General features: G+C 43.0%; 4 protein-coding genes across 5 annotated transcripts in view; 2 read left to right on the plus strand and 2 right to left on the minus strand.

The window, feature by feature from the left end:
- Positions 1-4,035, minus strand: part of JMJD6 (jumonji domain containing 6, arginine demethylase and lysine hydroxylase) — a 12,846-nt gene extending 8,811 nt beyond the window's left edge. Inside the window, exons 1-2 of the mRNA XM_024206278.3 lie at positions 3,733-4,035; positions 1,471-1,859 (exon numbers count right to left, since the gene is read on the minus strand). Coding sequence (XP_024062046.1) covers positions 1,471-1,859; positions 3,733-3,861 — 518 coding nt within the window. The 5' untranslated portion in view covers positions 3,862-4,035. The remainder of the gene's footprint in view (positions 1-1,470; positions 1,860-3,732) is intronic.
- A 1,894-nt stretch (positions 4,036-5,929) lies between these two features.
- METTL23 (methyltransferase like 23) lies at positions 5,930-11,735 on the plus strand. Its single transcript, XM_024206303.3, is given in 6 exon segments — positions 5,930-6,027; positions 6,030-6,176; positions 7,959-8,063; positions 8,881-9,118; positions 10,838-10,922; positions 11,185-11,735. Coding segments are annotated over 6 exon segments (795 nt in total). The 5' UTR covers positions 5,930-5,994; the 3' UTR covers positions 11,372-11,735.
- A 1,007-nt stretch (positions 11,736-12,742) lies between these two features.
- On the minus strand, positions 12,743-16,310 carry SRSF2 (serine and arginine rich splicing factor 2). 2 transcript variants are annotated; one of them, XR_002908455.2, is made up of 4 exons: positions 15,639-16,310; positions 14,917-15,227; positions 13,700-13,812; positions 12,743-13,181 (listed from the first exon to the last, which is right to left on the minus strand). XR_002908455.2 is itself a non-coding variant. In XM_024206304.2 (3 exons), the coding sequence occupies exons 1-2, from the start codon at positions 15,998-16,000 to the stop codon at positions 14,924-14,926; spliced, it is 666 nt and encodes a 221-aa protein (XP_024062072.1). In that variant the 5' UTR covers positions 16,001-16,310; the 3' UTR covers positions 12,743-13,812; positions 14,917-14,923. The 2 variants fall into 2 exon arrangements, 1 of the variants encoding a protein (XP_024062072.1); XM_024206304.2 differs by having other exon boundaries at positions 12,743-13,812.
- Positions 16,311-20,347: 4,037 nt separating this feature from the next.
- On the plus strand, positions 20,348-46,777 carry MFSD11 (major facilitator superfamily domain containing 11). The gene is made up of 14 exons (XM_024206294.2): positions 20,348-20,408; positions 20,770-20,940; positions 23,234-23,289; positions 24,098-24,205; positions 24,687-24,766; positions 24,869-24,965; positions 25,411-25,469; positions 29,087-29,231; positions 30,606-30,646; positions 31,804-31,869; positions 38,678-38,803; positions 40,371-40,545; positions 42,047-42,182; positions 44,669-46,777. The coding sequence occupies exons 1-14, from the start codon at positions 20,382-20,384 to the stop codon at positions 44,831-44,833; spliced, it is 1,452 nt and encodes a 483-aa protein (XP_024062062.1). The 5' UTR covers positions 20,348-20,381; the 3' UTR covers positions 44,834-46,777.
- Positions 46,778-71,336: the final 24,559 nt, after the last annotated feature.

Below are 71,336 nucleotides of genomic sequence, written 5' to 3' on the forward strand. Positions count from 1 at the left end.
TGATGATTACATCTGTTTTAAGGGCCTAAACCACCTGGTGTATAAAATGGTAATTGTGTTTTTCTAAGCTTTTTCCTGGTTGTGAGTAGCATCTATAGATGTGCTGTTCTACAATTCTTGTTCCAATGAGGAATAAACAAAAACCATCTTCAGATAAGGGTTAAGAAGATGAAGTTAAGACAGCTCCCATCACCCACACACTGTTCACTTGTGACTTTCTATTCACCATTTCATCATTTACCTGGTCATAGTTAATTCCCCAATAGTCTCGTTGGGAAGATAAGCAAGTCATTTTTCTCCATGCAGAGAACTACTGCTTCGAAGGCTTAAAGTTACACCCATCCTTAGTGATCTCAATTGGTCTGGGACAGGATATGAAAATGTACGTAAGATATCATACTAGATACTGTTATCTTAAGTGGGGTTAATCACTAATAGATGTCCACAAGAGAAGGAAATAAATGCAGGTTTCTATGGGCAGAAGAGAGATTATGAATTAAGCACTCAAACAAGGGAATTGTGAGTCCTATTTCAATAAGATGCTTTGAGAACATCGATTATGACCAGGTGACAGTGCTGGAAATGGCAAATACCCCCGACAAGAACTGTTCACTTCCCTGAGCTACATAGTTGGATCGATGTTAACTTTGTAGTGCAGGCCAGTCCAAATGTGTGGGGAGCATCTAAATTAGCTTTCATAAAAACCTTCACTACTTTGAGACAATTACGGTTAATTGATAGGCAGTTAAGGTAAAAACACTAGTGTAGAAAAGCCTTTAGGCAGAGCTTGTATGAAATATGGAGCTAACATGAACTAGCTAAGTCTAACCTAAACCTGACACTTTCCTAGGGCTGGTCTATATTGGAAACTTACATCCACAACCCTGACACACATAGTTATGTCGACCTAACCCCTGGCGTAGACAGCACTAGGTTGATGGAAGAATTCTTCCATCAACCTACCTACCACCTCTCAGGGGAGGGTGGATTACCTATGCAAACAGATACTGTCTACACTGAAGAGCTACAACAGCACAGCTGCAGCACTGCTGCTGTACAGTTTTAGCCCTAATCTAGACATGACGTAAAATACTGCTTGCTTTAGCAGGGCAGGACTTAAGCACAACCAAAGTCTCATTGAAGGCCTAATAGTAAACTTGAGCCCAGTAACATAATTTGAAAATTCGAAGTCACTTTACAGCCACACAACATGGCTCTGGGGTAGGCATTATTCTCATTTTACAGATGAGGAAACTGAGGCACGGAGCAACTTGTCTAAAGTCACATATCAAGTCTGTACCAACAGCTGTTAACAGAACTCAGGAGAACTTACTGAGTTTTCTCCTCTCTATTCCATATTTGCATGATAATCTTGAGATATTTATAATCAAAGTAAATTTAGTTTGCTTGTGAGCAACTGACAGAAGAAACTGGAATCTACATCCCATCGCCACCCCATGGATACTGTACCTATAAGGTGGTCTGCGCTTCTCTCCTGCATATTGGAATAGGTCATCAGTGAAGAACTTGGGCACTTTGTAGTCTTCCAGGAGTTTCCTGCGCTTAGGGTGCTCTCCATAGCTGCTGTCGAAGATGTAGAGGGGGCTGTCATCACGTGTGGTCTCCATATACTCTATGTAATATTTCATCTTCATCTTCACAGAGTACCCATCATTGTCCTCACCACACTTGAACTTCTGGTTCCTGTACTTGCGCTTCAGGCGTTCTAGAGTCCACTTCTCTTGGGCAGACCAGCCCATCTGAGCATTCAACAGAACTACAGGCTTATAAGGCTTTTCATAACGCTCAACAAATTCTTCCACCGATAAATGGAGTGCATCTGCCCTTTCCACATTATCCTGTAAAAATCAGAGAACAGTTGGGAAAAAAGAACTGCAATGTACCACAAACCACCTTAATCACCACAGGCCAAGTTTCTAAAGGTTGGTACCTAAAATGATGTCTACACTATAGCTGTAGTACCATAGTGTAGACATTTCCTACAGTGACAGAACAGGTTTTTCCATTGCCGTAGATAATCCAACTCCCCAAACAGCAGTAGCTAGATTGACGGAAGCATTCTTCCACTGACCTAGTTGCGTCTACACAGAGGTTAAATTGGCATAGCTACAGCACTCTGAGGTATGAATTCTTCACACCCCTGAGTGCTGTAGCTATGTTGACCTAACTTGTACATGTAGGCCAGGCTTAAGCTGCATCTGGTAAATTTACGTTAGCAAGCCCTACACTTGCATTCAAATCTAGAGGATATGGAGACATTACCCAGAGTGCATGCAATTTTAGGCTTCCCCTGCACAATACTGCAGTGTCAGACGCCAACTGTAATAAGTCTCTGTCCCTGCTTCTACACACATCACCAACATCATGAGAAACATGAGCATATTTAAATTTTGCTTTATGCTCTTCATTGTAGAGGTGACCCAAGATCCAGTAGGGGTAAGGAAATCCATAGCCTGAAGCCTGGCAAACAGTCCCCCCTGCACAGCATTTTACTCTGCTATTTGTGATGTGAGAATTCTATTTCTTCCTCCCCCTGATACCATGGGGAAGGGATTTAGAAATTACCTTTGAATTAAGTAGGCACGTCTGTATTAAGTAAAAATACACACCACTATAGAATCCAGAGGTTTTCCCAAGTCCCTTGTCAATCCTGTTTTTATTATTTTGTTTTTTATTATCCATCCTCTGATTCACCCATCCTGTCTTCCTCAGACATTTCTATGCATCTCCCAGACTCTCCTTTCAGGTCACCTAGTTAAATATTGTAGGCCCAACAATCATCCACCACTAGGACAGTTAACCAAATGACAATAGCTTTTTTCCATTTCCAAGCATTTTCCTTTCCTTTAAGCCCACATACTGCCCATTATCTTCATCTCCTGTCCCTTCCCCCCACTCATACTCCAGCATCAAAAACGTGCTTGACGAGCTTCCGGGAAGGGGAGAGCTCCACCAGACCTGAATCCTAGGAGTCACACTCAAGGAAGAGCAGCACGAGGCGCTCCCTCCCTCTCTCAAGTAAGGAGGAAGCTACTTCTAATAAGAAGGCAATGTGATGCATGCCAACCCTTTCCCTTGATCTGGCCAGTCCCTTGCTCTCCCACAGCTTGTACGATACCCAGTTTAGACTAAAGCTCTTTGGGCCAGACCCTGGCAATTTCTTAGCTGCCTTGGGGTGAAGTACCAGCAGCACCTCTGGCTGTGAAAAATTTGCTGGCTTCATAGGACTAGGCCACGGGTCCGGCGCAACACTGCGCTGCTCTCCCAAGCCAGACTCCTGCCTTAGGGAACCACAGAGCCGCCTGTCCCCTCCCCACTCCTCTTCATATGTGGGGTAGTTGGGGGGGGGGTATGAAGTCTCCCATTTTCCCCTCTGCGAGCTCCCACACACACCTTGGATGGATGCTCTAGGGACGCGCCAACCCCCTTCCCTGGGTGCCTCTTCTTCCTGGGGCATCCCGGGGGGGGGGGGGCTCCACCGTTCCCCCACCAGAGACCCTAGGCTCTTTACCCCAGGATCCGAGTTCAGCCTGGAAATCCCATTGCCAAGGAACCGACACCCCCTGGCCAGCCCCCACCGTAAAGCCCCCTCCCCTTGGAGCTCAGGTCTGGAACGAGGTGTCCCCCTCCCGGTCGGCCCCCACCGTGCACCTCCCCAGGCTCGGGTCTGGCAGGAGCCAACCCCCGGGCTCCCCCCAGCCCGGTCCGCACCGTGCAGGCCGCCGGGCTCAGCGGGAAGGTCTCGCAGTAGTTGTGCCGGGTCCAGTCCAGCGAGTCCTTCAGCTCTGGCCGGGCGCTGCGCTTCGCCTCCCGGATCCGCTTCTTGCTCTTGTGGTTCATGCTCGGCGACCCGGGGCCGGGGCCCGCCGCCTCCTCCGCTCCCGGACGGGCCCCGACAGCCGCCTCCTCCGCTCCAGGCCCCAGGACCCGCTGCTGTTGCCGCCGGCACCACTAGGGAATCCCGGCCCCGTCGCCGGCTCGGCTCCCAGCCAGGGCCGCCCGCCACTCCGCCAAACCCGCGGCCTGGAGGCTTCGAGAAATTTCACCCCTGCCCCTACCCCTACCTCTACCTCAGCTAGACCGGAGCCCCGCCCACGAGCGCCGCGGCGCGATCCTATTGGTCATTGCCTTGCCTTCCGCCACGCGCCCCTGCCCATCCCCGGCAATGATTGGCCGCGCCGGACCCGGAGAGGTGGGGTCTTTGCCGCCATCTTGGGAAGGAAACGTCAGCGAGAGGGAGGGAGGGTAGCTAGGGCTGAGCAGGGCAGCTCCCTGCTCCACCTACCCTCCTTTCTTGTGCTTCTCTTCTCCAGGTTCCCCCTCGCTCCACTTTGTCTCTGCTCTCCCGGATTTCCTTCCCTTCTTCTCTCCACCCTCCTCCACTTCTACTCACTCCCACCAGCCCATTGTCTTTTCAGAGACCCCTCAGTCCCTTCCCTCTGACTCCTAGGGGAGCTCAGGCGGCTCAGCTTGTCATGGGTGGTGGCTCTGAAAGGTTAAAACGGGGGTCTGCAGCCACTGGAATCACCACACTGACAGATTAGCTTTTACCTTTTGTAGCAACTGTTCATCTGGGTTTGTGGGTTTTTTGTCTATTGTATTGTTTTCATTGGTTCAATAACACACAACACGGTATTTTCAGCGTTTATATTTTGTGGGTCTTAACTGAAAACAAGTCAGAAACTGTAAAAAAAAAAAACCCCAACCTTTTTCAACAAGCAGCTTGTTTCATCATGTTTATCATCCCAATAAGAATAATATTTATTTGGGCAAAGCTCCCAAACACTGGGTTTTTGGAAATTGAGACTTCTAATAAGATGGAATGATGGAAACCAGGGTAGATCCTGAGATCATGGCTTGCAGGAGGGAATTCCAGACAGTTCCATTTAACAAATTTCAAGAGATAGTTTTAAATCCCACTAGATGGAAATACATTGAGTTAATTTAGGGCAAAATTGTACAGTGTTAAAACACTGCACTGGTAAAACTCTCATGGAAGTCAGCATGAGTTTTAATGACAGCAAGAAAAGGCTTTCTGTCTTCCATATGATTCCACTAGGATCAGCAGTTTTCAACCTTTCCCATTTTGTGATCCCACGTTACAAGAGAAAAAAAGTTTCCTGGTTCTCTCTCTCACCTACTCATGAAGAAAGGGAGGGTGGCTATGACCCTCAGCTTGAGCCACCATTTCTTAAATAAACCTAATTTAAGGCTTGACCCTACAGATTTGCTCATTGGAGTAAAAGACTTCCCACATGATTGAGTGTCACAGGATCAAACTCCTTAATTATTGTAACTTCCCACAAACTGAGACAGTAACTCTTCAGGGCATGTATTTGGCTAGGGAAGAGATCGTCATACACTAATAGCTCATTTTACCTCTCTACAGTGCCTAGAAAAAATTATGCAATAATCTTTGGGTCAAATCCTGCATTCCCTATGTCTGCAAATCTCCTATTGACTTCAAAGGGAACAGGATCAAAACTCAGAAGGTTTAGTCTGGAGTGGGAGTACAGGATTTGGCCTTCAAATGCCCATTGCAATTTAAGTCTTTGCTGTTTTCATAAGGGAAGGAGGGGGTGGTGTGGGCCTGGATACTAGCCCAGAAATTTGCTGCGCTTTATTCTCCTGCAATCATAAGGTGATGTTATCGGGATCATCCCAATATTAGGGTCTTTGTCTTATATGGGCAGCTATACCTCCCCCCAAAATCCCAATTTGTCACACTTGCTGTTGGTCACCCTAACTTCAGAGTCACGCTGCAACAGCAGACTCAGAGCACGTGCGCTGCTGCTGGGGAGGAGCTAGGAGACTGCCGGAAGGGATTAAGGGAAGGAAGGGGGCGGACCTTTGTGCCATTTTATCTTCCCGGGTCTCAGACCCTCTCAGCCAGCTACCGATGGTTGGACCTTGACAAGACCCTGCCTTAAACGTTCTTGCCTGTGATTGGTCTGCTTTGGTGTCAGTCAGCTCATGGGTGAAGTCAGCCCAGGGGAAGAGGTGAGTGAATTATCGGAGCAGCCGCCGCTAGAGAAGTGGTTCCAATGTGCGACGAGGGTCCGCGGTTCAGTGTCAAGGAGTACAGGTTTGCGGAAGAGCCGGACGAGCAAGAAAGAGAAGAGCCGAGACGAGAGCTGGTGGTGCTGATTCCTGAGGTGCTGATACATTTACACCTGTAGTCCTTCAGTTCGTTGTGAAGCCTGATTTCCTTCCTCCCCTAATCGGGGCCCAGGGGCCAGGAACGCTGAGCCATGTGGGGATGGAAAAGAGGGGCAGGATTTTTTATAAATATATAACAACAAAAAGGCCTAGATTTTGCATTCTTTTCCTGGATTTCTTTGTATCATTTGTTCTTATCTAGTCCAATAAATTCAGACCCACAATATGCCCCTGTATAGCAGAAATCACTGTATGTACAGCACCTTCTTAGCATAAGAGGCTCCAACCTAAATTGGGGCCTCTGGGCATTACTAGAAAAAATAAAGTGGGGGATGGGGACAGGACCTTCTAGGAAAGTTGAAAGTAAATTTTACAAATTGTTTGTTTGGCTCATAAGTGCACGTGTAGCTCTAGCACAGAATTCACTATTCTACTTTGCTGGATGCTTAAAGATGAAGTAGTAACACATTTATGTTCTGTAATGATCAAATAGTGGTTTTATTTTTGAATTTCTACATTCATTAAATTTGAACACATAGTTTCTAACTCCTGCAAAAATTTGAATTGATTGAAAATATTTTTTTTTAAATGGTAAAAATGTTGTTTGTGAGAATGCATTAAGAAAACTAAAACAAGAAACCTATTTAGTGCTCACTTGTTTAGAAGCCGTGCAAGTGAGCTGCCTTTTTGACAGTAAGTGTCTTAGGCCCCATCTATACAACTCAGTCAAATTTAGCTGTTGCTAAAATGCAGCATTTAACCCCTTTGTTCTGACCTGTGTAGACTCCTCCAAGCCATGTAATAAATAGGCTAAAACCCATTATTCAATCCCAGATAAACAATCATTGGTAAAACGAGGAGTCCCGTGGCACCTTAACGACTAACCAATTTATTTGGGCATAAGCTTTGAAGAAGTGGGTTTTTTATCCACGAAAGCTTATGCACAAATAAATTGGTTTGTCTTTAAGGTGCCACCGGACTCCTCGTTGTTTTTATGTATACAGACTAACACGGCTACCCCTCTGATACTTGGAATCATTGGTAAACTCATTTCTTTTGACTGTGTAGACACAGAGGGCCTTCATTTTTAAATTGTGAAGAACTGATATAGACAGAGATAATTGGGTCTAAAATGCTCTGAATCACCATATCTAGGCACAAATTGACTTTAACAGGAATTTTGCCTGAGTAAAGACTGCAGGAGAGATCTTTCACCAAGGAAAAATGGGATGAAATCAAGAAAATAAATCTAGGCTAAATTTCAGAATAAAAATTTAACAAAGATTCCCTTTGATCCTAAATTCCTTACTAATGTGTGCCTACCTATGCTCTTTTGCTGCAATAGGACTGCTTAGCTGAGTGAAAATTCCAGAACCAGACCATTAGATTGTGGAATAATATCCCAAAACAAGATGATAGAAGTGTCATTGCTTGATGTATTTCAAACTTGCACTGGTAAAGCACAAGACTGCATGCTTAAATCTTTACTAGTCTAGAAAAGTTAACCAGGAGGGTGAGGCAAGAGTCTTTGCTAATCAAGTGGGAAAGCTCTAGCCATGTGGAAAATAACTTAATTGTAGGGATGTACAATTTGTTTGAATTACATATGAGCAGAAAATAACAGTAGGTCAATTGAAGTAGGGATAGCTCAGGATCAGGCTCAAAATGAGTGACCAAAGCACGACTAGAGTAAAAATGCACTAATGTAATATTTTTCTGCCTCTTTCCAAGTGTTTTATGGTGCTGCCAAAGATCATAGAAGGGGCTTATTGTTTCAGGTCCTGGATTCCCAATATGGCATGTACGTTTGGCCCTGTGCTGTGGTTCTTGCTCAGTACCTATGGTTTCACAGAAGAATGCTACCTGGCAAGAGAATTTTGGAGGTAAAAGTAGTCTTGAAAGATTTTTGATCATACAAACTTACCTTTAAAAAAATTAGTAGGCTCATGGTTACTTGTCTTAACTCTCAATCAGTTTTAATTTTGATTTCTTTTTTTATTTAGGTAAGCTGCAGGATGCTTTTTTCCTATTTCTGCTTCAGTATTAATATAATTCTAAATGATCCTACTTCGTGATCTGCCTTTTGGCATTTATTTTCTGTTCTGCCCATGTGTCTTAAAATGGTCTAACCTCTGATCCAATTAATGTCAAAAAATTACTGTGGTAACTTTTGTGGTTGGAGATTCATGAAACAGTTTGCAAGTTCTTTTGGTCAAACACTGGAAAAATGCCCAAATACTCAAAGGAGTGATATAGTAAAACCATAATTAAAGAACATATTTTTGCAGGCTGATTTATGGAAGCAGCAGTTAGGAGCCATCGAAGGGGATTCCTGTTAAATATAAGTTTTGCTCATCTATGAACTGCAGGATTTATCTTTGTGAATAACATGTTTAAGCATGTAGGATTCCATCCACTTCACTATATTTACAAGAACAGAAACAAGTAAGATTCATGACATTCTTAAATTTATATCTGTGGTGTACCACTGCTGCTACAGATCAAATACAAATGTCTTTTCTCCTGAGCAAGGGCAGTTCAGAGGTGAACATGTAGTTTTAAAGTTACCATGAATTCAACTAAAGAATGGCATCATTAAACACTTTGAGGCAAGATACAGAATATACTCCCCCATCCTTCAGTTATCCTTTGCATTAAATATAATTTATGAATGAGATTAAAGTATTTTATTTTGTTTAGATTGGAGCAGGCACGAGCCTACCTGGTATAGTAGCTGCTAAATGTGGGGCTGAAGTGATACTGTCAGATACTGAAGAGCTGCCTCAGTGCTTGAAGAATTGTGAGCGAAGCTGTCGGATAAATAACCTTCTAGGGGTACACATTATAGGACTTACATGGGGCCAAATATCTCCCAATCTGATCTCTCTGCCTCAAGTAGACATTATTCTGGCCTCTGATGTATTTTTTGAACCAGAAGGTTAGTGACTACTCATAAGCAAATAAAATGTTATGAATGTATATAACAATAAGCTAGAGAAAGTAAAGAGTTAAGTGATGGTAATATTTAATTTAGTCATGGCAGTGTCGTCAACTCTACCTAGCAGGAAGTCACTAGACACACCCTGAAAAGTTGGTAGATGTAGCTGTTTTAAACACTCAAAAGGTGTCAAAACTGTAACCAAACAAAATTTCCAGACTTCAACCAAGGCTTAGGGCTTGTCTACACTGGCAATGCTCTCCCAGTGCTCTAAGAAACCCCACCTCAATGAGGGGTGTAGCTCTCAGCGCTGGGGCACTGTTTACACTGGCACGTTACCGTGCTGCAACTTGCGCTCAGGGGGGTGTTTTTCCACACCTGAGTGAGGAAGTTGCAGCGCTGTTAATTGGCAATATAGACAAGCCCTTAGTATACACACACACACACAGGCACATATGTCTCAAAATCATTCCCAAGCAGCTCAATAGCGTTAATAAAATCCTTTCCATGCTCTTCTTACTATATACTATTGCACACCAGAAGCAATAATAGTACACTGTCATCCTCAGGAGGGTGCCCTCTGCTCATTGGGAAGGAAACTGTAGCCTTCTGCTCACTGGGAAGGGCACACTGCAGCCCAGGCTGGCTGGGGTTGATTAATTGCAGCTGAACCACCCTTTCTTGCCAGCCTTGATTTGAACAGACAGGCTAGTGAAAGGGAGAGGCCAGACCCAGGGGGAAAGGGGGCATTCATCTGACCTGAACTCGCTGCTGCAGGGAGCCAAGAAAGTAGATTTTAAAACAAAAATCCACTAGCTGGACCCCCTCTTCCCCCCCCCCCCCCCACACTTCCAGGGTTTAATTTCTGGAAACAGCTGGGCAGCTAAGCCAGGGAAAGGAGTAAAGGGCAGCTGAAAGCAAGATAGCTTCATCTTTGATCGAAGAGTAAGGGCTTCATTCCTCGAGGTACAGTGCCCCACTGGGGCAGATGGCCTTGTCTCATCCCACCTTCCAAGAAGCCCTGGAATAGGATTCATTCTGATGACATGCTCAATTAAGACAATGATAGTGACTTGGTGTGCAACAGAATGTAGTGAGCCTGAAATGGATTTCATTAACACTGAGCTACTTATGAATGATTGACTATAGATATTGGTAACTTTTCTCTGAATGTCACTAATTTGCAGTGAAAGTTGCTAGATTTGGCACTGGTCACTTTGACACATTTTCTTGCTAGGGCAACCAAAATCACTAAATCTAGTGACAAAGTTGCTAAGTTGGCAACATGGTATTTCAGAGGGAAGCAAAAAAATTGTGACTAACACCAAGAAAACATTCCCTAATCAACTGTGAATTAATGCATGCTTGAAGAAAGTCACGGCTGTGTGTTTGACTTTAATAGTTGTGGGGGAACAAACTCATATCGTTATAGGTTCCATGAAGATAGATGAATATTACAACAAACATGGTCAAAAAAGCAAACAAAATATAAAGGGGATGAAAATACTGAAAGTTAATAGCTAACTTTACAGCTAGGAGCAATGGTGTTAGGACAACGGTTGTGTGTAAGACTTACTGAAAAACTATGCTCCAACCATAGGTGGTCTTAGACAATTGTAGCTTTCTGAAGTTATTCTAAGCATTAGTGCAGTGTTTGCCCAGGCATCTTTGAACATGCACATAACCAGATCAAATTGTTTATTTAAAACCTATACGCAGATTTTGAAGAGGTTATAACTACGGTGTACTTCTTGATGAAAAGGAACCCAGATGCTCAGTTCTGGACTACATATCAGGTCCGAAGGTAATTTCAGGAGAAACTAACTTGTGTGCATTTTGTCTTGAGGCTCCAAAGTCAGATGCAAAGGGCAGAGTTTTGACAAACAAGGCCTTAAACCAGTCAACAGAATAAGATAGAAACATATGGGTAGCTGTGTATTTAAGCTTTTTGTATTTTAAGTTTGTCACTCTTCTATAGTTACTGTGCTTGTTCATGCACAGTAGTTTAATGACAAAACAAGCACTGAATGAATCAAAACAATCCATCTGACATTTCTTTCCTTCAGTTCTGACTGGTCTATTGAAGCTTTGCTGTACAAATGGAAGTTGAAGAATATCCACGTTCCCTTATGGTCTTTTAATGCTGACAAGGAACAGTTGGCTACCTCTCTGCTCCCAGGAAGACATACCATTGAAATGATGATCATCTCACTAGCAGGAGCAAGCTACACTTCAGTTTCTACCAGTTGCTGATTCTAATTCAAGGAAGTACCTTAGAAAACTGACTGCACTCCACTTCAAGCAAGTTTTGGATAAACAGCATTTCCATTTGTTTGGAGAAATTAATGCTACTTGATCAAGAGGCAGGGAAAATGTTTGCTTACCACAAAACAGAATGCATTTCCTCCACAGATCTATGCTACTAAAGTCATTTATCATACCCCTAAATGGCTTTAGTGTAATTCTTGTGAAACCAGGTATACTAATTAGTACTATTTTAAGCAGAATTTCATCTTATCTTGCATTGTATGAATAAGATCTGTTGAAAGTGTTTGGTTATGCCTTTCTTCTAAAGAGTTGTGTTCACACCTAGAGAATAAAATTAAGAGGATTTTTACATCTACTTTAATTGCATCACAGGTATAGGAGAAAGACAAACAGTGAAATTCTGGCAAAACATTCATGTCTACATACTCTAGCTTACCCTGCTGACTATTTATAATGGCCAGGTTGTGATTTTCTTCAAAGTTCAAGTTAGGAACTTGACTATTACATGTTCAGCCTGAAAGTTACTATTTCTTACCTGTTTTCCAGTTTAAGAGCTAAACATAGTGTACTAACAATTTAACTAAGGATCTGAACAATGTTCATTTTATGCAGTTACCCTTTCTGTATTTAATAACAAGATGTAATTATGTGAATAGTAAGATTTTCCTGGAACAAAGTTCTAGTTTAGTGGGTCACAATTTACTTTAGACATCTTAGTATTAGATACAGATACTAATTTTTAGGGCATCTACACAAAGTTAATTCCATTGTTGACATTTGTTCTAGAACAAGTGCACCTTGTTTCTATTTAGAATAAACACTTTCAAGACTGCATTAACTTTAAAAGTTTAGACAAGCCCGCTGATACTCATATCCCTGTTAAGTCTGAAGATTAGGTAATCAAGACTTTTCATTAGATGTGCACTGAGGCAGCATTTTGATGAACAGATGGTTTTCTACATAGTGCTTGCAGGCTGCAATTACAACTCCATTGGTGTCTAGCTCAAAAATACTACCATTACTTCTCACAAGATTAGCTACCTTCACTTTTAAGCTGGCACAAAGGCAAATCCAACAAGTACTGTTTTTCATCACTTGTTCTTTTAACAAACAGGACTTCAAGCAACCAGGTCTGCCACTTGGCACCTTGCCTAAGCAGTCAATATTTAAGGTTTGTATTGTTCAAAAAGAAACATTTGTTACTAAGATGATATACTAAACTAGTATTGAAACAGCTACTCCCTCTTGATACAATTTAAAAGCAATGGACAGTAATAAATTACTGAAGAGAAGTTAAACATTCACAATATAATTGCTGAGATCTTTATAAGCTAAAAATAAATGTTGACTCAGACATTAGATTGAGAAAAGTTAACACCAAGAAAAATGTTTAATAGTAACTACAGGGACAGTGGTTATAGTACATAATGTCATAAGCAAAAGATACACCAATCAGTACTTACAAAGGAATGAAACATTTGCTCTTAACATTACATTTCTTATATGCAAGTTCATAAAAGAAGATGGTAAGATTTACCATTCTGGAAAAAATAAGGTGTGTATATCATCAGCTAGATGTGCTCACTGTATGCTCCATTATTTTTATGCAAGGCCCGGGTGACTGGAAGTGCAGTTGTCAGGCATTTTAATTAACTGGACAGCCATTTGTTTCTGCACGACAAGGCATCGTTACACAGGAGCAATCAGGAGAAAACAGGAAACAGCCAAGCACTCTGCACTGCAACACGCCACCTTAACAGCTAACCAGCATTACTCAACTGCTACACAACTGCGCCTAGTGCACAAAAATACATAAGAGAAGAGATTAGAATTGAGTCTGATAAAACAATCCTTTCAAAAATCAACTGTCACCTGAAAAGTTTTATACAAATTTGGAATAGACGATACTATTTAAATTCAAAGCAAATAGCATTTACAAGAAGTTTACATCCGAAGAAGTTTTGCAGAATTTTATTTAAGGAATGAAGGCAAATTGAGAACACTTCCTTGACAGTCAGCTACTCGGCATGTAATGGCTGCATGTTTCCGCAACATGAAACTTGAGGCAACAAATTAAGTTACCATCAGTTTTTTTTTTTTTTTTTTAAAGTCAAACAAAAGCCAGCACTATATAAACAAAAATGAAAATTTACCTCAAATATCCAAGCCAATAATGAAATCGGTAGTCGTTCACTTCACTAAATTACAAGAAATTTGAATAACAGCAACAAAATGGCACATAAAATGTAAAGTCTGCCATTTGAGGCTCAACTTAAACAAGTAAAAAGTTAGACAAAAATGTTACAAAATAACCTTTTCAACAGCTGGTTGCTTGTGCCTGGGGTCTCTCCAATGGACTGAAGATTCATAGGATCTTTTTCCCCCAGAGGCGTCCTTTATGTAGATTTCTCATTTATCTGATGCATCTAGGTTTGAAGAGAGAACAGTTCAGCCACATTTCCACCATGCACCTTCCCAATTACGTGGATGACTTCAAGTATGCTTCTGGTTGTGATTCAACTGGCCTTGCCTAATTTAATTAAGTTTTATTAAGGATTATGTGTAGTGCTTCACCTCCCCCCATTTGTCACCACATTACCTCTAATTCAAAGGCCAAATTTGAAATTCAAAGATGATAGCGAAGAAGTATTTAATAGTCACATTAGTTTAAACTGAGTTAGTGAAGAGCAAGCATCAGGCTGTAAATCATACACTTAACTTGAATTCAGCCCATATAAGAAGTTATAGAAACTAATATTTTTTGTAATACTTAAAGACTTAATTTTATCTTCCAACTGGCATTCAATACAATCTGAGACAGTATCATTAATTTTAACATACAATTATTTAACCTTACAGCTATCTTAGGCCCATTTCCATTTTAAAAACAGGACCAAACAGTTTGAGGGGTTAAAGACACACTATCCTTTCCCCACCCAGTATATCCTTAGAAGCCTCTAAAGTTCATTTGAGGAAAAACTAGTTTCCATTTTATTGCATTGCATTTGCCACTTTTATAAGAACTTTTTTTTACCTCCAGTCAGTGCAATGACCACTGAACTGATGTTCCATTTTATAAAAGGATAGTGTATCTTTAACTTTTAAAGACAAACCTGCTCCAATACACGCCCACAGAAACTGGTCCCTGGAGGATCAGCCAAATCAGTTAAAATCTGCAATACTGGCCAATATTCTTTTAGCAAACAGGAGACCGCAGCTTTAAAGGGGAAAATGCAGATGTTGGATAAAAAACAGCAAGAAATAGTCATTTTCATTAATAGGTTGCGTCTCATACAATATTTCATTAAAACCAAACCATTAATCTCTCAACAAAACATAAAAATATGTCCTCTGCAAAAATTTATTTCCCTAGCCAAATAACTGAAAAGTCTGCTCAAAAAGCTAACAGTGTCTCCCATTACGAGTCACTTGATTCAGGTTGTTAATATGGTAAGAACTACCCCGATACACCCCACTTAAGGGCTATTATGAAGTAACATGCAAATTGCATACAGTTCCAGCTACATTACCATTTTCCTAAGAGGATACAGCTCCTTCCTCTTCGGGAGATTTGGGGGGGCTCTTAGACCTGGATCTGGATTTAGATTCCCTCTTTGAGACTGGTGGGGGACTTCTAGACCTGGATCTGGACCTCGACCTGGATCGGGATCTGGAGACGGATGACGACTTGGATTTGGATCTCCTGGCAGACCTAGACTTAGAGGTCGAGCGAGATCGCGAGCGTGTGCGGGATCTGGACTTGGACCGACTGTAGCGGGATCGACTGCGGGACCTAGAGCGGCTCCTGCTCCTGGATCGGCTACGGCGGCGTCTTCTGGGGCTAGAACGTTAAAATCACTCGGTTAGACGTGAAAAAGGCGTGTTGCACTGGGCTAGTCAGGGTGGAAGTGGAACAAGTCTCCCCCCTGCGGCGGTTACAAGACGTCATTACTCCGAGGAAGCGGCCTGGGGCTGAGCCTACCATCCACCCCCGAACACTCCCGGCCGCCATGGACACCACGTGGCTCTGTAAGCCTGCGTTTTCGCGCCGATCCTGCCTTCCCAGCCATGAAACACCCTCCTCCATCGCGTCACATAGGGGCCACTGCTTCCCCCAGGCTGTACCTCCGCTGCCCCCCCAAACCCATGGTTCCCACCCTCAGCCCTGCGCCTCCCAAGTCCTCTATAGCCCCGGGAAAGCAGCCTTCTGCCCCTCCCCCCACCTAACACTCCTGCCTTGCTGGGCTCTCACCTGCGGCTGCGGCGTCCGTAGCCGCCACCTCCGTATCGGCGCGGCGGCGGCCCCCGGCGGCTGTGATGGGAGTCCGGGGGCCTCCCGTAACGGGCCATCTGGACGCGGAGCTCTCGGCCGTCCAGCACTGCGCCGTCCATGGCGTCCATCGCATCCTCGGCATCGCGCTTGTCGTGGAAGCGGACGAAGGCAAAGCCGCGGCTCTCCTTGGTGTAGCGGTCCCGGGGGATGTAGACGTCCCCCACCCGCCCGTACTTTTCGAAGACGCGTCTTAGCGTGTCTGGAGACGTGCGATAGGTCAGGTTATCCACCTTCAGGGAAGTCATGCCCTCCACATCAGGCGGGGGGCGCCCGTAGCTCATGGCGGGCAGAGGCCCCCGAGGGGCGGCGGGACTGAGGAGAGAAACCTGGCGAACAGATCAGGAGAGTCGGTACCGGATCTGGCCTGGGAGGCCCCTGAAGGCAGGGAATAGACGCCGAAGCGGGCCCCGACCTTTAGGCCACAAAGGTGGAAAGCTACAGGCCGTGTAATGAGATCGCAGAAGATTCACGGGCTCCGTGGAGGCGACAGACGGGCACCCAGCCCGGGGATCGGCGGCCAAGAAGGGGGAAGGGCAAATGCAGCGCAGCGGCCACCCGCCTCTCACCACTGCTACTAGCAAATGAGCGAGGTAGAGTCCGCGCCCTCCTACTTAACGCCACAAAATGGCCGCTTCTGACCCGGAAGGGAAGCGGGTCCGCGCGCGCGACCGCCGGGCTCTCTCCGTAACCGACGTTTTTTTCACCCCTTCGCGCGTTTTACAGAAGCGGCCGAGAAACATCCGTGGCGAGTCCGCCTCTAAATAAATATTTCGACGATCCTAGAAAGTGGCCGTTGGGGCGGCCGGGCCGTGACCCCGGAAGGGATTGGCTGAGGCGGGGAAATTTTGAATGAAATGTGGCCCGAAAATCGGGACAAAGATCGAGGGTGAATGTTCGTCCCTTTGGGAAAGGAGAAAAAAACCCATACAACGTGAAATTTCTGGGAGGAGCATCCCGTGGCGAAGCAGGGGGGAGTAGTTGATGAAAGAAACGAGTCAAAATGGCGGACGATCAGCAGAAAGGGCTGGTGGGTGTGAGGGGGAGGGAAGGTGCGAGCCAGGCCTTGTCATGTGTGAGTGACAGGGCCAGAAACATAGGCACAGGCGGGAGGGAGCTGTAACAAAGTTAGATACAAGCTGGACACGACATTCACCAGTATCGTGGGCTGATCAGTTAGGAACCTCTCACTTCAGCGATGCTGGGGAGGGCACTTTCCCCTCCCCCCATGCACCCTGTAGGCCCGTGCTCACCCCCTCATGTGGGATGGGAACCATGTCCTGTGCTCCTCACAGGCACACCCACACGCTGCTGTTGTGCTGGTCAGTCCCCATTAAAGTCCCATTTCCCCCCCACACCTGCATCGCCACAATATGGGGTCAGTGCATGAAGCCCCCCACTCGCCCTGCCGTGGTGCAGCGGATGCTAGGTGAAGGCACTACACGTAGGCACTTCCTTTTCACCCTGCATTCACGCCCACCTAGGTGCAAAAGGTCATTTTAAACCCCCCATCCCAAATCCACACGGGGGGGAGGACACACAACCTGAAGGCCTCAGCACATCCGTGCACATCTGCTCTGCTATTGTAAGGCCAGCATGAAGCCTTATGTCAAGCTGCCATGTGCTGCAAGTGTAGTGTCAGGGCATTGTGTGAAACTCCTTCCCTTTCTCTCTCCTGCAAAACACACACTCCCTGCAACTATGCTGGGGTGTCCCATGCAAGTGCCACACCCCCCCCCCCAAAAGTGCTGGAGGCAGTTTGTGAAAGTAGCACTCCCTCCCAAATACATCCCACCACTTTGCTTGGGGTGCCACATGAAAGCTCCCCACATTTACACACATTTTTCATCCTGTGGTTGGGAATGCTGCCCACAAGCCCCTCACACATATATACATTGCCACACTATTGGGGACATGGTGTGTAAAAGCGCCACAAACATTCATGCACTTCCATAGTGCTGGGAGTGCCATGTGAACTCTCCATGCATGTATACACCCTCTCCAGCAATGTGAAAGCTTCCCAAGGATACCTCAGCATATTGCTTGGAGTGCTGTGGAAAAGCCCTTATACGTGATCTGTGACAGTGTTGCTGGTGCTGTGTGAAAGCTTACATGCACATTGCCAAGGTTTTGGGGTGCCATGAAAGCTGCATAAGCATACGCATGCTGCCATGTTACTGCTGGCATCGTATAAAAACCTCCCTGAAGCTAAGGCATGGATATCACCTCTCAATGGCTTCCACATCTACTCCAAGATGCTAGGACATCACATATACACTTCAGTGGCACAAAAGACTGCTAGCATTTTTCTTCAGATTTCCCACTGCTGCACTGCCACAGTGTAGCTCCACTAGTGGGATTGTAGCAATAGTGGGAGTACTAGGGTAGACTGGCATTTGGAATTGTTACTTTTCTGTTGTCTACGCCTGCTCAAACTGGTGTAGAGATACAATCAGCCAATCCATACTAGCACTGTGACCATACTCCACTAGCCAATGGTGCAATACCAGTGTTAGTGTGATAGTGGGAAATTTGACCTTGTCTACACTGTTTTCTTCAATGATACTAGTCAAATAATAATAATTAATTAATAATAATAACTAATTATTATGTAGCTCATTACTAAAGGTTTATGATTGTGTTCTTCATAAATTACTTTGTTTAAAAAGAAAATAAACGGAAAGGAAGAAGAGACTGCATTTCCAGAGATCTCTCTTTAACTGGAATTACAGTGTGAACGAGAGATTTCTAAAAGCTAATACACCCCTAGCCCAATATAACGCTGTCCTCGGGAGCCAAAAAATCTTACCGCGTTATAGGTGAAACCGCGTTATATCGAACTTGCTTTGATCCACCGGAGTGTGCAGCCCCCCTGCTCCTCCGGAGCGCTGCTTTACCGCTTTATATCCGAATTCGTGTTATATTGGGTCGTGTTATATCGGGGTAGAGGTGTAGTTAGATTTTACTTTTTGTTCTTAGTGTAATGCTTTGTTTAATAAATATTTTGCTCAATAGTGAAAATAACATATAACAAGAAGCAATAATGTTGATATAAAAACAAGAAGCAAGGTATTTCCTGCATGAGTAATCTAAATTAAGGAAATAATGTCTCACTTCTTGTTTTTATTTCTGTTTTGTTGCTTCTTGTTATTTATTCATTTCACATAGAACAGTGAGATTTAAAATTTCTCTTTGAATCGCACCACAAAAAATCCTTCATATCAGGAGAGATTTAAAAATCTGCTTTACAGCGAATCCCTCAAAATGGTAGAGGGAGTCTCCCTCCTATGTCTCTTAGAAATCTCCTGTTGTAAGTGTTCATAATGTAGAAACTGGGCGGAAAGAGCTATTCTTCCCAAGTACATAACCAAGGCCTTCTTCTGCAGTGTGATCCACGCAGGCATCCCCTTGAGCCCTGGCTCTTTTATTCCAAGTCAATACTCATAAGAGTAGTGTTACTGACTTGCATAAGTAACAACAAAGCTCTAGTTTCAAATAAAATCCTGTATAATTTTGTAAAATACTAGCTGAGCAATCTTTAAAATATTGAATAATATATTGTTTTTGGCTGTTGTTGGAATGGTAACTTCTGGATAAGCCTTTCAGGGCAGGACATAATGGTGGGTGAAACTGGGACTCCACTGAAGTCCATGGGAGTTTTGTCATTGACTTCAACTGGGCCAGTTTTGCCCTATGTCTTTGTATGTATTTGTGCAGCAGTTAGCACAGTGGTTCTCAAACTTTTGTACTGGTGACCCCTTTCACATAGCAAGCCTCTGAGTGCGACCAACCTTATAAATTAAAAACACTTTTAAATATATTTAACACCATTATAAATGTTGGAGGCAAAGCAGGATTTAGGGTGGAGGCTGACAGCTCATGACCCCCCATGTAATAACCTTGCGACCCCCTGAGGGGTCCAGACCCCCAGTTTGAGAACCCCTGAGTTAGCTCAATCCTCACTGGTCTCTGGGTACTCTTCTAATACAAGTGCTAAATAATAATAGCAGGAAGTGGGGGTAGACTTAATATGAGATGTCTGACTTTCTTTTTCTGCTTTACTCACTTTTTAAAATAGGGATCTTCTGATCTTGAGGATTACTTATTTAAAAAAAATTACAAAACTCAATACATAAATATATTAGCAATTAAATAATAGGTTTTATGTTGGAAGGATTTCAAGGCAAAATATTGAGTGATTGTAGAGGCAGCTGTTTCACTTCCTTTTCAGAGTGAATGAGCGACAGACGGAAACAGTGAGAGAGACTGTGCATGTGTGTCAGTGACAATGAAATATTTCCTTTCCTTTCTTTTCTGCTGTGTTTACTGAAAGGACCCCCTGAGCTTTTCAGTCTTCATTTATGAATGCTTTTTGCGTGACTGAAAGCAGTAGGTGACAGTTTTCTTAAAAGACTTTCTGAGAGATTTGGTTTCTTGCCCAAAGTATTATCGTCTAAAGGTTACAGAATATTATTTACAGTAACCACAAACATACTATTGTTATTTTAAGTAATATTGTAGATGTACACTTTTTTTAAGTCGTAGAAATGCTGAAACTGCATTTCCCAGAGTGCACGAGGGTGTTCTAGCCTGATCAGTCAGCTGACCTGGATTGTGAAATATTCCTTATTTCCTGTTCAGCATGAATGGACATGGCTTGTGTTTATGAGTGTCTTTTCTTTCCTTTGTCAGGTGATTTAATGTCTTTTGACTAAAATCTGATTCAGAGCAATGGTGGCGAGGAAGTGAGCTGATTTACTAACTTAGCGGGTGGGAAACTACTTCTAGGGCGAAGGGATGTCATGAAGAAATAATATACTGCACTCTGCATATCTTCATATGAAAGGATCTGAATAATCTTCACAACTCGTACTAAACCTTTGACTTGTTTTTTTTCCAGTGTTGTTGTTTTTTTCTTTATTTTATTTACAGTGGAGACTAGACCTCTTGGCTTGCCAGTGAATACTTCCTAACACTTAACAATTAGTTTAAAATAACTTTTGTTTGTGAAGGGTTTTTTTCTTGGTTTTTTTTTTTTTTTTTTTTTTGGCAGAACTTAAAAGGGAGCTTTAAAAGGAAAATAGAACTTCTCCGGACTGAAGAGGAAAACTTCCTAAGAAAAAACAAAATGTCTCCTAAATCGAAAAAGCTTTTTAACATAATTATGTTAGGAGTTGCTTTTATGTTTATGTTTACTGCCTTCCAAACGTGTGGAAATGTTGCGGTAAGTGCAAATATCAAAACACTCCACATCCTCACCTTTCTTTCTGACATCCCAATTTTAAGGGTTGTTTTGTTTAGGGATCTAAGATGCATCATAGCATTACATTTTATCTTTTTGTGTTTCTCTTGATTTAGTATTTGCACAGGTACTTAAGTAATCTGTTTCTTTAAGAGAGTATAGCAGTGAAACAGTAATGGTATGAGACAACCCATGGTTGCTTAGAAAAAAATTAAGTTAATTAAACACATTCAGCTTAATAATATCTGTTCTGGCAATTATCTGTCCAGCAATTGAATTAAACTGGATCTTGTCATGTTTCTGAGCTTTTTTATAATTTCGCTTTAAAACATATGACCAGGATGCTATTATTTATAACTTTGTCACCTAATTTCTCCTGGTTAATTAATCTTCCTTAATCTCACATTTTCACTGTGTAATGACAAACTGGAGATTGAAGGGGTATGAATACAGTATCTGGCAAGTGGTCATACTGTCACAACTGACACTGCCAAGTCACTTTACATCTCACTAAATAATTTACTGCTAGTCTCTCTCTCCTTTACTGCAGGCAAATTGGACATAAAAATAATTAAATTTATCCTTAAAAGTAGACTGCCCTTTTATTACTTTTATTATTATAATCCTGTGTTTTCTATATTTAGAGACTCTCTTTTCTTATTTTCAGGAGGAATTCCTGTTTGTAGATGTATAAAGGTTGCTTTACCATGTTGTATGGTTAATTTATAGTAGAGGAGGCTGATCTTGTGACTAAAGCACAGGACAGAGAGTTTGGAAATAGAGGTTCAATTCGTGATTGCTACAGAGCATGCCCATGGCTCAGTTTCCATTTCTGTAAAAATGGGGCTCATACTGCTTTACATTAAAGAGATGTTGGGAGGCTTAATTTGTTAATGTCTGTTAAATACTTTGAGATCTAAAGGCATTATAGAATCACAAAATACTAATTATTGTTTCAAATGGACAGCTTCACCCCAAGCATCTTTGTGGGGCGAACTTTTATAAATAAAAGCTGTATACAGTGTTGTTGTAGCCATGTTAGTCCCAGGATATTAGGCTACAAGATGCACAGTGTAGCCACTCTTTGTTGGCAGGAGAGAGCTCTCCCACCAACAAAAAACTTCCACCCCCAACGAGCGGCGACAGTAGCTTTGTCAGCAGGAGAGCTCTTCTGCCAATAAAGCGCTGTTCACACCGGTGCTTTTTAATCGGTAAAACTTTTGTTGTTTGGGTGTGTGTGTGTGTTTTTTTCACACCCCTGAACAACAAAAATTTTACCGACAAAAGTCCAGTGTAGACAAAGCCTTAGAGAGACAAGGTAAGTGAGGTAATATCTTTTATTGGACCAACTTCTGTTGATGAGAGAGAGTTTGTCCAATAAAAGATACTACCTCACCCACCTTGTCTCTCATAAATAAAAGTGTCTGCAAGCAATACTCATTGTCTGGCAGTGAATGAATCAGGACTGAGGTTCCATAGTTCAAATTGCAGTTGCCCCGTGACCAAACCAGCATACCAGAAAACCAATAGACAGAGGGAGAGTGTAGGAAGGAAGGCCTAGGTCAGTGGTTCTCAAACTTTTGTACTGGTGACACCTTTCACATAGCAAGCCTCTGAGTGCGACCCCCCCTTATAAATTAAAAACACTTTAAAATATGTTAACCCTATTATAAATGCTGGAGGCAAAGCAGGGTTTGGGATGGAGGCTGACAGCTTGCGACCCTTCCATGTAATAACCTCACGAACCTCTGAGGGGGGGTCCCGACCCCCAGTTTGAGAACCCCTGGCCTATATCCACAAAGGGACTTAGTCCCAGATCCTTCTAAGGTATTTAAGCACCCTAACTTCTATTGCAATCAACAGAAGTTGGGAGCCTAAAAACCTTTGAGGTTCAGGGCCTTAGGCTGTAATTACCGGTAATAAATGTTGTTTTCAAAGGCTTGTGTACTGCTCATTTGAAAAGAGAAAGAAGTGTAGAGTAATTAGAAAAGCGGATGGGAGTCAGAATTTTTTATGTCAAGTCCTTGACTCTGTCACTGAATCTGAACAAGCTGCAGTTTAGTTTCCCTGACTGTACAATGGGTGTAATAGTTACTTCCTCACATAGTTTTACAAGGTATAACGGCCATTTCTAAACTACTTTTCGTTCCTTGGGTATTGTTATTAACAATCAGTTCTAATTTTGCTCTTATGCTAATCTGTCTGTAGTTTTCAGATTTTAAAAAAAGTATAAAATGTATTTTCTGTATTATTATTTATAATTTTCTCTACACAGCAAACTGTTATCACAAATTTAAACAACACAAATTTTCATGGCAGTGGCTATACCAGGTAATTTACAATGATATTTTTGTCCTTTTGTTACTTTAAGAGGCATAGCTAGTCTTAGTGAAATCTTATAGGGACATGGTCTTAGGTGATTGTATTTTTCTGCTGAACTTCCACATTAAAAACAAAATTATGTTATTATACTTAAACACAGCTTACTGGTAATTTTACACATAGATCTTCCTATTTAAATGAACCACATTCATGTTTTGCACTTTTTCCGTGTAGGGAGAAACAATGCCATGCTTTGCTTTTTATCTCAGGTCATGCAGTCTGTGGTGAAATTATTGAAAAGTAAAGCAGCTAGCTAAGGCGTTGATCCTACAAACTTGGACCTTTGTACCCACATAGAGCACAGGGTCTGCCTGTGCAGATCAGCTTGCAGGAGAGATTTCAACAGTCACATGGAAGGGGACACTCCGAATGATAGGAGGATCATCAGGGTATCAGAGCTGTGGAAACCATTTTTTTTAATGTTTATTGTATTGTCATAGCAACCAAAGTCCCCAATCATGATCAGGGGTCTGTTGTGCTAGGACTGTGCAATCATTTAGGAAGACTTGGTCGCTGCCCTCAAGAGTTTACAATCTAATTTAAGATAAGGTGCAACAAACAAGGGTAAATAACAATAGAAGGGAAAGAGGGGCTAGAATAATAAGATCATGCAGTTACATAGGCTAGGCGATATGTTTGATGTAATAGTTTTGAATCATTTGAAAATTTTCCTTAAATAAATAAAATAGGCTACACTAGCCAATGCTCTTGAATTTCATTTGAAATGCTTATTCATCTTTATTATTTATTTGTGTAGCATGGCCATTATTTATGGGGTGTTCTCTGCATCAAATCTTATTTCACCTTCAGTGGTTGCTGTAGTGGGACCGCAGTTATCCATGTTTGTTAGCGGTCTATTTTACAGGTAAGTAATTCATTTAAATCTATAGTTTCTGCTTTCTATGCATCTCCTCCCTTTATTTCACCTCCAAAAGGTATCATGTCATGCACGAAATTGTACTGGCTGAGGAGGGCAGGGTTTGGCTTCTTGCAATGATATCAGTGTTGATCTTGAGTCACTTGGAATGTCACTTCAGAGCACTCCCTCCCCCAGAGACAGTGACCATGTTATTTCCACAGCATTGGCAGGTCTGGCTGACCTTGGAGTAAAGAACCAAGATCAGGCCTCAGTCTAATGACTGTATTAGAAAAATAGCATTATATGTTTAGGGTAATAAAAAACTGTTTTGTTTCAAATCTTATTGACTTGGAGTCTTTTCAAAATGAGCTTAGCAATAAGTACTTGATTTAGAGGAAGCTAAAATGCAAATCTGATTGTTAAAAAAGCATAATCAGCATAACATTGCCCACATTAAATTTGAATATAATTCATTGTTATATTTTAGCATATACATTGCGGTTTTTATCCAGCCTTTCACATGGTCCTTCTACACTGCTTCTGTTTTCATTGGGATAGCAGCTGCTGGTAAGTATTGCACTTAGTGTTTATCTGCTTGTACTTCTTCACTACATTTCTCTCTCAACTATTTTTCCTCCTTTCTCAGCAACTTTTTTACTTGAATTTCAGTACTTTGGACTGCACAGGGAAATTGCCTGACGATAAATTCAGATGAAAACACTATTGGGAGAAACAGTGGAATCTTCTGGGCACTTTTACAGTCCAGGTAACTTTCCTTTATTAAATCTTTCCCTTTGGTTACACGCACCCTGTACTTGCTGTGTTGTTCAGTGAGGGTGCAAGGGAGACTTTTTTCTCAGACAGTACTTCAGAGTGATGCTCCACAGACTATGAAACGAAAGGAAAAGCTGGAGGTGACGTTGCTGATATTGAGCAATGCTTAATGGTAAATAGGAGTTATATATGGCAGGTCTTTCCTCCCTAAAGCTAATGTCATTTCTGATATCTTGGATCCCTTTGAAATGTAGAGCTGGCCTTATGAACGTGAATCCTCAATTTTGTTTTACATTTCTATGGGGCTAGCCGTTTGACTTTGACAGTGTGAGGACAGGCACCCTCTGTCTCTTTCACATTTACACCATATTCTTTTATATATAATTTGTTACCATAATAAATACTATATTCCTGTGTTATCCCTCTTTTGTTTGCAGCTTGTTTTTTGGAAATCTTTATATATACTTTGCTTGGCGTGGGAAAACTCACATATCAGGTTTGTATTACTTGCTTTGTGTGTAGAATACTTTGATGTATCATAATGTATGAAAAAATGGATAAAATAATGAAGTAGGAAGCAGCCATAGGCTATGTCTACCTTACGGACCGTACAGCAGCACAGCTGTACTGTGTTGCTGTAAGGTCTCCTGTGTAGTCCCTCTATGCCGGCGGGAGAGAGCTCCCCCGCTGGCATAATTAAACCACCCCCAACCCAAGTATCAGAGGGGGTAGCCGTGTTAGTCTGGATGTGTAAAAAGCAACAGAGGGTCCTGTGGCACCTTTAAGACTAACAGATGTATTGGAGCATAAGCTTTCGTGGGTGAATGCCCACTTTGTCAGGTCTCAGATGCTCTGTGTGGAGCCTTACAGCTTAGACCACCTATCACTTTCTTCACTGAATATGAGGGCACTTTACTCCAAGTTCTGATAGTTTTGGAAGGCTCCAGCCACAATATTAATTATAATTCAAACAAGATATTAACCTTGATGATCTGTATCAAGACAGGGACACTGAGGGTTTGTCTGCACCAGGATATTATTCTGGAACAGGTAGGATGTGAATTTAAAGTGTAATAGCTATTCCAGAACAGCTCCCCATGTGGACATTCTTATTCCAGAATCAGGAGGTAACCATGTTAGTCTGTATCCACAAAAACAACAAGGAGTCTGGTGGCACCTTAAAGACTAACAGATTTATTTGGGCATAAGCTTTCGTAGGTAAAAAACTTCACTTCTTCAGATGCATGGAGTGCATCTGTAACTTTCACTCCATGCATCTGAAGAAGTGAGGTTTTTTTACCCATGAAAGTTATGCCCAAATAAATCTGTTAGTCTTTAAGGTGCCACCGGACTCCTTGTTGTTTTTATTCAAGAATAAAAGTCTTCACATGGGAAGCTATTATGGAATTCTGCAATACACTATTCTGATGAATTTCCCTCTGTACACGAGCCCTAAAAGCAGGCAAAAGGAACAGCAGCCAGGAATACTGAAGATATTCACAGCTCTTGTATCACATGGCTTTACATACTAAGGCTACGTCTACACTACACAGCTTTCAGCGACACAGCTATGGCGCTACAGCCGTGCTGCTAAAAGGTGCACAGTATAGGCGCTGTTTGTTGGCAGGAGAGAGCTCTCCCGCCAACAAATAACTTCCACCCCCAATGAGCGGCATTAGCGTTGTTGGCAGGAGAGCACTCCTGACTACAAAGCGCTGTTCACACCAGCACTTGAAATCAACAAAACTTTTGTCTTTCGTGTGTGTGTGTGTATGTGTGTTTTTTTAACACCTCTGAATGACAAAAGTTTTGTCTTTCAATTGCCAGTGTAGACAAAGCCTAAAACTAAAATACTCCCCAGAAAACAAATACAAATTTTACCTACTGTTCCCTGTGTTTCTAGTTGTCACAACTATGGCTATGTCTACACTAGCACTTTTGTCGGTCAGGGGTGTGCAAAAAACATCCCCTAACTGAGAAAAGTTTCACGGACAAAAAATGGCAGTGTGGACAGCATTATGTTGGTGGGAGAGCATCTCCAGCCAACATAACTACTGCCACTTGGGTTGGGGTCCTGTGGCACCTTTAAGACTAACAGATGTATTGGAGCATAAGCTTTCGTGGGTGAATGCCCACTTCATCAGACAAATCTGTTAGTCTTTAAGGTGCCACCAGACTCCTTGTTGTTTTTGTGGATACAGACTAACATGGTTACCTCCTGATTCTGGAATAAGAATGTCCACATGGGGAGCTGTTCTGGAATAGCTATTACAGTTTAAATTCACATCCTACCTGTGCCAGAATAATATCCTGGTGCAGACAAACCCTCAGTGTCCCTGTCTTGATACAGATCATCAAGGTTAATTTCTTGTTTGAATTATAATTAATATTGTGGCTGGAGCCTTCCAAAACTATCAGAACTTGGAGTAAAGTGCCCTCATATTCAGTGAAGAAAGTGATAGGTGGTCTAAGCTGTAGGGCTCCACACAGAGCATCTGAGACCTGAGTTGCTGTAAAAAGGTGGAGGCAGGGACTGATATGTGGGTAGTGGTTGTCAACTAAGAAAAAAAACAGAATTGTAATACTAAATGGAGCTGATGATCCTGTTGTAAGGTGAATATGAGGAGGAGGGTTTCCTATATTATGTACTAAAAAAGAACTCAAAATATCTGATAGACCATTCAACTATTCACATCTTTAAAACATGAAGCCTTGTCCCTGTAAGACATCCTTCCAAATAAATGGAATTTTCAACCTCATTGGATAAACGTTTTAGGAGGATGTTTCTGCTAAAGACAATTAGGAATGAAATGTTGACTTTTAAATAATCATCTCAGACTTCGGAGTTAGCACCCTCTTGTGCTGAACACGGCAGTTCACAGCTCTGCTACTGTACTATTGATTCAGGCTCTCTGCAGACTGAGTAGCACAGCCTAGATAAAAAAATAAATAAATTCAAACATCCAAAAATTAAAGCAAAAGCTTAAATTCTGCCAAAACTGTAAATCTATGGAATCTGAAATTATATGTTTCCTGATTTATATTGCTTCTGCTAATCACCTCAGATTACAGCGTTTAACAGAACTCACATTGAAGTTTTCCTTTACCTTTAAGTGAATTAAAGTCCCTTGAAGCATGTTGAAACAATTTAGGAGTCTCCTTCCATTTCATTATAAGGTGAATGTTCCTACATTTGAACATCAGTCCCCCCTTGCCACGCTTTATTTCAGGTTCCCACAAGAGCTGTTTGCACATGCACATAAAAGACTATTTTTAAAACTATACACACACAGACACATTGTTATTGATTTGGAATTTTACAGTTTTTTTTTAAATGTATTTTAAAACTTTTCTGTTCACCTTTAAGCCATTGGAGAAATAAATACAAGTACATAGGCAGTATCTTTAGGATTGAGAAGTAGGAGCCCAAAGGTTAGTTTGTCTCAACACAACGCATGATTAGCTGCTTCTCAGCAATTTTTCTGCCTGATGAATAGGGGAAGCCTCTGCACAAAAGAGTTTACCGTGCCAAACAAGTTGGTTAGTGTAGAGGGACTGGTGCATGGAACATCAGGTACCTTTCCTCCAGATACTCAGTTATCTTTTGTCAAATTCTGAGGTTTCATGAGCGTATGGCGTTTGAAATTTATAGGTCTACCAGTTTATGGTATCACATGATGTAACATTAGTTCCTGGGACTGGAGAGGAAGAAAGTTATTTCTAATCAGTGTAGGGGAGATGATGTAGCCTCTGCCCTGCAAGCAATACTGAATACTGTTATTGAACAGCCTCTGCACTTCCTCTTCCCTTTTATTAACCCCCACTTAGCCACAGCAGAAAGTGGTGGTGATATTCTTTGACCAGCCAGTATTCCATTGGCATATCAGCAATGACAAAGGAACTTGCCAAACATGTGGGGCACTTTGCCCCACGGATGGTAAGTCAGACAACACCACTGAAGTTAATATGTATTATACACACCTCTTTATAAACTGTACCTATCTTTAGCATGGAAACATCTTAGCTATCTGCACCATTATTTGTAGAGAGAGCTTACTAGATATGAATTATTTTATGCAGACCTGTGTGTGACACTTTTTTGATTTTCCACAGAGAGTGATCGCAGGACTGTCTTCATTGCTCTAACTGTCCTCAGTCTCGTGGGCACATTTCTGTTCTTTCTGATTAGGAAACCAGAGGAGTCAAACACACTGGAGGAGGAAGTCTCCGCCACTGACGAAAGCATTGTAGACAACTCGTAAGTGCTTATGGCAATAACACATTACCATCCAGCCAAGCATGTGTGTACCTAGTGCATAACGGAAAACTCCTTATTCGCTTCTCCCTCCGAACCAAAAGCATGTATAATTTGGATAGAAGAGTCCCTATAGCCATTAACTAGTTGATGCAATCCTTACTTGTTCTCCTCATAGGTAGTACACTTGAGCATGGGATAGGGCATAACAAATAGTGTATTTTCATTGGTGAGTAAGAGTCTTTGGAGAGACATCATTTATCTCCCTCCTCTCACTATTAAGCGTATGTATGTTCTTTCATAGTTTTCCTTGCCCTCATCTCCAAACAGTAACTATTGGTCTCCAACCATGGAAGTGATTTGGGGATAGAAGCAGAGCAGAGGGGGGTTTCTGAAGGCATATTGGGGTCAGATTGGAATGAGACTGTTTACTTCCCTTCTAAAAGCACATTCTCAATGTGTGTCTCTGCAATAATTATTCTGCAAGAGAGGGCTTACCTCCTTATTGAGCAGCACAGAAAGAACCTTCAGAGCTCTCTGAGAATTATAGGAAGCTTGATTCACTATCAGAATTTGTATCTGGCAGTCAAGTGCCTTTGTAGTTCTAAGAGCTTTGTAGGTCTCTAACCCTTTTATCCACACCCCTTACCTTAAACAATTCTTCCATTGTTCTTTATTAGTTATTTGAAGCTAAGTGATTTGTAATTTTGATTTGCTGGTGGAGATAGGGCTTAGAATTCTTATTGGCAGGTGCTTTATGTTATGGGTCAGGATTTTCAAAAGCATCCGCTCATCAAGGCTTGTTGTATCAGTGGCAATGTAGGCTGATTATCTGGCCAACAGTTTGAAAACAATATCATGCCACAGTGGTAGGCAAGGGTTGTTTGGACAGATTTAACAACCTGTAGAGATCTGTTAAGCTATCAGTTATTATTTAGCTGCAGATCATTCATAAATGGTCTACGTACCATGCTGATGTGCACATTAGAAATGCAAAGATATAAACACTAATGTCTTCCTGAAATGATATTTTCAGATACAGTTATTTTATTAGCATAGCTGTAGGATGATTAGAAAGACGAGAGCACATGTAGTGGAGAGAACAAGTCTGATACAGACAAAGCCCAGAGACATAGTGCTATAAAAGAGGATACTCTGTGAATGACATATACCCACACTAAAGGCAAATATCTTTTACAACTAGGGGGTTATTTCACAAAAATGTTTTATTAAACATATTAGTGTGTTGAAATGGCTAATTATGGGCAGGAAAATGTACAGAAAACTAAAAGATAAATTAGTCTATTTTCCAACATAATGGTAAAAGCATGGTTATCTCTGGTTCATCTTTCTGATCTTAAAAAAATATTTACCCAGGTCTGTCCAAAGCAAAGCAACGAGGGCAGTGGATGCATTTAGTAAGTATTATTGCACTTTAGAACCATCTCTCAAAAATATTACAACAGATTTATGAACTGTCAAATGATCCTATTTGTACACCACCATATATGAATAATTTTAAACAGAAATTTGGCTTCAATAATGCAGGGCAATAGACCTGCATTCTCCCCTTCCTTAATCCTGAGACACTTAATCTTCCTTGTTTATCACTCAGCTAAACAACCCTCACAGTTCCCTCATCTGTTCTTTATTCATCCAGTGTATCATGTAGCCCAGATCCTTCATATCCCAGATTAGTCCAGGATCTTTAGAGTCTTCAACTGTGGTGCCTGGTTTAAAGTGACATGACATTGAGGCAAACAGTAGGATGCATCTGTGTTTTGAAGGCTCTAGGCACCTCCTGGTTCAAGGCTCAGTGGAAAGAGCAAAGATCTCATTCTGTGGCGATTAAAGAGGATTGATGAGCAACTGTGCGAGTTGCTGAGTTGAGAGGGAAGCAAAGGATATTTGACAATCTCAGGATAGAATTGAAACAAGTCTAAGGAGGTGAAAAAGAGGGTTAACACTAGGAAGGGAGGACAGGGTATGAGAGGGAGAGATCATGGGGATGAGGGGAGGAAAAAAGGAAAAGCCATTCTATGAAAGTAAAAATGTTTTGCATTAAAGAAAGAGCAAGATTAAGTATAAGTTACCTTTTGTATGAATTTACATCAACATTTACAATAAAGTTCAACAATTTAAAAAATAAAAATTCTTCATTCAGATACATGTGTGCAGCTCCCATTGGAGCTTATAATTAGTGGCACTTAACTGTTGGTATCTGAAAGCAGAATTTGTCCCAAAAACATGTAGAAAAACTCAATTATTTTAAAATAAAAATATTCGGAATTGAGATTATAAGAGTACAGTACATAAAATCACTCAGCTTTAATCACTGGAAAATTTATTTGGTTGATTTCCCTCTCTACCCTGTCCCCCCACACTAAAACCCATTCAGATTGGACTTTTATGTTAAAGGCCCCCTATGTAGCAGCCTTATTTAATCAAAGAGAGAAAAAAATCAGTGCATGGTTTGCATCACTTTAATGTATTTGTGCCTTTGGTAAACAGCAAAAGAAAGTAAATGTACTCTTAATGTCAGTGAATTTTATTCATTTATGTTTTTTCTTTGCAGAGAACTCTATTAAGCTATACTTCACTAAAGAGATTTTGCTCCTTAGTGTTACAACGGCTTATACAGGTAATGAAACAGGCAAAAGGACACAATCATTTGATAGTGCCAGGGCATTTTATGGGACAATAAATGAGTACCCCTCGATCAGGATTATATTCCTGTATCCCAGGATATATTACTTTAACATATTGGAGTTTATTACCCTTTTATAGTATTTTTGTACTCTGTTTCTGAAAAATGCTCTTCTGTAGATTAATTTTTTTGTACCTAACCCTGCCAAAATTATGGGATTTAATAAGAGTTGTTAAACCCAGTTTAAGGTCAACCAAGTTGTATCTTGGCTAGGGCATGGTTTATGAATCTATTTTATTACACAGTTTGTCCCTGTTCATACTGGCCAGATTGAATCATGTTAGAACACAATTAAACTGCAGTGGAGTCTAATAATGGTAATTAAACTCATTTTTGTAGATGAGGTGTTTAATATCAGCTCCATCAGACTTGCAATGAAGTGTAGGAGACTTTTGTAAGAGCCCTTGTCCTAAAACCATGTGTGCATTAGGAAAATGTTGCAAAGACTTCCTTCATTGCAGTCACTGGTTTGACTCTGTAATAGGGCAGCCCCCACGTGAAGTGCCTTCCTGCGGCAGGCCGCTACACAATAAAAACATAAGGACGGCCATATTTGGTTCAGACCAAAGGTCCATCTAGCCCAGTATCCTGTCTTCTGACAGTGGCCAATACCAGGTGCCCCAGAGGGAATGAACAGAACAGATAATCATCAAATGATCCATTCCCTGTTGCCCATTCCCCGCTTCTGGCAAACAGAGGCTAGGGACACCATGCCTGCCTATCCTGGCTAATAGCCATTGATGGACCTATCCTCCATGAATTTATTTAATTCTTTTTTGAACCCTGTTATAGTCTTGGCCTTCACAACATTCTCTGGCAAAGAGTTCCACAGGTTGACTGTGCATTGTGTGAAGAACTACTTCCTTTTGTTTGTTTTAACCTGCTGCCTATTAATTTCATTTGGTGACCCCTAGTTCTTGTGTTATGAGAAGAAGTAAATAACACTTTCTTATTTACTTTCTCCACACCAGTCATGATTCTATAGCCCTCTATCATATCCCCCCTTAGTCGTCTCTTTTCCAAGCTTAAAAGTCCCAATCTTATTAATCTCTACTCATATGGAAACTGTTCCATACCCCTAATCATTTGTGTTGCCCTTTTCTGAACCTTTTCCAATTCCAATATACCTTTTTTGAGATGGGGTGACCACATCTGCATGCAGTATTCAAGATGTGGGCGTACCATGGATTTATATAAAGGCAATATGATATTTTCTGTCTTATTATCTATCCCAGAGATGGGCAAACTACGGCCCGCGAGACCATCCTGCCCGGTCCTTGAGCTCCCGGCTGGGGAGGCTAGCCCCCGTCCCTCCCCTGTCCCCCGCAGCCTTAGCTCGCCGTGCTGCCAGCGCTCTGGGCGGCGGGGCTGCAAGCTCCTGCCGGGCAGCGCGGCAGCGTGGCTGGTGCCGGCGGGGTGGCACGGCTGCCAGTCCTGCTGCTCTGAGCGGCATGGTAAGGGGGCGGGGAGCAGGAGGGTTGGATAAGGGGCAGGAATTCACGGGGGGCAGTCAGGGGACACGGAGCAGGGGCTGGTTGGATGGGGTGGAGGTTCTGGGTGTGTGTGTCAGGGGACGGTGAACAGGGCGGTTTGGATAGGTGTGGGAGTCCCGGGGGGGCCTGTCAGGGGGCGGGGGTGTGGATAGGGGTCGGGGCAGTCAGGGGACAGGGAGCAGGGGGGGTTGGATGGGTCGGGAGTTCTGAAGGGGGCAGTCGGGGGCGGAAAGTGGGAGGGGGCGGATGGGGGCGGGGGCCAGGTTGTTTGGGAAGGCACAGCCTTCCCTACCTGGCCCTCCATACAGTTTTGGAACCCCGATGTGGCCCTCAGGCCAAAAAGTTTGCCCACCCCGATCTATCCCTTTCTTAATGATTCCCAACATTCTGTCCGCTTTTTTGACTGCCGCTGCACATTGAGTGGATGTTTTCAGAGAACTATGCACATGACGCCAAGATCTCTCTCTTGAGTGGTTACAGCTAATTTACACCTCATCATTTTATACGTATATTTGGGGTTATGTTTTGTATCATCTGCAAGTTTTGCCACCTCACTGTTTATACCTTTTTCCAGATAATTTATGAATATGTTGAATAATACTGGTCCCAGTACAGACCCCTGCGAGAAACCACTATTTACCTTTTTCCATGCACCTGCCTCAGTTTCCTGTTTGTTTGCCCATGACAGACTCTCGGGCTTGGTCTACACTGAAAAGTTATAGCTCCATACCTGTGTCAGTCAGAGGTGTGAAAAAAATACATCCCTTACTGACTTAGCTATGCTGACAAAATGTAGACACAGCTATGTCGATGGAAGAGGGCTTCCATCGACATAGCCAACTTTATTCAGGGAGGTAGTGTTCCTATGCCAGTGTTTCTCAAACTGGGGTCGCCGCTTGTGTAGGGAAAGCCCCTGGTGGGCCGGGCCGGTTTGTTTACCTGCCCCATCCGCAGGTCCGGCCGATCGTGGCTCCCACTGGCTGCGGTTCGCCGCTGCAGGCCAATGGGAGCTGCAGGAAGCGGCGGCCAGTAAGTCCCTTGGCCCGCGCTGCTTCCAGCAGCTCCCATTGGCCTGGAGCGGCGAACCGCGGCCAGTGGGAGCTGCGATCAGCTGGACCTGCGGATGGGGCAGGTAAATAAACCGGCCCGGCCCGCCAGGGGCTTTCCCTACACAAGCGGCGACCCCAGTTTGAGAAACACTGTCCTATGCTGACAAGAAAACCCAAACTGTTTTTGTAGGCTGCATCTACACTACAGTGCTAGGCTGACATACCTATGCCAGTATAGTCTCCATCGTGTAGATATACCTTCACTGTCTGAAACAAAACCTGCCTCTGGGCATGATTGTTCATATATACCAGTGCAATAATTCCCCTAAACCCTTGCAACAAAACTGTTCTTGACAAACTCACAGTAAGAATACTAATATACAACAATTTTTCCAGTCCTCTCTTCAGGAATAATGCCTCTAGATCACCCACAGACAGTCAATAGTGGCACGGTGTTCCCATTTCCTTTTTGCTCTACTCTCCAGGCCATCCATCTGAGTGACCAGTCTCATGAACTTTACCACAGTCCTCAAGTCAGGTTGCCCACAAGAGAGCTCCTCACTATGTTCCACACCTCAGGACTCCCTGTCTGAGTCCTACCCCTGCTGAGAGCCCAACCTCTTGCTTCGAGGCCCAGCTTCTTCTCACCAAGCTGGATAGGGGTCACTGCCCAAGCCTTCTGCTCATCAGAGGCTCCCAGTTTGGTCAGGTCTCACCAACAATTCTGTTCCAGCTCTCTGCAGAACTCTGCTTTCTCTACCAGGTCTCCTATAGCTCTGTCCAAGCAGCTTTTTGCTCTCTCTCTCTAGATACTTCTTGTCTCTGATTCTCCAGGCATTGTCTCTCCTGTTCTCAGACAGCTGAGCTTTCATCTGGTGATCACCTTCCTCTAGGGGCCAGGACAGGTGCCCTGTTTTAAGACCAGTTGGTGGTCAGCTGACTAGACATAGGTCCACACCCCTGAGCGACATAGATAAGCCAGCTTAACCCCCGGTGTAGAGAGCGCTGAGTTGATAGAAGAATTCTTCTTTCGACTTAGCTACTGCCTCTCGGGAAGGTGGACTAACTATGCTGGTGGGAGAACCTCTCCTGTTGCTCTAGTGAGTATCTACACTGAAGCGCTGCAGAGCCATAGCTGTGCTGCTGTAGTGTTTCAAGTATAGATAAGCCCTTACTTTCTTGGATTCTTATAACGTGTTTTCAAACTTTGCCATTTACCTTTAACACACTTTAAAAATTGGCTATTTTAGCCATGCTGCCTTCTCATCCCTGGGGGGAAACTGCATGAGAGACAGGAGAGTAACATTATTATAGAAATTTCAGTGTCATGCCTACTCACAGTACCAGAACAGTGGGAGAATACAATGTCTACCCCTTATGTTTGGAAAAAAAGTCTCTGTCAAAATCCATAAGGCTAGCACTTTATCGTCTTTCAAATGCCTCCTTAAGACTTACCTCTACCGTATTGTCTATAAACCACTGCCAGCGGATGATGTCTAGGCTGGCGGTGAGCTGAGACTATTGCCTATTATTCAAAACATACTCATTTTACTGTTGCTTTGTCCTCCATCCCCTATCTGCATTAGTTTGTTTCATCCACTGGTTGTGTTTTGTGACAGGGGCTCTCTTAATGCATGTCAGTATACTGCCTAGCATAGTGCAGCCCTCTTAAGAGGTGCAGTACCTTTGGAAGTCGAAGGAAGGTAACATGGTGCTACTGTGGTACAAAAATACAAAAAATAAGATCATGTCTTTTGATATCTGATTCTGCAATCCTTATTCAGGCAAAACTCCCATTGAAATCAATGAGAGTTTTCTGTAACTCAAGCCAAATTGGGCTCTTAAAGTAACCATGTCAGAAACTTAGTCTAGCTTGAAATATGTTGCTGCCATCTGGTGGCTCAAATTCACCAGTACCATCGGTATTGTAAAGTGATTTGGTACAATTCATCATAAGAGCGCCAAAAGCAGATAGTGATTCCGAATTGTTGTGGTCTGTTATTGAAACTGTTGGAAGTTTTGTGAGGCTTTACAGCTCACATACCATGTAAAATCACCTACTATTACTAGATCTTTATATGGTGTACTATATTTTCTGCAATAGTAAAGGCCAAAGAGGTTTACTTAAGAGTTCATTTTTGGCCTGGCTTTCTGTTGGTTTAAGCAAGTCTCTTTGGACTGTTGTAAATATACTTGCTATGGAAGAGTTGACATTTATAAAATGGACTCTATCTATTGAAAAGTCTTATTCCATGACTCATGGTTCTGTGGTCACCCTAGTTGGGACTCAGCCATATTACCTTCCCTCATGTTAATGACAGTACAAGGGTAGAGATGTATTAAGCAAAACATTGGTCTCATCTTAGAGTTTATTTTTATTTTTATTCAGTTTTAGTTAATTATAAATGTATTGAAAGTAGTAGTACATAGTAGGAGCTTAACTTGGAATCTGTCACTTCCTTTATAAGTCTTTAGACAAGGGCTCTTTTTTCAGAAATGCCATCACTGGACCCAAAAAAAAAAAAAAAAGTTGTTTTTCCTGCATTGAAGTCAGGCTTTAAAGACTTGACTATTTGACTGTTTCCCTGAAATTATATTTATAATAATTCTGTGGCACTTTTCATCTGCAAGAATTTCCAAAACAGTTTGAAAATTGAAATACATATTGTATTAGGGATCACATTGCTCATCATTAACATAGAGCTACCTCTGGGATGGAACACAGCAGCTGGTCAACATCTGCAATAACAATACATCACAGCTTAGGACAGGCAAAATACCATATCTTATTAGAACGTTAGGGGAAGTGTATTAATTAAACACAGCTATTTATTGAGCACCTTAGGTATTTTTTTAGCTGTAAAATATATAAAGTTTACTAAACAAAGAACAAAATTTGTGTAGGAAAGTGTTAACAATCCAAGGGCAGTTTGTCTAGTGGTTAGAGCATGAGACTAGTAGTCAGAAGCTCTGAGTTCTATTATTAACTCTACTTCTGACTGCTATGTGACCTTGGGTAAGTCACTTAGCATTTTATGGCCAGTTTTCCCCTCTGTAAAATGGGGATAATAATGGTTACTTACCTCATGTTAGGGGTGTTATGAGCATTTGGGTTTTTTTGTAAAGCACTTTGAAGATGAAGAGTATATGCTAAATATTATGAATGGATATAATACACAAAATAAACAAAGTGGTATATGGTCACCACAATAGTGATGCTTCATTGTATAGGTGAATATTCATGCAGAATTTAACAAGACAGAAAAGAGTTGCCCAAGCGGAGATCTAGCCAGAAATGACTTTCTGTGTTGTAGTGACCTCAGAAACATAGCATTAGTGCAGCCCATGTCACAATACCCATTTTTGTGAAAGCCACTACAAGTCTTAAGGTTCTTACAGGGTTCCAAATTTTGTAATGTGCTTTTTTGAAGTGTGTGTCAATGACTGAAGCACTGTTTTGGCTGGTGCTGGCAGCAGGCCTTCTTAATATAATATTAAATGGTAATTCTAGGTGTGTCACTGGGGCTATAGGTTTGACATCCTCATTGTATAATCTTATAACCAACTTCCAGTTATATGTCATAGAATCATAGAATGTCAGGGTTGGAAGGGACCTCAGGAGGTCATCTAGTCCAACCCCTTGCTCAAAGCAGGATCAATCCCCAGACAGACTTTTGCCCCAGATCCCTAAATGGCCCCCTCAAGGATTGAATTTACAACCCTAGGTTTAGCAGGCCAATGCTCAAACCACTGAGCTATCCCTACCCCACACATATTGTGCCACAGTATCTGAAAGTAGTGATACACAACAGGTGTGTGGTTATATTGTCGTACATTTATTAGGTGTTTGGTGGGAGGTCAAAGACCCATAGTAAAATCTTACTCCCATTGAAGTCAATGTAAGTTTTGCCATTGACTTCAATGGAGCCAGAATTTCACCCTAGGTGCAGATATGACACTAACTGCACATGTCATGGTGTGTGGGTTTTTCTAAAATAATTTATGTATTCTGACTTATGAAAGTCATATATTTTTATGGCTTGGAATATTCCTAAACTAATGTGATTTCATCTACAATCTTCATATTTTAACCATGTATTTGTAAGAGACAATGGTTAGACATAAAGAACTTTTGCATAATGATGTCTGAAATAATGCATAATACTACAGCTGTCAACTTTTGTCTGCCTTTCCTTAAAGGTCTGGAATTAACATTCTTTTCTGGAGTATATGGGACCTGTATTGGTGCTGTGAATAGATTTGGCACTGAAGAGAAAAGTCTTATTGGACTCTCTGGTATTTTTATTGGCATTGGAGAAATTTTAGGTGAGTCTAAAGAAATTAAAGTTTAAGTATAAAATATGAAGTTGTTGAGATTATTGAAAAGGTTGTTTCTACACAAATGAACAGTGCACCACACATGTCAGGCTTGCAGCAAAAGTTGCATATGCAAGAAGTAAAGTACAACTAAAATTTGCTACAGTACTTGGCAGGGTTAGACTAGATGACCCTTGCGGTCCCTTCTAACCCTATGATTCTGTGATTCATTATTGTGCTGCATCTTGTGTAGTCATTTACACTAGTACAAACTGAATGCAGAGAAGGATGTGGAAATTACCAGATAAGAGTCCTAGCAGTTTACACCCATTTTGCATTGGTACAAATGACTATGTAAGATGAGAACAACAGTGAATCCAGTCTATAGTGTTAATAGGCAATTTTTAGCATTTGTACATCATGCTTTTATAGTTAGGTGTGTCTGATTTACATTTTGTATTGCTAAGTCTAAACCTATAATAAAAAGCTACAGCTGTATGCTTAGAGATGAAAGGCTAAACATACACCAAGGGTAAACTTAGTACTCAATTAAAATGATTGAATACAAATCTCAGTTGACTAGATCAAAATCTCCTACCCTTTGCTTACACTAGAGCATTTTGGTGTAACTAACACCATTGAAATCCCCTAACTTGTGAAACACCCTGAATCCACACAGGCATTCACACCACGGTTTAATTGCACTTGCTCTGAATGAGGCTAAGCACAGTATCATCCACCACTCAGGCAGGAGGGATAGCTCAGTGGTTTGAGCATCAGCCTGCTAAACCCAGGGTTGTGAGTTCAATCCTTGAGGGGGCCACTTAGGGCTCTGGGGCAAAATCAGTACTTGGTCCTGCTAGTGAAGGCAGGGGACTGGACTCCATGACCTTTCAGGGTCCCTTCCAGCTCTATGAGATAGGTATATCTCCATATATTACTATTACCCTTCAGCAGGGGTTCTCAAACTTCACTGCACTGCGACCCCCTTTGGCAGGGGGGCCAAAGCCAAAGCCCAAGGGTTTGAGCCCCAGGTGGGTGACCTGTAACCTGAGCCCCACCACCCAGGGCTGAAGCTCAGGCTTTGACTTCGGCCTCAGCAAGTCTAATGCCAGCCCTGGCGACCCCATTAAATGGTGTCGCAACCCACATTGGCGTCCTGACTCACAGTTGGAGAACCCCTGCCCTTCACCATCGCAATCCCTCTGTAGATAGTAAGTACTGGCAGAGCAGCTGCACAATGCAATTAGCCCTTTCAGTACTGTCCCACAAAGCTCCTGCCCACCTTTCATGGATGGCTCTGACAGCCCAGAGAATTCACCTCTGTTACCTGTCAAGTTGCATCCCTTGCCCCATGGAACCAAGGTACCACGTGGCTGATCTCAGCTCTGCCGGTCCCTCTTTCAGGGTCTATCATAGATACATTTCTAATGTACAGTTTCAACATGTGCTGCCATACCTGACGTTTGGATTCTTTCTTTACACTGTAAATATATGATTTAATGGAAACTTTTTAAACATGTTTCTTTTTTTGTCATTAATGCTAATAATTATGTATTCTTTTCCCCTCCTACAGGTGGAGGATTCTTTGGCTTAGTGAACAAAGATAATCGCTTTGGCAGGAACCCAGTTGTGATGCTTGGCATTGTGGTCCATTTTGTAGCCTTTTATTTAATTTTTTACAACATACCAAATGATGCCCCCATTGCTTCCTTCGAAGGAACAGATAATAGCGCTTATATGAATCCAAGGTACAAAGTGTTTTGTTTCTCTTGATCAGTGTAATTCAAAAGCATAGAAATGTGAGGCTGTCGTAAGGGCCTCAAGAGGTCATCTATTCCATCCTCCTGCACTGAGGCAGGATTAAATATACATAGACCATCCCTGACAGGTGTTAGTCTTCCCGGTTTTTAAAAACCTCCAATGACAAGAATTACACAACCTCTCTTGGTAACCTGTCCCAGAGGTTAACTATCCTTATACAATAATTATAAAGTTTTTCCTAATATCTAATCTAAATCTTCCTTTCTGCAGATTAAGCAGATTACTTCTTGTCCTATCCTGGCTGGATGTGGAAAAGAGTTTATCGCTGTCCTTTTTTTAACAACCTTGGAGAAAAGCAACTTGTTCTTCTGTTGGAAAGGCAGCTTCAAGCTGTTTTCACTGACTAGTGATCAAGACCTTACAGAAGGTTTCCATCCACAGTTCTCCATTCTCAGTAGCTTCAGATGTTATAGCAATTCATACCAAAATGTAGGGGGTTAAATGGCAGGTCAGAATGGTGTCAGTTCATATTAAGTGCATTGTTTGTGAACATTATTAATGATGATCTGAGAAATGACTTTAGTTATTGTAGATGCCAATGATTCCAGATATTCTAATATACCAGAGGGCACAACTATACCACACACTGTGACAGCAATTTCTAAAGCCAATTGAATACTCATTGTCCAGGTCCACTCCATTAACTTGTGGCCAGATTCTGCCTGCCCATTACATGGGTGCTCAGTGTTGGGGAGTGGGCATCAGAAGCTTTCTTGCCTTGTGCATGCATAACCCAGGTAAGGGCCAAGCAGAATTCTAATCTCTGTGGTCAGGATATTGCAGGGACTACTCTGTTTCTGTGCCCCCATGGTTCTATCATCTTGCTTTCCACACACACATGTGTGAAGGAGAATGAGTTGGAAGGGAGCAATCCCATGTTTAAATACAAGTAACTGCTAATTTGCCAGTGTAAGAAACTGTGAACATATTAATGGATTTGTGTTAAGCATTATATTTGAAATTTTCTGCAATTTGAAAGGTCCTTTTTAAGCCTCCCATATTCATACAGTTTTCATGCTCTCCATATCCCTGGCTGTCAGATTTGCGTTCCTACTTTTCTATTGCCTGGGAAAGCATTGTGAGCTCGGTGGTTGCAGACATTAAGATCCAGATATGCTTGCCCATTAACAGAAGAGGAGTCCCAAAGTGAGGTAGTTGTTTTAGCAGCTCCAATTCAGTGTAGGATTGACTGGCTGTAGCGCTGGCAGAAAACTTAGAATTTCAGAGTACAAAAATCCTGTAAGGAAATATTTCTACCACCCACATCAGTAATTTTCCATCAAAATTCAAACCTGAATTAAATTTTCTACTTTTATTTCCAAGACAAGTCTGACAAAAGAGTTTGTTTATATTGAGAATCTCTATGTGTACTAGTACTAGCCAGTAGCTGAATATCCCTATTAAAGTTGGTTTCATTTTTCCCTGCAGCAAAGAGTTGGCCATTTTTTGCAGCTTTCTGTTGGGACTAGGAGACAGCTGCTTTAACACCCAACTCCTCAGTATTTTGGGGTTCCTTTATTCAGAAGACAGTGCACCTGCCTTTGCTGTCTTCAAGTTTGTCCAGGTATTATCTTGCGTCAAGTAGCAAAGTCAGACTGTGTATGTGAAGATGTCTTTGGGGGTATATGAATAATTAGTATTCTACTGAAATAATACAGATTTTTTTAGTGAACTCAATAAATTTAATACAGTAACTCCTTGCTTAACGTTGTAGTTATGTTCCTGAAAAATGCAACTTTAAGCAAAACGATGTTAAGCGAATCCCATTTCCCCATAAGAATTAATGTAAATGGGGGGCGGGGTTAGGTTCCAGGGAAATTTTTTCATATATATATATGAATACAGCATAAGTTTTACTTATACAGTATAAGATTTAAACAATTTAATACTGTACACAGCAATGATGATTGTGAAGCTTGGTTGAGGTGGTGAAGGCAGAGGGTGAGATATTTCCCAGGGAATGCCTTGCTGCTAAATGATGAACTAGCACTTGGCTGAGCCCTCAAGGGTTAACACGTTGTTAATGTAGCCTCACACTCTACAAGGCAGCACAAATGGAGGGAGGGGAGACAGCATGGCAGACAGAGACACACACCCTGTGTGTGTGTGAGAGAGAAAGATGTGCATTGCCCCTTAAGTACGCTGACCCCACTCTAAGTACATTGCCTTTTTAAGTAGATCAGCAAGTTGAGACAGCAGCTGGTGCCAGCAAGCTCCCTCTGTCCTGAGCTCTGTCATGTTCCCCCGCCCCCCCCGCTCTATGGAGATGGGGTAAGTGGGGGGCAGGGGGACACCCTGACATTAGTCCCACCCCGCCCACCCCCCCCGGCACAGCAAGCAGTAGGCTCCCAGGAGCAGCTCCAAGGCAGAGGGCAGGAGCAGCACATGGCAGTGCTGGGAGGGACAGCTGAACTGCTGGCAATTGATAGCCTGCTGGGGGGCTGCAGCACAGGGAACTTAGGGGAGCGGGGAGCTGATAGGGGGGCTGCCGGTCCACCCTGGTTCCAAGCCCCCACCAACTAGCTCCAACGGGCTGCTCTTTCTGCAAACAGTGGACATTAAGCAGGCGGCTGCCAAACAACGTTATAAGGGAGCATTGCGCAACTTTAAGCGAGCCTGTTCTCTAATTGATCAGCAACGTAACAATGAAACAATGTTAACCAGAACGACTTTAAGTGAGGAGTTACTGTACTATCCTTCCCAGAAAGGATGGGAGCCTGTTCTGTCTTCTGTGCAAAAACTGGTTCAAGTAGTAGCCCTTGGTTCAGGAGAACAATATAAAAGTGCTGTGTTGATGTATTGAGCCATCAGGCACTCTTGGGTTTTTGAGTGTGAGCTATAGATAATGGTGGGTTCTGCTTTAATGTCTAAATGCATGTTCAGATATGCAGATTCTGATTTTTAGTTTAAATATTTATTTACTGGAAGAAGTCTTTGGAGATTGGGCAGTAGGTAACAGCAAATGTGTTGGTTAAATGTTGGTTTCCAAGTTTTTAAAAGTTTGTACCACATGTCACTTGGAGTTACCAGTTGTGCCCAACACTTGGTGAGGGGAGCATGGGCATAAGAAGAATTGAAATGGTCATTTCACATGTCTTAAACCATCACCCCAAAATATTTATAATTAAGCCAGTTGTGGACTAAATTAGAAGCCCTTCACATAAATGATTGCTTTCTCCTATTCTGAATGGGTTGATAAACTAGCAGACATGGAGCCCAAGTGGATTCCCTCTAAAAGAGGAAACCTTTCTGGTTTTGAGCTTTCCCAGATCATGGATTGTGATAGTCAGAAAACTGAGGCATGAAGAGGTGACAGGACTTGCCCAGGGTCACACAATAAATTGGGGCTGGGAACAGAAGTGTTCTGATTCCCAGCCATGTGCCTAATCCACTAGATCACAGCTGCTGTGTTTGTAAGGACTTTATTATTTCCAATGATTTCCCAATGCACCATTCATCGTTTTGCTAACATTATCCAAGATAGTTAAGTATTTAACGTGATGATGGGTCAGGCTAATTATAAGGGTTCTTTAATCTAGCTGGGAGCTAATGAGTATTGTAGCTTGAATCCTTAACAAGGGTGGAGTGCATTTAAGCAGCTACACTTGGTAGAAATTTGCAGTTATGTCATACATGCATGCCTCTGGTTCTGTAATAAAGTGCTGTAAAACTGGGAAAAGATTATTCAGGTTATTGTTTTATATACTGTACTCATTCCTCGGATGTGTTGTGCATGAGACACAGTGGTTTCAGTACCAGAGAATTGAATATAGGATACTATAAATATCCTTGGGTGTGGTGTTCAATTCATCCAGTGAAGCCCACTTAAATGACAGAAGTTAAAACTGAATTTTCTGTGTATCAGACCAAAAAAAATACAGAAATATAGTTAAGCCTTTTTACCTTTAATATCTGATAAAGGAGTATATTTCTAAGAGAACTAAAGGGTAAATGTCATTCTGTATGCATGTCCGTAATGATAATCTTTACATAGAACAGTTAGACTGCATACCTGCTGTGATAGCCTTTGTTTTATGTTTTTTCTTTCAGTCCATCTGTGCTGCAATCGCATTTTTCTACAGCAACTACCTTCTTCTTCAGTGGCAGCTCCTGATCATGGCAGTGGTTGGGTTCTTTGGAACAATCTCCTTCTTTACTGTGGAGTGGGAAGCAGCAGCATTTGTCGCCCGTGGCTCTGACTACAGGAGCATTTGATCCAGGTGCTCCATCAGCCTGATGTGAGGAGATGCACAGAAACATATTTATTGAAATGACTTGAGAAGGTGAAAAGATCACATCACAGAGGCCGGGATGAAGGAAGCCTCTGTTAAAGCCCTTTCAGTGTAACTGATAGGAACAGTCATAATGAAACATAGAAAAACAAAATGCCAAAATGAAAAGGCTCTCTTTCTTATTTTTATCGACGTTGATGTGCAGGGTCACAAAAATCCCATATGAGAAAATGGAAGGAAAACTGGGGATCTGTGCATTGAACAATTTTATTCAGATACATCCCTTTGCTGAGTGCCTATTTCTCTTAATTTCTCTCTTTGTGATCATGTACTATACAAATTCTAGTTTCATTCCTCTCAAATAGTTTTATTTTTACTTAGATCCAAGCTCTGCAGACTCTTATCTTGTAAAAATTCCTTCTGTGTATGAGTGATATATTTTTAAATAAGATACAGTGTGCTGCAGCATGTCTACATATCTGAGAAACCAATCAAACCCATGGACTTTTGTGGCAATAGAGGTGTTCTCATTGGAACATTTTGTGATGCTGTGCCCCTCCATCCCTTGGTTCCTAAGTATATAACATTGTTGATACCCTATTTTATAGCTTAAAATTTTATCTAGGCTCAGTTTTTAAAAAAGAGAGATCTTAAGTATTATGGGCTGACGTGAAGTATATTAGAAAAATTTGGACAGGATTTTCTTTATTTTAAGCTTATCAGAAGGCTAAGGAAAGGCCAAGATGATTAAGGGCCTGAACCGGAGAAGTGTGGAACAACTGAATCCCTGTTTATATCAACAGGTATTATGAGTGCTCAGCACCTCTCAGGATCAGGCTGCAGATTAGGTTGGCTGCCAGAACGTTCTCCAGGACAAGGAGTCATAGAGACACAGCTCTCAGCCTACAAACATTGAGTTCACTGGCACTACTCATGCTTAAAGTTACTCAGGTGTACAAGTATTTACAAGATCAGGGCTTACATTAGTTAGATGTCCATGTTTGTAATGGCATCTTGTGATGGGCACGTTTTCCCATTTACCTCTTTAAAGCATGGTTAGAGGGGAAAGTGGACTGTAAAAATTGTCCTTTGTTACTGCACATATAGTGTCTGCTTCATGTGCATCATCTAAGTAATATCTGAATAGCTGATTGACAAACATGTTTTATTACTCAATAGAACATAGGAAGAACATGCAATAATTTATTCTGCATCATCAAAAAAACCTGGCAGCTAAGTTTTGGATGCAGAATTATTATAATTGGTGATAATGTATGCAGCAGATACAATGCACCTAGATTTCATTTACCTAGTTGAACTTGCAGTGCTGGCAGTTAGGTTTTGACTAGTAAGCAAATTGATCTGAAGCAACTGAGAATAAATGTGAACACCAACGTGCAAACTCTTTAGAAACACCTTATTAGAAACTTTCTTGGTTCGATTTTTAGCAAAGTACCATCCTTTGTTAGACTGCAAACCTTTTGGTGAGCAAAGTTGGTATGTTGGCTTCTTGTATTTAAAAGATGATTAAGAAAGATTTAAATTATGATTCAGGTTCTCATACTATGTCATAACTACTTAGGTGTGTATGGAGGATAAATTTGGTATTGAATTAGGGGAACCCTAGGCTGTGCCTTTCTGTATCTCCATGCCCCTCTCAAAATGGTGTGTCACGTGAAAGCCTCATGTGGTACAACCAAGCCTGTGCATAGTAAAATGGCACTGTACACAAATTTAGGTGTATTGGCTTTGGGTTCACTCCAGGCAGGGCCGGCTTTAGGAAGTGCGGGGCCCGATTCGAACAGTTTCAACGGGGCCCCGACAGGGATGACTTAAAAAAAAACACGTAAAAAAAACCACGTGGGACTTGTACTCACTGGGCCGTGCTCCTAGTCCTTGGCGGCAGGTCCTTCACTCGCTCCAGGTCTTCGGCAGCACTGAAGGACCCCCCGCCAAAGTGCCGCCAAAGACCCGCAGCGAATGAAGGACCCGCCGCCAAAATGCTGCCAAAGACCCGGAGCGCTGCCAGGTGAGTAAAAATTTAAAAGGCGCCTCTAGCCAGGGAAGAGATTCTCTGCCACTTGCCCCCCACTCTGGGTGGCCCTGCCACTGGGCGCGGGGCCCTCTTAGGCGCGGAGCCCGATTCGGGGGAATTGGTGGAATTGGCCTAAAGCCGGCCCTGACTCCAGGTTTCTGCTGTGAGGTCAGAAAGGTGTTAATGAGAGAACTATTGAAACCCCAAATACTTAGCTGGGAAGTGGATAGGTGAGGGAAACTAAAGGAAACCTTATTGGTCAGCAGGAGTTTCACTGAATAAAGTGTAAAAGGGAGTGAGATGGAGAAGAAGATGAAAGGGGAGACGAGCTAATATAACTATTCTACTTTGTCAGTCAAACTAAAGGGGAAATTCAGGGCAAGGAACCAAATTGAATAAATGCATATGATGTAGCTGGCTGCACATTAGTGCCTCCCATCCACTTCTTTTATTCAGTAATTTCAAATATAATATTTTTATATACCATTCATGATGGGAAAAAAAGTAACAACATTAGGAAATCCTTCAGTGATTAGGTATTTTCCTACTGCATTCTTTTTTATATTTTCTTCAAAGTACCAAAAGGCATAAAGAACTTTAATTAAGAGATAAAATATCAATCTTCATACTATTGGAGTCTGTTCTTCACACACTAGTGAGAGAAGTTTTTAATTGCTACAAGATCACAAGGAGCAATTCTGTTTGGTAATAGGTGGGTGAACAAATTTGTGCTTATGGTGATGAGTGCCTTGCAAATGCATTAAAAATAATACAATTTTGTTTTAGAAGGTAATGCTTCTGATGAGATTGCTTTTAGAAATGGTGCTTTATTAATGGATGTCTGTGTGCAGTGTTGTTCATCTGGGATAACAGAAGTATGTAGAATGCTTTAGTAAAATCTGTAGGGAAAGATTTTCACCTCTAAATTTTCACAATTTCAGCAAGTATTTTGGACCTGATTTTCAAAGGTGCTGAGTACCCGACCTCCCACTGCTGACAATTAGAGTTGGGGGTTCTCAGCACCTCTGAACATCTAGAGCCTTTGTCTTTTTCTATTCTATCTGGTTTCACTCAAAACCAGACGATGTAAGACACAAGGAAGGCTCAGAATTACTTATTAGGTTATTAAAGTGAACTAAGTTTGCTTTTTTGAGCCAAGTTTGATAAGAAATGTACAGAATTCTTCAAGCCACATTATGAATATCAAACATTTTAAAACTGAATACCCTATAAATGTATGCAGTATTGGTGTAGCCCTATTGGTCCCAGGATATTAGAGATACAAGGTAGGTGAAGTAATATCTTTTCTTGGACCAACTTCTGTTGGTGAAAGAGACAAGCTTTCAAGATACACAGAGCCTGACTTGAGGAAGAGCTCTGTGTAGTTTGGAAGCTTGTCTCTCACTTTATCATGTTTTAATTTAAATTTTTAAGAAAAATAGAAAAAAAACCCTCAATTATTCCGGCAACCATATGATATATAGCTACATCTAAACTTGCAGACTTATTCCTGTGGAATGTCAGGACATGAAAAATACATTCAGCTGCACAGGATTAAGCACATTAGTCAGCTGTTTTTGATACAATGATCAGCAGTAAATAGGTTAATAATGTTGACATCCAATTATGCTCCCATCTCTGCCAGCATTTCTAAAGCTCCTATCACCATATCTAAGCACAGGCAGTAAGAGCCAATTGAGATGAATGGGATAAAGTCACATCTCTCTTGGCGCTTGAATCACTGCCCACTGAATTCAATTGTGGTCTTTCCATTTTTTTCAGTGTGAATTTGATCGGGGCCAAGCTTTTTGTGAATTTGTTGTAGTCTAGTTTGCATGCGCCAAAATCACTGGTGCATGGTTTATATTGGGAAAATTATCTCCAGAAGCAGAGCTATAGATTGAACTTGGTTAGCTGCAAAGAAATATATTTGTTTGTTTTACCCTTTACTCTTAATGCTGTAATGGTTTTAGCTTCCTATGATGTCACGTTGTGAGTCCTCCAAACAAATGGCAAAATCCTTTAGGAAGAAAGAGGAAGTCAAAACTGATATTCCTAACTTTTTAATGCAATTCTCCAGCCGCCTCCCTGATTTTTTAAAAATAGGCCTTCTTTATTCATCAAAAAAGCCTAAGGGTGTATGCAAATTTCTCTTCATTTTGCAGTTCTCAAAAGTTTAGATTCTTATGAAAACAGCAAAATCTACGGAAAGATGTTTTGCAGTCTGGATGTCTGTATTCCTTGTTCATCACTAATTGATGTGTTTTAATTTATATATTTAAATTTTGAGTATAATCTATACTAATAGGTTGGGATGAGAAGGGAAACTATTATAGTGGTTTATTTTACAAAAACAGGGCCAAATGCTCAGCTGGTATAAATTGGCAAACCTCCAATTGACTTCAGTGGAGCTACACCAGTTTCCATCAGCTGAAGACCTGGACCGAAAGTTGTAGTGATCCATGGCTACCACACTGTTTGAATGCTGCTATTCTCACAGAAATTACCCTATGAGCTTGTCTTCACTAGAAAATTAGCTCATGTTTGAAGAGCTGTGTTAACTAGCACAATGTTAAACACAACTTTGCAGTCAATATAGACAGGGACCATTTTGTTTAACATCATGCCAGCTGGACATGGGTATACCCTGCTCGAACCATAGCTTTAGCTCTGATCAGCTGGCACAATGCTAATCATGATTTTTTTCTCAATACAGTGAATGCAAAATCATGTTTAACATGACCTAATTTTCTAGCAAAGATGAGTCTTATAAGGCTGTGTCTACACTGATTCTTCTGGAGTTCTTGCAGCTGTACCAGTGCTAGCAACGGTGGGAGGAGTAGCGGAGACCCGCTCCCAGTGTATTTTTCACCTTGTCTTCTAGTAGGTGACATGGTGGTAAAATGTCAGCCCTAGTAGAATTTCAGAGAAAACACAGTGTAAGGAACATTTAAGGGCTAGTCCACACTAGAAATGCTAAAGCAGCTGGGCTGCAGTGTTGCAGCAGTAGCACTTCAGCATAGACACTACCTACACCAATGGGAAAACCCCTTCCATTGGTGCAGGTAATCCACCTCCCCAACAAGCAGTAGCTAAATCAGCGGAAGAATTCTTCTGTTAACCTAGCGCTGTGTACACCGGTGGCTAGGCTTGCTTAATTACATTGCTCAGGGTGTGAAAAATCTACACCCCTGAGTGGCATAGCTGGGTCGACCTCTTTTTAGTGTAGACCAGGTCTAAGAGATCTCTGTTTTACAAGACACTCCTCAGTGACACGTGACCTGTTTGGTTCAGGGGCTGAGACTCCTGTTTGTTACAATTTCCATTAGCACACTCAACTAATGTCAATTTAGAAACTATCTAGCAATACAGTAAAGTGCTAATGAGCAAGTAGTGGAAGAAATATGCTCAGAGCTATAGGAGTGTAATGGAAAGGATATAGAGAGTGCGTCAGAAAGAGCATGCGAGGGGAGAGGTGATCAGGGTTCAATAAAAGGGATGTTTAGGGAATTAGCTGTTGGCATTAATTCAATTTCTGTTTGTTCTGCTAAATTATTATTTCAGTGTTGACAAGCCCTCCTTCAAGCCATCTTTTCTGTTTTGTTTACATTTTGATGTCATGCAGAAGTCTTATTAAAATTGTTTTAAGCCTTTTTTACATTAAAAATGGTGTCTTTGGTTATAATTGATGTCACATTAACTGAAAGAGGAGCCATGTGATGACGATTATAATGAAGACACTGATTGTATGTGAGTGTTCTGACTGAAAACAGACTCCTTAGTATATTTCTTTTGTGGATACAGCCACACAAATAAAAGTGAATCATGGCCTATATTTTTGCTAATATGCTTATTAAGTTGTTGGAATTGTTGTTGTCATTGTTTTAAGCTGTGCAGTCATGTCAGAGGCTTTGTGAAGTTAAGTCAAAATATGTGGGTTGATTGATCTCTGAAAGTCTTTGCATCACCTATATTGGCTTGCTTTAGAAAATAAATGTGTCCTGGAACACCAGCAATCCATTTCAGTCAGGAAGGATTTCACTTCATGCTAGTCATCATGGCATAGAGAATATTGAGATGTCTGTGGAAATACAGATCTGACTTCCACTCCCTGATCAGTTTTCTCATCCCACTCCATTTGCAAGCCCATTTTATGAAGACTAGACCCAATCAGTGAAAGGAAGATTTGGTTCCATCCAGTTTTATAGCGTGGGATTTATCTACCACCCTTAAAAATAATTCTCAAGTTCTGATATTCCTTTCACAACTCTTTTCACATGTACCTGTGATATGCCCTTATAAAATCAATGTAATTGTAGCCTTGTTGATCCCAGGATATTAGAGAGACAAGGTGAGTGAGGTAATATCTTTTCTTGGACCGACTTCTGTTGGTGAGAGAGACAAGCTTGAAAGCTTGTCTCTGTCACCAACTGAAGTTGATCCAACAAAAGATATTACCTCACCCACCTTGTCTCTTGTAAAAATCAGTCAGTTTAATGGGCTCCAGTTTTGTGGTGCTTTGGCACCTATTTAAGAGTCAGATTAGATGCAAGTGAGGAGAGATTTTTGTTCAATCTGATAGCTAGTTGGCTAAAATGTACCATTTGGACCAAACACAGTTTTCTTCAGGAACTGAACGGTGATGGTTTTAGTAAACTAGAACAGTAGCAACTTGGGTAACAATTCTGTTGGCTGTCAGATGCCAAAACTGTGGATTATGAATGAGGGAGTATGGACAAAAATCTGAAGACTGCAGTGGGGTAGGAAGCACCTGCATGCAGAAGGGCCAGCACAGAGGAAGCTGCTTTGCTGCATTTTCCTCTGAGGATGCTGCATATCCCACATCCACAAAATTCAGTGTGTCCTACTAGTCTGAGAATTGGATCCTTTCAATATTCTGATTTCTGAGGAGGTAAGAACATAAGAACAGCCATACTAGGTCATACTAAAGGTCCATCTAGCCTAGTATCATGTCTTCTGACAGGGGCCAATGCCAAATACTTCAGAAAAAATGAACAGTTGAGCCATTCCCTGCCATCCAGTACCAGCTTCTGGTGTTTGGAGGTTTAGGGAAACCCAGCGTGTGTGTGTGTGTTGTATTCATGACTGTCTTGGCTAATAGCCATTAATGAACCCCTCTTCTATCAACATACCTTATATTTATTTAAAATCTGCTGCCTATTAATTTAATTGGGTGATCTGTAGTTCTTGTGTTATGTGAATTACACTTCCCTATTCATTTTCTCTACATCATTCATGATTTTATAAGAACATAAATGCCAAACTGGGTCCAACCAAAGGTCCATCTAGCCCAGTATCCTGTCTTTTGACAATGGCGAATGCCAGGTGCTTCAGAGGGAATGAATAGAACAGGTAATCATCGAATGATCCATCGTCTGTCACCCGTTCCCAGACATCTATCAGATCATCTCATGTTGATCTGTGTGTCTGATAATTCTGTTCTTTACTATAATTTCAGCCAATTTGCCTGGTAGTGAAATTAGGCTTACCAGAATCACCTCAGGAGCCCTTTTTAAAAAAATCAGCATTACATTAGTTACTCTCTAGTAACTAATCTACATTAGTTACAACTGGTACAGATGCTGATTTAAGCAATGGGTTACATACCACAATTAGTAGTTCTGCAATTTCATATTCAAGTTCCTTCCTTGAATCTCTGTATTCAAAACAGTTACCTTTTATTTGTTGAAAAGAATTGGGATCAACAAAATAGACTCTTAGATTTGTTTTCTTTCCAAAAAGCCATTTGTGTCTCAGGACATTTTGGAGTTCGCACTTCACATTTATGTAATGAATGAAAAAATATAGAAAGGAGGTTTGTGCCTCAAATGAAAAATTACTCATTCTGTCATATTAAAGGAAAATAGCCATTTGTTAAGGTCACTTATTGAAATTAGCTCCAATTAAGCAAGCATAGCAAATGTAATGGTCTCTGCTTATTGTCAGGGCCATTCATCTTATTGTAATGGCTGATATACATGGGTTTGTTTCTAATATTAATCTTTTTAAAGAAAAAAATATATAGATAATAACCTGTCTGAAAGAGCCTCATAGTTATACATCATTATTTATTTCATGATTGCAGGAGAAGGAATGGGATATACAGCTCTGTTAACTTCTCCAGTGCTAAATGATTGTACCAGGGAAAGCTGAAATGTGTTTTCTCCCCCCACTGCAGGCAGGACATTCTCACAGGCAAGTCATTCAAATGTACATTCAATGGAAATGTGCTTCACTGGGACCTAAGTGTTTTCTGGTAGCAGTGAATGAAGTTTCTAATCTACTGATTTTCCTCCTTTTTAATATAAGCAGCCATTTTAAAAGCAGATTTAATTGCCGGTCCTGGGCCTTGTAGGACTGTCTGCACTGTCACACAGGGACCTAGCTTTTGTTCTTTGGGCCCACATATGGCTACCTCAGCCAACAGGGACTGATCATCTTTGGAGTGATGGGAATTATTTATTTGTGTCACAGTAGCATCTACAGGCCCCAATGGAGATTGCTTCGGAAGAAGGATGGTTAGTGGATAGGGCTGTGGGAGATATAGGTTCCATTTCTGGCTCAGCTACAGACTTCCTTTGTGATCTGCTGTGGTCTGCTGTGACCATTTGTTTGACTGGAGCTAGTTGCAGGGATTGTTTGACCCAGAGGTTGTTTGTTTGAAAAGGGTGAATTGGGAGTGCTTTGTTCCAGGTAGGCCTTGAGTGGTTGATTGGAGGGAAGGCTTTGATCCGGGCCAACTGCTTCAGAGCCAGCAGCCTTTTAAAAAAAAGCAGTCAGTTGCAAACCGAGTGAGCAGCGAACAGAGGACAGGTAAACACAGGGAGTTTGCCTGGGAGTTCGCCTGAGGGGAGTTTCCCCCAGATTGTTTTTGCTTTTCAGGCTTCTGTGAGCAGTAAATACAACATCTGAAGAGGCTCTTAGAAGGAAGACATTATGGATAGTGAGCGATCAGCTGTTGTGACCTGCATGGGGTGTGCCATGTTTATCTTTCTCCCAGAGGATAGAAGCAACTTTGTCTGTACGGAGTGCAAGCTGGTCTCCATATTGGAAGAGAAGGTTAAAGGACTAGAGACCCAAGTATCAACTCTGCGTTGCATCAGAGAAAATGAAGACTTTCTGTATAGAAGTCAGAGTTTGGTACTGCAGGCACAGCATGCTGAAGAATCAGAGAGGGTAGTGCAGAACGGGGAAGCAAATTGGCAGCATGTGTCCTCCAGAAGAAGAAAGAGGAGAACCCATGTACCCCCAATGCAGATGGAGGTAAGAAACTGTTTTCAGGCTCTCTGCACAGGTATTATGATGGAGACTGGTTTGGAAGAGTTATCTGAGGGAATGGATCAGAAGGAGATCCCCAATGACTGGAAGGTCTGGGATGCATTGTCCTAGGGATGGGGGTTCCACGACCACCACTCCCAAGAGGAGGAGATGGGTGGTGATGGTTGGGGACTCCCTCCTAAGGGGGATGGAATCATCCATCTGCCGTCCAGACCGGGAGACTCGAGAAGTGTGCTGCTTGTTTGGAGCTAGAATTCAGGATGTGACGGAGTGTCTGCCAAGACTGATCAAGCCCTTGGACCGCTACCCCTTCCTACTTCTCCACGTGGGCACCAATGATACTGTCAAGAATGACCTTGAGTGGGTCGCTGCAGACTACATGGCTCTGGGAAGAAGGATAAAAGAGTTTGAGGCACAAGTTGTGTTCTTGTCCATCCTCCCTGTTGAAGGAAAAAGCCCAGGTAGGGACCATCGAATTGTGGAGGTAAATGCGTGGTCATGCAGGTGGTGTTGGAGAGACGGCTTTGGATTCTTTGACCAGAGATGTTTTGCCGGGGAATGGTGACCTAAGCCCAGAGGTATGTGGGGAAGTGGGATACCGGGAGGAAACACAAGGAGGAGGGTGCAACAGGGGAGGCCTCCTGATTCATACTGAGAAAGTAGGGCAATCAGCTAGTTATCTTAGGTGCCCGTACATGAACGCAAGAAGCCTGGGAAACAAGGAAGTCCTGGCACAGTCAAGGAACTATGATGTGATTGGAATAACAGAGACTTGGTGGGGTAACTCACATGACTGGAGCACTGTCATGGATGGGTATAAACTGTTCAGGAAGGACAGGCGGGGGAGAAAAGGTGGAGGAGTTGCACTGTATGTAAGAGAGCAGTTTGATTGCTCAGAGCTCCAGTGTGAAACTGGATAAAAAGCCTGTTGAGAGTCTTTTTGGGCCAAGTTTTGAGGAGAGAGCAACAAGGATGATGTCGTGGTGAGTGTCTGCTACAGACAACCAGACCAGGAGGATGAAGTAGATGAGGCTTTCTTCGGACAACTAGCAGAAGTTTCCAGATCACAGGCTATGGTTCTCATGGGGGACTTCAATCACCCTGACATCTTCTGGGAGAGCAATACAGCAGTACACAGACAATCTAGGAAGTTTTTGGAGAGTGTTGGGGACAACTTCCTGGTGCAAGTGCTGGAGGAACCAACTAGGGGCTGTGCTTCTCTTGACCTGCTGCTCACAAACAGGGAAGAATTGGTAGGGGAAGTAGAAGAGGGTGGCAACCTGGGCAGCAGTGACCATGAGATGGTCGAGTTCAGGATCCTGACAAAAGGAAGAAAGGAGAGCAGCAGAATACGGACCCTAGACTTCAGAAAAGCAGATTTTGACTCCCCCAGGGAACTGATTGGCAGGATCCCCTGGAAGGCTAATCTGAGGGAAAAGGAGTCCAGGAGAGCTGACTGTATTTTAAAGAAGTCTTATTGAGGGCTCAGGAAGAAACCATCCCGATGTGCAGAAAGAATAGCAAATATGGCAGGCGACCAGCTTGGCTTAACAGAGAAATCTTCGGTGAGCTTAAACACAAAAAGGAAGCTTAAAGAAGTGGAAACTTGGACAGATGATTAGGGAGGAGTATAAAAATATTGCTCGAGCATGCAGAGGTGTAATCAGGAAGGCCAAAGCACAATTGGAATTGCAGCTAGCAAGGGATGTGTAGGATAACAAGAAAGGTTTCTACAGGTATGTTAGCAACAAGAAGAAGGTCAGAGAAAGTGTGGGACCCTTATGAATGGGGGAGACAACCTAGTGATGGATGATGTGGAAAATGCAGAAGTACTCAGTGCTTTTTTTGCCTCGGTCTTCACAGATCATGTCAGCTTCCAGACTGCTGTACTGGGCAGCACAGTATGGGGAGGAGGTGAGCAGTCCTCAGTGGTGAAAGAACAGGTTAAGGACTATTTAGAAAAGCTGGACATGCACAAGTCCATGGGGCCGGATCTAATGCATCCGAGGGTGCCAAGGGAGTTGGCTGTTGTGATTGCAGAGCCATTGGCCATTATCTTTGAAAACTCGCAGCGATCAGGGGAGGTCCTGGACAATTGGAAAAAGGCAAATATAGTGCCCATCTTTAAAAAAGGGAAGAAGGAGAATCTGGGGAACTACAGACCGGTCAGCCTCACCTCAGCCCCTGGAAAAATCATGGAGCAGGTCCTCAAGGAATCCATTTTGAAGCCCTTGGAGGAGGGGAAGGTGGTCAGGAACAGTCAACATGGATTCACCAAGAGCAAGTCATGCCTGACCAACCTGATTGCTTTCTATGATGAGATAACTGGCTCTGTGGGTATGGGGAAAGTGGTGAACGTGATATATGTTGACTTTAGCAAAGCTTTTGATACGGTCTCCCACAGTATTCTTGCCAGCAAGTTAAAAAAGTATGGATTGGATGAGTGGACTATAAGGTGGATAGAAAGCTGGCTAGATCATTGGGCTCAACGGGTAGTGATCAACAGTTCAATGTTTAGTTGGCAGCCGGTATCAGGCGGAGTGCCCCAGGGGTTGGTCCTGGGGCCGGTTTTGTTCAACATCTTCATTAATTATCTGGATGGGATGGATTGCACCCTCAGCAAGTTTGCAGATGACATTAAGCTGGGGGGAGAGGTAGATGTGCTGGAAGGTAGGGATAGGGTCCAGAGTGACCTAGGCAAATGGGAGGATTGGGCCAAAAGAAATCTGATGAGGTTCAACAAGGACAAGTGCAGAGTCCTGCACTTAGGACGGAAGAATCCCATGCACTGCTACAGGCTGGGGACCGACTGGCTAAGTGGCAGTTCTGCAGAAAAGGACCTGGGAATTACAGTAGACGAGAAGCTGGATATGCGTCAACAGTGCACCCTTGTTGCCAAGAAGGCTAACACCATATTGGACCTCATTAGTAGGAGCATTGCTAGCAGATCGAGGGAAGTGATTATTCCCCTCTATTTGGCACTGATGAGGTCACATCTGGAGTATTGAATCCAGTTTTGGGCCCCCACTACAGAAAGGATGTGGACAAATTGGAGAGAGTCCAGTGGAGGCAACAAAAATGATTAGGGGGCTGGGGAACATGACTTACGAGGAGAGGCTGAAGGAACTAAGCTTATCTAGTCCGCAGAAGAGAAGAGTGAGGGGGGATTTGATAGCAGCCATCAGCTACCTGAAGGGGGGTTCCAAAGAGGATGGAGCTCGGCTGTTCTCAGTGGTGGCAGATGACAGAACAAGAAGCAATGGTCTCAAGTTGCAGTGGGGGAGGTCTAGGTTGGATATTAGGAAAAACTATTTTACTAGGAGGGTGGTGAAGCACTGGAATGGGTTACCTAGGGAGGTGGTGGAATCTCCATCCTTAGAGGTTTTTAAGGCCTGGCTTGACAAAGCCCTGGCTGGGATGATTTAGTTGGGGTTGGTCCTGATTTGAGCAGGGGGTTGGATTAGATGACCTTCTGAGGTCTCTTCCAACCCTAATCTTGTATGATTCTATGATCTGAGCCAAGTTGCTTAATGTACTTTGAGCTTCATTTTTACAGCTGGGGATAGTTCCCTACCTCACAGAGGTCCTATGAGTATACAATTCATTAATGATTGTGAGGTGCTCATGCTATAGTGATGATGGCCACGTATGTACATAAACAAATAGCATTACAGTAGCACCGAGAGACCCCAACTGAGATCAGGGCCCATTGTGGTAGGTACTTTGTGGTTCTGTTGTCTATTTAGACTGTCCAAGAGTGGGAGGGGAAACAGTAGGTGAATCCACACTAGGAAAAAAAGATGGTAAAAACGCACCTCTTTTCCAAGTGAAGACAAGGCCAGAGCAGTGAAGTGACTTTCTCAAGGCCACACAGTAAATCAGTGACAGAGCTGGGAAGAGTCTGCTTGTCAGCTATGTCTGGCCCAAAGCATTTTAAACAATGTATCTAAAAATCCCTTACTCTCTCAATTGCTCAACTCTGACTGTCATGTGATGCTGTCACTTCGCTAAGTCTCCAGTCACCAAAGAGTCAGGGCAAACCGACCCAAAAAACACCCAGGGGAAGAAATATTAGGCTTTCTTCATATGTCAAGGGCACATGCCCAATTTTCAGTTTCCATCACAGGTCCCCTTTGGCTCCTCTAGTCAATTACAAAGAAATGAAGGGCTCCAAAGGGAATTTATGGGTGCCTTCCTGACTGGAAGTTTGATGGCTGCAGTGTGGCAGTGCTATGACTACACAGCATAGAAGGAATCCTATGTACGCAACGTGCTTCATCAGCGGTGGACTGAATGCATTTGTCTTAATTGTGGAGGTTTGAGACCCCACTTAAGAATTGGGTTGAAGTCTCTGAAGCTGTGGGATGCAGCTCTGTTATTTCTTTAAAACACACGTACATGCCCCACTCAACCGGGAATGACTGATAGAGAGAAAGGCAGCAAGAGGATAGCAGTGGACTCTTCAATATTTCCCCCTGTGATAAAATTTCCACATTGTCTGATCCTAAATTTATAGACTGCCACTCTTCACAGTATGCATTTTATAACAGTAGCAGCAAAAAGAAATGATAGAAACAAGTACTGTATCACAATGTCAGTAGGCCCAATTTAATACAGGCTGGGGACTACACTTCAGTCTGCTCATGTTTAACTTTCAGGCATCTGTCCCTATGTGGGTGTCAATGCCTGAAACTTGAAGCATAACAAAATTGGACGCTATTCCCCCACAGTGAAACAGCAGCGAGTTGCAATTCCTCATCTGTAGTCGGAGCCAACAGCCTGTGTGTGGTGGGAAGCTGACACTTGTCATTACCTTGTTAGATCACGTAGGACTTAGGACATCAGTCAGTGTTAAATCCACCAATGGGAATGACAAATTAACCCAAAATTTAAAGTTTTAAAAGAAAATACTACAGGAGTGAAATCCTGGAAATAAAACTGAAACATACAAGCCTTACCATTGGATTACAAAGTCCTTACTGCTCTTCTGTGTATATTATTGCAGAGTGAACACACTGAAGTTTAACAGCAATAGCTCTAGTTAAACCAGCAAAGCCTGTGAATGATGATAATCATTATACTTTATGAGGGCTTAATTCTGGAAGGTACTGAGCATTCGTTGTATGGTGCTGAAAGCGCTCCCTATTCTCATTGACATCAGTGGCAGTTGAGGGCACTCAGTCCCACTCACAAGGCACTCAGCACTCTGCAGGATTAGTCCTTAACTCCTCCCTTAAGACTCCTTGCTTGTATCGCTGTGATTTGATTTTAGATCTATGACCCTGAGGGGGCTGCAGGCTGAGTTTCATTTCATACAAAGAAAAATCAGATTTAAAAGATTACAAGGCAATAAAATGCTTTTAAGAGTCTGCGGCGAACAAATAAGCCCCCATCATAGGTGTTGGGAGGACATGATAGCTTGAACTGGTGCAATATAGAAGCCTGAGGTTCCAAATGTGCTACCCAGATAACTCACCCAAGTGGCGAGGAATTCTCAGACGCTTCATATAATGCCACTCATTAGTGAAGCTGCCTGTCAAACTTTGCTGGAAAGAGGGCAATTACTATAGCTAGCGCTGCAGTCTGCAAAGAGTGGTTTTTCCCAGCAGTCTAGCCAGACAAGCACCTTTCACACACACTCCTATTCCGATGCCTCACATCCCTCCTAGCCAGCAGGCTCCTGCTCTTAAATTTTTTTATTTTATTTTTTTTGTTATAGCATGTCAGTGATAGGCAGCAGAACTGCTCTGGATCGATCCATTGAGCAACTCAGGGGATTTAGGCCAGGAGGCTTCACATGTCTGCAAAAGCTTCCTGATATATTCTTAAAAACATAAGAAAAGCCATATTGGGTCAGACCAATGGGCCGTCTAGCCTAGAATCTGGTCTCCAAGCAGCAGGGAGTGTATAGAACAAGGGAACTCTGGAGAAATCCACACCTGTCTTTCCTCCTGGCTTCTAGCAGTCAGAGATTTTTAGGGTCAGCCTGAGCATGAGGTTGCATCCCATTCTTGCCTAAAAGGATAGTGGTGGAAGGGATAGTGCCCAAACTGTTGCCTCGTCCTTGATATAATCTAGACTGATACATCGTCTTGATCCTAAACAGAAGTTTCATTTTAATCAGGTATTATGTTGTTCTGAGACATTTAACCACAGGATCGTACACACCATCTTTTCACAGGATGCATAAAAAAAGAAGTGTGCTTCCCCTTGCTGACTCTGAGGCAGCATTTTACCACAGCCCCCTGCGTTGTGTACGCTCCTGGTGCCATCATGAATAGTGCACAGGCACCAAACAGGGAGATAGCCTGGCTTCTGCTGCACAGAAGGTGGGGCTCAGGAAGGTGCAGGAATCTGCCAAGCTAGAATACCTTACAACAGGAGTTCTCAAACTTCATTGTACTGTGACCCCCTTCTGACAACAAAAATTACTACATGTCCCCAGGAAGGGGGACTGAAGCCTAAGCCCGCCCACGCCCCCACGCCCTGGGTGGGGGGTGGGATGGGGGGGCAAAGCTGAATCCCAAGGGCTTCAGCCCCAGGCAGGGGGCCTATAACCTGAAGCCCTCCGGCTTCGGCCCTGGGCAGTGGGGCTTGGGCTTCAGCTTCGGCCTCAGCCCCAGGCCCCAGCAAGGCTAACGCCAGCCTTGGTGACCCTCAGTTTGAGAACTGCTGCCTTATGAGATCTGTGCCTAAAAGGTTAGTCTGTGCTGTGGGTATAGAACAGAATGGTGGGGGGGAGGGGAGCTAGCACACAGACTCCTGGGGCTTGCTGCCTGGAAATCCAATCAGATGGTTTTGTAGGGAACACCAGTTTTTCTTGAACTACCCTGTTGCAAGGATCTCATCTGTTAGCCACTGCCCCCTGGAAAAAACCTTTACAAATCGGCAAGTCCATCTACTGAGTGGTTTTAGTTTTCCTCTTTTTAATTCCCCACTTATGGAACAGTGCAAAAGGGAAGTTTGAATAATGCACACATGGACACAAAGAAAATCCCATTTTACCTGAGTCTCTCTGAACTGATCCAGTCCCACATCTGGCCAGTTTTGTGACAACCCAGGATGATGTGCTCAGGGGAGGCTCAAGTGAACCCAAAACCAGCCCAGTGATTTTTGTGGAACACCATTTTTCTTTAAAAGCTTATTTTGACAGTACTTCTGTGCTGCCTGAGCCAAAGCCTGGTTAGCTGGGGCTTCATCTCCCTATGTCAGTGGTTCTCTCAGTGTTTAGGTTTTATTTGCAGGTGACCTTTAAACTTCTAGCTTGCTCCATCCCATTCTTTTCCAAGTCTCTACTACTTGACCTAAAGGACTATAGGCCTGGTCCAACACCCATTGAAGGTAATGGCATTACTCCACCTGTCTTTGGATCAAGCCCTAAGGTCCCTAACTGGTAGCTGCAGCAAACTCATTAACCACTTATGTGGATCAGCCACTAGGACTGCTGAAAGACCATCAGCACCATCATTATCAGTCAGCAGGGTGAAGTCAATTCTGATGCTTGGGCTGATGAATGAATAGCTCTGGTAGTTTTGCAAAGCTGCTCTCATGGGTCAAACCCAAACCTAGCATCTGTGCTCTAAAGAAGTCTGTTCTGATCCAAACTTTCAGGGTTTTCCCATCTCCAGTTCTGGCTTCACTTCAGGATCAAAGGGAAAGACAAACTTGGATTCACAAGGGCGCAAAGCCTTTGGTTCAGCACTACTAGCTGGGGCAAACAGCAAATATGATGAAAAAGTATCATGGCGGTTCTGTGAAAGGAAAATGGATGTAAGTTCGAAGATATTTGAGTGATTCCCACCCATTACATAAGCCCCTCTTGCAACATCCATAGTGCAGTGCCGGAATGAGGCCATCTCCAATTCCATTGCCAGACCACTCCCTTGAAGAGAGTAGAGCAGCTGTCTCTGAATCCGAGATTTCTGGATGCAGGTGGCTGCAAGCATTCTGGGCTCAATAGACCAGAACAGCTCAGGGCTCACTCCAGTCTAGCAGGTAAATGCATGATAAACATGCTTATTTAAAATCCATATGGAATGTACAACGCCTAGCACAACTGGGGCCTCTAGGTGCTAGTGGCACACAAATAAATATAATAAAACAGGAGATTATTTTCCCTATTAAAACAATAGGTCAGTTTCTAAATTCTAATGCACTGTATTAAAATAAAGAGATGGCAGGTGGAAACAATTTGGCATAATGCAAAGATAGGTCCTGATTCTCCAAAGAACTCTGTGTGTGTGTGTATGGCCCACTGTGCCTGCCTGAAGCCTCTTTTCTTCAGTAGGGCTCTGTGTGGGAACAAGGGTTTCTCTGCAGGGGGCTTGTTGCAGGACTGGGGCTGTATGCAGTAAAAAATGATTCTCTGTGTTACCTTTTAAACTCATGGAATGGGCTGGGGTGGGTTTGTTTCTCCTCTTCGTCTTATTTTGAAATGAGTGGAGGATAACACTGTACCATGAAAGGTTAAACCCCATTTCAAAAATTGACAAGGCTGGAGCATTTGGGGATTAGCTAGAATAGAGTCAAAATAGAAAGAAGCTGGAATAGCCAGATAAATTAGAACCAACTAAAAGCATGGTGGCCAGGAATGCAGTATTCTCCTGCAAGCCTCTGACTGTTTTTAAAAACAAAGAGTAAGAGGGATTATTTCCTGGTGAATGATTGAAGCGCCTGATGAACATGTTTTCCTCTTTTGGAATTAAAGGGTTAATATAGCTCTATCAGCATACTGTGCTTTCTGCAAAGCGCTGTGCACAGGCATTTGCTGACTCATCTTCAAAACACCCTTCTGAGGTAGAGAAATATGACCCCATTTTACAGACTGGGACAATCTAGGAGAGAAGGTGAAGTGACTTTCCCAAGATCACTAGCAGAATGAGGATTGGAACTCATAACCACTTGCCGCCTAACCCTGTGCTTGGGCTTCTGGACCACGATGCTTCACAATAATAGTGTTCTGTATGCAGATGTCACTGTGCTTTCAGTGCCCTGGATAGAAAGTGCTATCTTATTACTTCCCCTTGTGGCACTAGGTCAGTGTTATTGCATCCACTGTAGAAGATGGCAAACTGAGGCAGAAGACAAGGGTTCAAGCCCGTACCAAGTGCCCTGTCTACTTGTGTATCTATGCTGTTCTAATCACCGTGGTAGCTGAGTGGTTCAGTTGGTCACTGTGTGGTTTGCTGTCTGCTGCAGGGTAGCAATGGGTAGTTTTTGATGGCTATTAGGGTTATCATTGCTGATGGGGGTGGAGACAGGGTATGGAGAGAGAGGGGTTTCGCATTTGGTTCTGAATTAACCAAGATCTCTTCAGGGCAGGGATTCCACACTGGGGGGCAGGGGGACTAAGAAAAAAGCTATTAGGGGGGCTGGTATCTTGGGAATGCAAACTGGACAAATACCTGAACTGGGGCCCCAAGTCTAAAGCACAGCTTGGAGGCAAGCCTTTTGGCCTAGCAGCCCTGGCAGTGCCCCTTGAACGTGGAGTTTGCAGGGGCGCTGGAACAATTTGTATAGTGAGAGTGCTGAGAGCCATTGAACCAAACTGTAAACCCTCTATATGATGGAAGCTGCTTCAAGCCAGGGGGTGTAGCAGCACCCCTAGTTCCAGCACCTCTGGGAGTTTGTATGCAGAGTTGGTTCATATGGTAGTTGCCTTTGTGCATTTTAAACTGAAGAGAGCTCAATGTTTTAGAAAGCTGACTGCTGAATAGTGGCTCAGGGTTTACTTTAACTGAATAAAATCTAACAGGCACATTTTGCACTTGCTGTTCCTATTCATTTGGAGTTCTGGGCACGCAGCACCGCATCTCATGGTGAGTCCTGGTAAACTGAGGCCTCCAAAATCACTTTTGAAAATGTTGGCTACCACTGTTGGCTGCTTTACCTGGATTGGCCTGTAGAGGGTGCTGTTCACTCACTGGAGTGTCTGTCCCCCCATTCCAGAATACAAGGTCTCCGCTCCGCGCGTCATTTCTAGCTGCTGTTTGTACTACACTATGCCATCAAGGTGCCCTTTCAGATATCTCACTCCCACTGCCAGCAGCAGACTTTCAATTAAATCCAACTCAGGTCAGCTCTGACAAGGAGCCTCCCTTGTAACTCGGTGAGGTTATCAACCAGCATATTCCTGAAATGCAGCTAAAAAAAATATTTTGCTGGAAGCCAACTATGTTCTGTTTGATATTTTTTCTCCATGGCAACTTTCTTTGCAGAAGCATTGGGTTTGGAGCTTAGGTTACACTTGGTTTAGTAAGCCAGTTTTTTGGTGCACCAAGAGGTTTGGTTGCCAACCCTCCAGAATTGTCCTGGAGTCTCCAGGAATTGAAAATTAATCTGTAATTAGAGATTATGTGATGTGAGGAAACCTCCAGGAATACAGCCAACCAAAATTGGCAACCCTACCAAGAGGTGGTAAGAAGTACAGAATGTTAAATATTAGCTGCTGCCTGCACAGAACTTTGAAAACATAAAACGACCATATATCCGGAGTTATCATAATTAATGACAACAAAAATGTTGGAAGGGATATTAAACCTTGTGCTTCAGGGTTTAAATGCCAGCCTCTAACTCTGTGAGACCAGGGTGGGACCTATTATGGAGGGCAGATTGTCCTACATGTGCCTACTATGAAGTTTCTTGCCCCTTCCGCTCAGGCATCTGGATCTGGCCACTGCCCGAGACAGCATATTGATCTTGATGGACCTTGGCTCTGACCCAGCCTGGCAATTCGTATGTTCCCATATACTTATATAGGTTGTTAGTAATGATGATTGTTACTAGTTAAGGATAGTTAGTGTGTGTGATGCTGTACACTAGAGAAATGACAATAAGGCCCATGGTTGAAGCTGGAGGTTTGATTTGTATATTTGGGGTCCCGCTAACAACTGTGCAGAGAATACAAACAAATTGGAGAGTATGGTTATTTATTTGTTTTGATTTGTATAGTTAGCTACAGCCATTAACAGCATCGGGAATCTGACCTACGCCTTTTCCCACTCCTTTAAGCCTCTGCAATCAGTGAAAAGGCTCCCATTGATTTCTGCAGGCTTTGGATCATACCCTAACGCAGCATTGCTGTTTGTTGCTTCTGTGCTAGGGGGCACTCGCTATTGAGCTGATTCGTGGGGGGGATAAGCACCCGCCACTCCCACTGACTCAGTCCATGGGAGTTTCCAGTGCTCAGCAACTCTACAAACCAAGCAAGACACCCCTGCACCAAGGTAAGATGGGAAATCTCTGCATTGGTTCCCGTCAATGGAAAATCTTCATTTAGTGGCCTTTGGAAAGGGCCTTTAATACCAAGGAGAGGCAGGGTGGACTAGTGCATAGCACATAGGAGACCTGGATTCTATCCCTTACTCTGCCACTAGTTTGCTGGGTGATCTTGAGCATGTCACGGCTCTTCGTGCCTCAGTTTCCCCATCTGTAAAAGGCATATAATGATACAGACCTTCTTTGTGAAGTCCTTTGAGATCTACTGATGAAAAGTGCTGTCTCAGAGCACAGGACTCAGGAAGCTGATGAAGAGAGAGGTGGCTTTTGCCGTATCTAAACACTCTGCTACACTGGAATGAATGTCCCAGAATGCAACATGCTCCATGAACAGCTACGCTTCTCATCCTCTAAATTATCCTGATATTACTGACCAACCCAAGTCCTGGTCCAGCTCTGTGTGGCAGTCTGCAAGGAGCGATTAGCCGAGACTGGCACAGTCCTGTTCTATCCAGTTTGATGTTTTTGTGGCAGCTCTCACTGACTGAGTTTATTACTCTGTGGGGCCGATAACGCTTCTGGGCTGCATTGGCCTCCCCGCTTATGTAGTACAGAGATAATTGCAGCCGTTTGAATTAACGAGCCTGTCCTGCCAGGCTCCAGGGTGAAGCCTCAACATAAGAGATTGGCAAGGCTAAGTGGTGTCTAAGGTTGGATCCCAGTTTTAACGGCAAAACTTTGTCGCTCAAGGTGACTTGTGAATTCTGTGCCAAACACCCCCTTCTTTTGGGATTTGAAAGCGGAAGCAAGGACACACTCATGTCCAGAATACAAACAGATGACATGCTAAGCTGCTGCCCATAGTGCGAGCCCTGGGCATCACCAAGACACCAGTAATGAATGGAGGGGAGTTTGCTAAGCACTGTTGAGCGGTCCCAGAATGAGAGGAGTGGTATGTTTGAGAGGCAGACTGTTTCAACACCTTCCCCCCACAGGTGAGATACAGACACAAGACCAGTGATTACAACTCCCTGAGACCAATGGGTCATTAGGAGCCAATGCCAGAGCAAGCAGGCTTAATGGTTCTGAAACCAGTTTGAATAGGGTGGACCACGCTGGGGAGAAGCCATTTTGAGAGACATCGTCACAGACAGGAGATTTGGAGTTGATGGGGAGAATGTCTTTCTGTGCTGTTCCCCTCACTTTAGAGGAAAGCCAATTTAATATAGTTTATAGTGAAGCGAAAGATTAGTGAAGGCTAAATATGTGAGTAGGCTGCTTTCCTACAACCTAAAACCACTTTCTCTGATATTTTGTTCCATGTGCTTAATGAATGTACTTTCTCAAGAAGGCAGATAGTCAATCTCACTGGTCACAGGCTCCCAAAGAGGCAAATGCCCCAAACCCAGTTGGATCTGCAGGATGGTGGGCAGCGGGTACATGGTGCATCATGACTGGGCCCTGCTCTGAGATTCCACCCCAGTCTGGTAAGGGGAAGAGGCTCAAAACCTGCTGTGGGTGCACTAAAGCAGAAAGGGGGCAGAGACACTACTAGCCCTGTAACCATGACAACATCCCAATGGAAAGCTGAGTGACAGCCCAAGGAACAGCAGCCTAAGGAGTAAATAGGCTGTGATAAAATGATTTCAAAGTCCTCCAGCCTTCGGGGGCTCAAACCCATTTAGATTCATGTTTAGCCCCACCTTCTAAGGCCTGGTCTGCACACAGATTTTGTACCAATATAACTATGCTGGGTAGGGGTGTGACTTTTTAACCAGCGTAGTTATTTCAGTACAACCCCTAGCGTGGACGCAGTTATACTGCTAGAGAGGTGCCTTATACCAGTACAGCTTATTCCTCTTCCCATACAGGAATAATTGTTTGTCTTTATTGGCATCCTTTAGTCTGCAAAAGACGGTGGGAATTGCAGCCTATGATGTAGATGGTTTGCAATGTCTCATGTGACTGAATAGTCCAATCCAAGATTTGCATGATCTTTGGAAGTTATTGCAAATGTGTGTATCTTGGTTGGGAGCTACTTGCTATACCGGTACCTTTTATACCACTATAACTGTGTCCACAGTAGGGGTGGTGTACCGCCTCAACTGTACTGGTATAGTTAAAGCGGTACAACATCTGCATGCAGACAAGCTCCAAGAAAGGATCAAATAGCACATCCTTGCAGGCAAAACTCACCCTAGCATAGTGTGTGTCTGTCTCCCTCTACTGGCTGATCTAAGGAAGAGAATACCAGTTAGCTTAAGCAATAGATTCATAGATTTTTAAGGCCCGCAGGGATCAGTAGAGGCTTACACTTTCAGTGTTGAACATCCTGGGTTCAAACCCTACTGACAACCCAAGTGGGTGGTAGCTTTATACAGACTCTCTTTTGAGCAGCCACCTTGCCTTCTTCTCCAAACTATGCAGCCCCACGCAAATGGAGGACACTCAATACATGACAGGTAATAAAGAAGTATTTCATCACAGGACACACACAAAGCTTCAGGAACTCTTTGCCAGAAGATGTTGTGAAGGCCAAAAGTATAACTGGGTTTGAAAAAGAATTAGAAAAGCTCATGGAGGACAGGTCCATCAATGGCTATTAGCCAACATGGTCAGCAATGCAACCCCTTGCGCTGGGTGTCTCTAAACCTCTGACTACCAGAAGCTGGGACTAGATGACAGGGGATGGATCACTCAATAATTACCCTGCTCTGTTCATTCCCTCTGAGCATTTGGCACCGGCCCCTGTCGGAAGATAGGCTACTGGGCTAGATGGACAATTGGTCTGACCCAGTATGGCCCTTCTTATGTCACAGTTAATGGTTCTTCTTCCCAAATGCTCATTGGCCCTGAGTGTTTTTTGCTCCCCCCCTTTTTTGGGGGGGACGGGGCGGGGCATTAGGGTCTTATGACAGAGATATTAGAACACCCATCTGTGGAGATAGGAGAATAGGGCAATCACCTGTGGTAATGGGAAGATGGCAGTTGATTGGCCATGGAACCTGAGAATTCACCCCCATCTCCAAGAGGGATTAGGGTCCAAGGAGCTGTGGCCACAGGGCCCAAGAATCCCTGACAGGTCACAGGACCTGAGAATCTACATCCTCAACAGGCCACAGGAGCTGAGACTCCACAGGCTGTGGGTCACTAGAGTCCCCTTTTCCTTGCCAGGCCTCAGAACCCCGAACCCTCATCTCCCTGACCCAAACCCCCCAAGCCCATGCCTCTCCCACAGAGAATCCACAGGACAGCCCCCATTCCATTGTACCAAATGGAAACATGATGCTGGAAATGAAGGGGAGGCCGAAACGCTGGTATTTGAAATGGAGGTGGACAGACACAATTGGTTTGGCCAGTGTATTGATGTGCAACAGCAAATTTTCTACCTGCGTGTACGGTATAAGCTGCTTTCCTGATGGGCACAGATGTCCATTCATGAGCAGCCAGGCCGGCTTTTTAATATTTCTAAATGCAGTTAGACGTTGGACACACTTTAATTCTGATCTTTAGATTATAAAGTGTAAAAATCACATCCCCAATGAGCAAGCAATGTGCTCAGTAGGCACCTAGTGTGGATGCAGTTATAAGCATCTATGTTTCAGACAATTGGGGCTAGTAGGTTTCACAGCAAGTACCAAGGATGATATATGATGAGGGGCATGGTGTAAGTGCCTGGGGACAGATGAGATTAGATATCAGACATTTGGGACCAGACACAGCCCTGGTGTGAGCCAGTGGCACTCTGTTATGGAGTCAGTGGAATGACATTCACTGATCCCTTTGCTGATGGGATCTGCATTGCTGCCATATTTCAGTCCGAGCCACCCTTGGCTCCTGTGGGGCACCAAGGGAAGGGACCAGATACTTCCACACTGTCTTTGCAGTCAGATGTTTTCAGGCACAGAGTTAAGGGAACAACACACATTACAGAATGATTTTTTTTCACCTCAATAGCATTCTGATCAAAATCAAGTCTTGGGCGTCTGCCCTCGTCTCCCCAAGTGTGCTCTTGCCAAGGTCCCTCTCCATCCTGAGCTTCCATGCAGCTGAGGAAGGGAAGGCTCCAAGGAATAAAACACTCCTCTGTGTGCTTGAGATGTGTGTGGTAGGCCTTACGGTCTTTTTCCATGCCTCCCTGCATGCTGGCAGTGAGGAGAGTATCACTGTGGACAGCTTTCTGCCTGGCTTTTTGTTCCAAGGCTAGCACTGAGATTGTGTGATAGGACAGTCTGCCTAAGGGGGCCTGATCACTAGAGTCCAAAGTTCAGGCAAACAGCTGGAAAGACCCCCTCCCCCTCACATTGTCTAGCCTTGGCCTGTCAGCTCCTAAGATGCCCACCATTGGCTGACACAGACGGTTCTGCCCCACTCCGCCGGCCCCACTGCATCCACCCTTCAAACGCAGACACTGGCATGATGCAGCAGCAAATGCGGGCTGGGCCCCAGTGGAGCATTCCTAGCAGGTTGAGAGAGTCAGCTGTTCTCCCCCAGCATGGAGAGTCGCTGGGCAGCGTTTGCTTTGTGCTGTTCTCCAAGTCAGGAGCTGCTGTAACACACCTGGGCGCAGACAGCGCTGATTGCATTACCAACCTGGGAAATGCTCCCTGGAGTGAAAATGAGAGGACCTAGAGATGCCCCTTTCTCCTTCTAATCCCATTGGCGATGGCACAGGCCCCATAGCCCCCTGCCTTAGCAGAGCTCCCTGACCTAGGCACCCAGCCAGAGAGCTGAGCTCCCCTCTTTCACTACAGGCTGGAACTCTATTCATGTTTATTAGGTTCATTCGTGCCCATGGGGACTGGGGCTCAGCCATCTCCAAGCCACCCCAGCCTTCTCCCCAGATCCACGCAGGGACCCCGGGGCTCTCCAAAGATATGTCCGTGTCTGGTCCTTTCGTTCCTCATTCTCTCTCATTGTTTCCGACAATGGCAGCCGCTCTCTGTCTCCAGTGCTAATAAGAAGCCCCTTTCCCACAAGCCATTGCTGTTTATTAACAGGAGAGACTCTGGTGCAGCCAGACAGCTTGTCTAGCCTGGATTCCTGCCCAAGGCTGCTCATATCATATGACTTAATTGCTCACTTTGAAATGCCATGATGGGCATAAAGCTATCTGCTTCTCGTATTAGCTTAGCTCTGCAAGCTGCCAGATGCAATGCCCTGGATGTGCATGGCAGATTGGAATTCCCCGAATGGTGCTAAAATGCCCGTCACAGAAGCTCTGCCTGATGATCTCAAAGCACTGTACAAGCACATGATGAGGGGGGAAGCATGATTTACTGGATAGAACATTGACCTGCAACTCAAGAGACCAAGTTCTATTCCCAGCTCTGACCCTGGCCTGCTGGACAACACTGGGCAAGTCACTTCACTGCCCCGGATCTCAATTTCCCTACCTATATAATGGGAATAATGATGCTTACCTCCTTGTCCTTTGTAAAGTGAATTAAGATCTATAGATAAAAAGTTTTGTATTAAAGAGTTACTTATTATTATTTAATGAAACTTCGCAATTCCCCTAGGAGGTAGGTACCGTAGAAGCTCAGAATTACGAATACCTCAGGAATGGAGGCTGTTCATAACTCAGAACAAAACGTTATGGTTGTTCTTTCAAAAGTTTACAACTGAATAGTGACTTAATACAACTTTGAAATTTTACTAAGCCGAAGAAAAATGCTGCTTTTAACCATCTTCATTTAAATGAAGTAAGCACAGAAACAGTTTTCATACCTGGTCAAATTTTTTTTTTAAACTTTCCCTTTATTTTTTAGTAGTTTACGTTTAACACAGTACTGTACTGTACAGTATTTGCTTTTTTGGGGGGTCTCAGCTGCCTGATTGTGTACTTCCAGTTCCAAATGAGGTGTGTGGTTGACTGGTCAGTTCGTAACTCTGGTGTTCGTAACTCTGAGGTTCTACTGTAAAACTACCCCTC

This window comes from Terrapene carolina, unplaced genomic scaffold (assembly GCF_002925995.2).
Source record: "Terrapene carolina triunguis isolate 2854851 unplaced genomic scaffold, T_m_triunguis-2.0 Scaffold192, whole genome shotgun sequence".
In the NCBI taxonomy this organism is placed as follows: domain Eukaryota; kingdom Metazoa; phylum Chordata; order Testudines; family Emydidae; genus Terrapene; species Terrapene triunguis.

Bases quoted from the DNA above. Each gene is read 5' to 3' on its own strand.
- SRSF2 (XM_024206304.2), bottom strand. From the start codon at position 16,000: ATGAGCTACGGGCGCCCCCCGCCTGATGTGGAGGGCATGACTTCCCTG. The intron at 15,228-15,638 runs GTGAGAGCCCAG...TTAACGTTCTAG, and splicing joins TACGGACGCCGCAGCCGCAG to CCCCAGAAGACGCCGCCGTA.
- MFSD11 (XM_024206294.2), top strand. From the start codon at position 20,382: ATGAGTGTCTTTTCTTTCCTTTGTCAG. The intron at 20,409-20,769 runs GTGATTTAATGT...TTTTTTTGGCAG, and splicing joins TCTTTTCTTTCCTTTGTCAG to AACTTAAAAGGGAGCTTTAA. The intron at 30,647-31,803 runs GTAAGTATTATT...TTTTCTTTGCAG, and splicing joins GAGGGCAGTGGATGCATTTA to AGAACTCTATTAAGCTATAC.